The sequence below is a fragment of the Botryllus schlosseri genome, chromosome 3 (assembly GCF_051294905.1).
Source record: "Botryllus schlosseri isolate E-star chromosome 3, Bs_hap1, whole genome shotgun sequence".
Lineage (NCBI taxonomy): Eukaryota > Metazoa > Chordata > Ascidiacea > Stolidobranchia > Styelidae > Botryllus > Botryllus schlosseri.
Window position 1 is genome coordinate 28,881,506 of NC_137238.1, and position 59,649 is coordinate 28,941,154.

Genomic DNA, 59,649 nt, shown 5'->3' on the forward strand with positions numbered 1-59,649 from the left:
GCCACCCGATGTCTTCATAGCGCGAACATGATATTTAGCAGCATATGTTCTTTCATCGCGCTAGCAGCATTCATAATCTCAATCCTCAATGTATTTCTATTTTTATCCATATCACTCGCCGCAGTCTGGATTCACGCAACGCTGTTTGTCATCAATTTCGTGATACTGATTTTGACAATTGTACAAACGTGTTTTTGCTGTACAGGCGCATGCTTCCAGCGTACCTCTGAGGGCAGTCTGTCGATTGCGTATTTGCAACAGCACAATGCTAGCTTCGTGCAGAGCAACGTTGACCCCATTACCCAACTACGGGGAACATTGTCGTATGCTCGATTTGAGTATTTGAGTATGCTCGACAGAGTATTCTGACCGAAATTCAGGTACAACATATCAAGCACCAAATTTATCTTTTACTACTGATGAAAATGCGATAACGTGGTCTTCTCCGTATACTGTTTACGAAGAAAGAAATCAAACAGACTATTCTGACCGAAATTCAGGTACAACATATCAAGCACCAAACTTATCTTTTACTACTGGGGAAAATGCGATAACGCGGTCTTTTCCGCATACTGCTTACGTACAAATAAATGAAATAGAGTATTCTGACCGAAATTCAGGTACAGCATATCAACAGCTAGTGGGAAAACCATCATTTGCCTCGCTAGTTGGAGACAATAAGGATACGGTACTGAATGAAAACGGCGATTACGTAGAACCCGAGCGAATCGAATATGGACAAGTTACGGATGCAGAAAACACAGATTTCAATCAAGCTTCGGGGACTTCTCCATTCGACCACAAACAGTCAGAGAGTGCTGTGCCGAATACCGAAGCCGCATATTTGAGTCGGATTTGAGGACTGCACGGCGGCCCCCTATTTTAAATTCACGGGTCTTATTTGTGTAAATATAGCTAGTTGTGGTCTCTATAATTACTGTATTTTTATTTTGTGTACTGTTTGTAGAGTAGGACTAATAGGCTGCATACAACGAATTTCCATTCATGTGTCTTAAATTTCGTACGGTTACTGACATCGCTCAATTTCCAACCCATGTGACACGCAATGGACACAATGGACAATCCGATCCACAAGACCCAAGTCAATGTAATGAACAGATAGGAGGATGCCGAATGTCTAAACGATCAAGTGAGGTGTCTAGATATGACACCCACCTTGGCCTAAAGTCAGATGTAGCATAGTTCGGTGTTGATCTACCGGCTCTGTTTTATTTAACAGACGACTTCTAACTCTTAAACGTGCCCTTAATTCATTACACATGTCAACGCATATTTTAGGCAGACAAAGTAAGAGTGCTTTCGAGGGTTTTGGAGGGCACTGATTTCGAATATGGCCTTAGTTTTTCAGATTTCCTCCGGTTTTGGAGATGACCGACGGATCTATTTTAACGAAATCCTCATATTCTGGCTATATTCGGATTGATATAGGAGGATTTTTCCTCTCTTTTCAGGAAATTGAAAATGTCACCCAAGGACGCCTTTTTAGTGAAAACCACAGCAGTATCAGAGAAAGTGATTATTTCGGGAGTCAAGTCAAAGCGATAACCTTTTTTTTCGCAACACACCCAGGTTCCCAGTAAATATACCAAAATCAGCTGTTTTCAATTTCGGCAAACCAACTTTTATGAATTTTACAAAGTGTCCTACTTACGGAATTCCACCTTTCTATATACGGGCTGGATAAAAACTGCTCATTCGTATTATATGGTCCATAAATTCACAACGAACTGTTATTTGTACACACTGAAGACGGTTTAAAATCAAAATACGTCAACATCATTATATTATTGTGGTATTCCATTTATTGTGAAGACTTGTACGTAAACCGTAGTTACACTCAAATAACGTTGTATTCAATCAGTATCAAGTCATATAAAACACCTATTGTAAATTACTTTGTTCCTTTACTCTTGGCGCTTGTAAACAATTTAGGGCAGTCTGTTGAAAGGCTCCAGCACTGTCATCATACGTTCATCTTATCTGCCCGGATATTTTTCACTCACTCTAATCACAGAGATGATTAGGAAATTTATAAAGATGACTGGACAGGAAGTGAACTCATGCTGTTATGCTTATGTTGGCTCCAAGTTTTCCAAGTACTGTAATATTACAAGCACTCGTGTGCATTATTGAATTACAAGGTCCAACAGTATTTTAGATTCCTATGAATTAAATATAGTCGTCCGTCCAGCTTTTAGACCCAAGTCTATATAGGTATACCTGTTTTCAATTATTTTCAAAAATCATGAATTTGGACCTGTGTCACAAAAGTGTAGAATGCAAATCAGGTAAACAGTACTTTCCATGGTGCAAAATATTGCTTTCACATCCATTTCGATAGGCGGCGGAAAACAGTAAATATATATAATTTTATATGTAGATATATTCCAAGGGCGACGTGAGTTTTATTTTTCTCGTCTCACCCAAGAATGCAGACGTAAACTGATCCCCTACACCTATGTCTTATATCAATATATGGATTGCTGAATTTTCATCTCGATTTTCGCCCTGCATACGGTAGGGTTACCATGTTTTGTGGCTCAAATTCCGGGCACTCGTTAGCGCCCACTAACGGAATCCGGAAATATATAAGAGCACATTGCCTGTCAATATGACGTCACACTAGCAAAGCTTTGCCTATCGACCAGAGGTGGTCACGATCCCGTTCAGGAGTATGTGGTTGTGTGTTGTAAGTTGTAACCCTAACGAAGACAGAAACCACATTTCTCAGCCCCTCCCGCCCCAAGAAACAATGATATTGGACCCACAATTGGGTAATCGATGCAACATGTGGGGGGCTTGCTATATGCATCTGGTAGTTAAATTTCTTGAAGAAATTCTGTCAATAATATTGGCTCTTCCATATATTATTATATAGTTTTGATCCTTTATTCGCCCGCATGACCAGACTTAGCGGTAGAGCTGGTGGAGGAGGATGATGACTTCGAAAATGCAGAGAGCATAATTGTACATCGTGAAGTCATGTTCAAGTCACACCGATAAGAATATTCATCAGCCTGATGCCGGTGCGTACAACTGAGCTATTTCAACACCCCGTATCCGGTGGTATCCAACCTTTTGTGGTCGCGACCCGATTTCCAATTTGAAAATGTTCCCTGATACAGCTCAAAATTTGATAACCTTATTACTCACTCACTCACTCACTCACTCACTCACTCACTCACTCACTCACTCACTCACTCACTCACTCACTCACTCACTCACTCACTCACTCACTCACTCACTCACTCACTCACTCACTCACTCACTCACTCACTCACTCACTCACTCACAGACTTACTCACGGCCTCTTTTGGAAGCTGATTTCATTCAACATCTTCGCAAACTCCTGAATAAAGCCAAACGACAGTAGTTAGTATGATCGCTCGTGACCTGGCAGGGGTTCTTATGGGCCCGCTCGTGACTTGCCGCGAAAACTCGTGTTGGTGACCACACCCTTTTAGACCCCCTTCCGCTGGTGACTTGCCATTGTTTCTTATGGGATCTCTGGTGACCCCACCCTTTCAGGTATAGGGCTCGCTCATGACCTGCCGTGAAAACTCGTAGTGATGATGGTACCCTTTCAGACCCCCTATCGCTCGTGATGTGCCAATGGTTCTTATGGGATCTCTGGTGATGTGTCATTGTTTCTTACGCGGTCTCTGGTGATGTGCGATTAGTTCTTATGGGATCTATCGATAGTTCAGTATACTGTAGCACGAAACAGCTGCACAGGAAAAATTTCAGCGCGCAGGTCATTCGAAATATAGGGCGTGCGCGTAATCCTCACAACAAGCCGTGTTCGCAAAACGGATGTAGTTAGTGGATCGCACATATCAAAATACAGCCGCCAACATCTGGTTTTCAAAATCGCACAATGCACTGCGGATTAGTGAATTTCCTTTTAAGCGATGGCCATACCCGAAAGTACGATATGCGAGAGATGTCTATACCTAAAAGTACGATGTGTCAAAACGAGTTTTCAATACGATATGCGAGAGATACCTATACTTGAAAGTACGACATGCGAGCGCACCCATAAGAATACATGGCGCATCACCGCCGCAGCCTATAGCAAAAAAGGCGAGTCACGACCACGAGTTTTCACGGCGAATCACCACCGCAGCCTATACCCGAAAGTGCGAATCACGACCGCATCCATAAGACGCAATAGTCGCATGCCGCCCCGCCATAAGACATAAGAACCGCTTGCGACCCCCGCCATAAGAAATAAGAGCCGTCGCCATAAGAAATAAGTGCCGTCGCCATAAGAAATAAGTGCCGCTCGCCACCCCGGGTTTCGTGTTAGCATCAATAGCCGCTCGCCACCCCCGCCATAAGACGCAATAGCCGCATGCGACCGCACCCATAAGAACACATGGCGAATCGGGCTTTGTCTGTAACTCTACATGGAAAATCGAGACATAGGCCTACGACTGAAGAATACCCATTATTGACTTGTGAATCGGTATACGGAAATAAAGATGAATACGTCTCGATCGCCGCTACTTGTGTTTCTCGAGAGGAGAAGATGGTCAATTCTGGTGCCGGAAAGGAGTTGAAATTATACAGTTTTACATTAAAAGATGATACCGGAGAGGTGGTGTTGGATCAATGGAACAAAGCCTCGCTCGTATCCGGGAAGAAATATCAACTCACTCGTGTTAAAAACTGTGTCGGCAGCTTGAAAATCGATCCGTTAACTAGACTTGTTGAATTGAAAGAATAGTTTTCATATTTGTATACCACAATACAATATTTCATTTCGCGTAAAATGTATGACCTATGTGATTCGACAACTGGGTTAGCGCGGTGTTGTTCTACTGATCGAGGTGTGAAAATTGTGCTATCGCGATGAAGTTGCGACTGTGAACAGCAGACTATTCTGTAGGCGCGAAACAGCGAATAAGCCGAAAGTATTATTCAGCTAGCAATCAATAGCGAGGAAAGAGAACACGATCGGTCATTTGACACGACTAAACTACGACATCATATATCATAATTTACGATCAAACTATTTCGCACTGACTGGTCTAGTGTAATATTCGATAGTAGCACGCGGTTGGCCGTGAAACAATTCAACGCGCAGGTCATTCGGAATATAGGTCGCACTGCTTAATCCTCACAACAAGCCACGTTTCCGTTTGTGCGGCACGATATACACATTAACAAAGATTCATTCACATGACTATTTACTTGATACATATTCAACACCGGTCGAGAGATGTATATACCCGTAAGTACGAATCACCGCCACACCCATAAGAACACATGGCGAATCACCAACAAAACCTATACGCGAAAGCACGACATGCGAAAGTACGACGTGCGAGAGATGCCAATACCCGAAAGGACAATTCACGGCCGCACCCATAAGAACACATGGCGAATCACCACAGATCCCGTAAGAATACATGACAGGCACATCACCGACGCAGCCTATACCTGAAAGGGTGTCGTCACCAGAGATACCATAAGAAACAATGGCACATCACCAGAGATCCCATAAGAACCAATCGCACATCACCAGAGACCGCGTAAGAAACAATGACACATCACCAGAGATCCCATAAGAACCATTGGCACATCACGAGCGATAGGGGGTCTGAAAGGGTACCATCACCAACACGAGTTTTCACGGCACATCACCGACGAAGCCTATACCAGAAAGGGTGGGGTCACCAGAGATCCCATAAGAAACAATGGCAAGTCACCAGCGATAGGGGGTCTAAAAGGGTGTGGTCACCAACACGAGTTTCGCGGCAAGTCACGAGCGGGCCCATAAGAACCAATAGCCGTTCGCGACCGATCATACTAACTACTAACGACCCCCAGGTTTAGAACCACTATCTTTGAATAAAGCATTTAAACGGACTTAACCGAGTCTATAGGAGTATACCATTCTCCCATAATTGCGATTACAATTAGACTTATTTCATTAAATGAAGTTATTTTTATTTACTTTTGATTCCAGTTTTAGCGAGGGCGGTAATAGTCCCCATATTAAAATCAATATCTGAGATAAATAATCGTGCGCAGCGCGAAGAAAAACTTCAAGTAGCATAAATATGCGCAGAAATATTGCACGAAAAAATTACGAGGCTATTACTTCGAGCCATCAAAATTCCGCTTATTTAGGCATATTTTGGAATTTCTTCCAGGACGCAGTTTGAACACTGGAATTCAGGAAATGTCCTGGAAATTTCGGACATATAGCAACCGTACACTATGGTTGAACTTGGTGAATGCGCCTTTTACCCACCCATATACTTGTGGTAGACATCTCGTAGATTCGATCGTATATTTGAAACGTTTCCATATAGGATTAGGGTTGGGACTTCGGGATAAAATTTAAAATCCCGGGATCGGGATTTCACGGGATTTTCGCTTCTCAATGCCGGGATTACAAAAGTAGTAAAATACACATACAAGCTACACCAACAACATTTATTCCGTGTAATAATGACGCAAAAACATGCAACCACCAAGAGATCGTATAAACCAGGGTTCTCAAACTCAAATTTGCTCGCGGGCCAATTTCGTAGTTTATGATGACGCGGCGGGACGCAGCACCAAATACGGGTATGATATGTATTTGCAAGTAGGCCTTATTTCACGGACCTTGCAGACTGGCATTCCATACACATTGTGAAAATGTGATTGACTATTGTAATGTTCACTTTTGCTACGAAAAAGTAATATTTTTAAATATTTTCCTAAAAATATTGTTGTGTTTGGCATAATTTAGCGAAGTAATGAGTTATAGAGAATTAGACACCATGCGAGACGACAAATAAATCATGTCATCGTGAAAGCTGTCGCGTTATAATTTCGCAGCTAGCGAACATTTCACATGTGATTGCGATTCAGGTTTTGGGAGTGGTTTTAGAGTGAATTTTAAGTTCTCAAATCCGAAATAAGATATTTTCCAATTAAATATTTTCGAATACTTGAAAATTTAAAATGCCCTCACGGGCCGCGTGTTTCAGACCACTGTTTGAGACAATCAGTCGAGTTTGTGGCACTACTTTATTACCAAAATGGGAGATATCGCGCTCCGTAAGCCTTGGTAGATGATGTTTACAAATCCCGGGATTTCATTGGTTCAAATCCCGGGATCCCGGGTCCCAACGCTACATAGGATGCGAACTTAAAAGGAATCTTAATCAATGCGCTTGAATGCAAATGTTACGGATAATGTCTGATTTATTTAAAATCGTCGATTATGCTCAGTAAACTGTTTAACTGCGGTACATTCGATACAGATCGGCTTGAAGCATGAACGCGTGTATTGGCTATACGGCAGGGGTGGGCAAACTACGGCCCGCGAGCTGCATGCGTCCCGCAACACCGTTCTGTGCGGCCCACGAAAGTAGTTCTCGAACTGGGGAGAATGTCCCCCCCTTGAGGGCGTGATAGCATCTGATGGGGGGGGGGGGGTGAAGCTGAGATCAAATGAAAAAGACTTTCGCGATTTATATCCAGTTCATAATTATTGCTCTGTATTTAGTCTGAATTTCATACTTAAAAATCTCTCATCCCCAGTCGTAACCTTCCATGCCATCAAACTACCCGTTAGGTTTGCTAGCCTCCTGGTTTCGTTTTGTGATATTACGATAAGGGGAACGCGAGATCATTCGCCATCATAAGAGGGCGTGTCTTAAAAAGTTTGAGAACCACTGTTCTAAGGTAAATACTTCCTATATTATTTTCTATGTTTAATGTCTGGCGCGACAGCCCGATATCAAAACCCACGCAGTTTGAAAGGTTTCAACTGCTAAACATCACAGAAATCCAAAACGAGATTGACTTAATTGGGATCACGAGTGTGATTTCAGATTGACCACTCCAGTTTTAATTATGTCAGGGATGTGCTTATAAAATCGATTCGAGCGTGTCTTAGGTAGATTTGTTCTCTGTGTGCGTAGAATTCGGCTATTTATATTTTATCTACACACACACACACACACACACACAGCGGAGGAGTGTTTGAATTGAAGCTAACATGTTTATGATGCTGTCAGCATTGTGTGTCCTGGAACTGAACCAAAAGTGGAATTAGCAAATCTATGAACAGATCGCTGCTAACAGATGTAAGTTTCAATCCTGTTCTAAGAATTGGGACCACCGACTTTCATCTCTATAGTTTTGACAAATTGGTTATTGAGGTCGACCAGCCTATGAAATCTCGCCACTGTTTCTGACGCATGTACGACATCATCAAAGCAATGCTGGTTTTGTTTTAAATAAGCATCTTCATGTCCTCACTATAAAATCAAACACCAATATTGCGTTTTGGTCTATAATCCCAATTTTATATAGTGCGGCCCGCGAATGGATTCAGATGTTGACTGCGGCCCGCGAGCTCAAAAGTTTGGACACCCCTGGTATACGGATTGCATCCGGTGATCACAGCACGTCATAATGTGAAACTTTTTCTTGACACCGAAAACTCATTGATAAATACACGTATCCATGTAACGGCATTAAATCACGCTTATACATTTGTGATGAATAGTGATTTACATCTAAAAATAACAGCACTGCATTGGCGCATTGAACTTCTATACCAGTGTTATCGATGCACTTCTAGAATTCTATAGAGTTACTGATATCTCTGTCCGTACGTTTGTTTATATTTTGAAAATAACCAATCCAACAGAAAGACGTATTGTTCAGTTTATTACCATCATTCAAAACACCACGAGAATTCGATGAAATGGACTGATAATAAGCAGTCGTAACGGGCTCGATTCGTCTTTCAATCAAGCAGCCACCTGGTGGTAGAACATGTGAATATATACAAAGAATGAAAAGTAACAGATGATGAAAAACCAAAAGCGATAAAAATAGAGCGGTATGTCTGCACGGGAGAAATAAATATAGCAGAGTGTGGCCTGGTTGTCATTATTGAAGCGCATTAAAGCATTAGAGCAGACTATCAGAAGCACTGAAGAATTATTGAAAACTGTGTTATCATATGCCGGGATCTATTATATCACACTTGTTTAGGTGCCTGCTGTACGTAGTCCATATTTTGCTGTGTTGAATACGCCATCGGCAGCGTAGCTCCCGGGGTACTTGTGTAGCACGCACCGGTGCAACAAAAGCACGCGTGCACAATAGAAAGAATAAACAACACAAAATTTATCGCAGCCAGTGCGCCATGTATCCCGGCTAAGGTCGTGTTTAACAAACCTAACGAAACCACGACCATAAAACAGGATATGACGAATGCCGAGAAGGTGGCGAGAGCGCAAATGATACTGAATATCATGTTAAAGATGTGAAGACATTTAGTCGGACGACAATGCACTGCAATTCCCAAACTGCCAGTTAAAACGACTAGAAACCCACACCATAGTCCTTGTGTGCCTATTGCAACTGAAATCGATGTAATTGGGTTCTGTGTACCAGAGGTAAAAACCACATTAAGGCTGTTGGATTGGTTCGATGCCATTGCCACCGCAACAATCCCAAGGATAAGGCAAATGGATCCTAACACAATCTCCGTGATTCCTATCCCGCGCAATACCAATGTCTTCTGACGCAGCGGGCTTCCATCATCTTGTACGGGGTGTGCTGACGTGGGTTGTTGCATAACGGTCGTTGCTAGTTGCGATGAAGATCTGTGTTATTCCCTTGTATGCTTTTGGCGCTCGAGGACCGCGCAATCGGCTGGGTTGCAATTAACAAGCTACTAAGTTAAGAATAAGCTGTCAATATAATCAAGTTTTATAGTACAGTGTATAGCCTTTGCGGTGGAAAGAGTTGACGACGACTCTAACAATTTATAGGTCGGGCATGACTTATGGTATTACACGGTATATTAAAACATTATATTTCAATTCAATTTCACTTCAAATTCAAAGCGTAGGGTGAAAATGAGAGAAACAGCCGCTTTGGTACATATTTTCACTCCCAAAACTATACCAATGATTGAAAAGGAGTCAAATCGACCAATTCTCATACACATATTTCCCAGGGTTGTAGTGGGTTCAGTTTTCGTGTCTACCTTAAGAAAGGACCAGCGATATATCTTGATAAGAATTCGTCTATTTGAATCTATTCGGGTGTGATTGAAAACCTGGGTATCAGAAAGTAATTGCGTCCGTTTTGCCACGCTACGCTATGTGGAAATCTGGTAAATCCATCTATTTTCACCCATTTAGTTACAGTGTGCATGTTTCACTTAACCTGCAGAGCATGCGTGGTATTGTAGGAAATCACGCCATGCTCCAGGGACCTTGAGATACCATACGCACATGTTAAAAATCATTTATATTTACTCTGTCGTCTGTCCGTCTAATCATATCACTCCAACGATGCGCAATCCTAACTGAGTTAGCTGTGTCCAACAAAAACGTAAAAGAATCACATTGCAAATGATAGCACATGGAATTCAGGCACTTTGGGCAGATTCAGAGTCATATTGGTACGTACTTGGCTATAAATTCCTGACGCTAAATCAGAGGTCTCAAACTAAAATGTGCTCGCGGGCCAATTTCGTACTTTTTGGTGGCGCCGCGGGTCGCAGCACCAATAATAGGGGAATTCAATGTATTTCCAAGTAGGCCTTATTTGACGGAGCCTTGCAGACTGACGGTTCACACTCATCGTGAAAATGTGTTTTACTATCGTGAATTCATGCCTGGCACGAGAACAAATCACATTTTTTAATATTTGAATTAAATTTTTGCCGTACTTGGCATAGTTTGTCAGAACAATTATAGTTGTTGACAGACACCATGCGAAAGTACACATAAAAGCGGTCGCATTATAATTCGCAGCTAGCGGACATTTGAAGTGCCACAATTATAGGTAGAATTTAGGAATTTTACAAAGATTGATATGATATCATAGCGTTGGAGGAGTACTGCCTTATCCGGGTTTCGGGTATGGGCCTACTGCTAATAACTAGACTGTATTGATTATGTCATTGCCAAAGTCAGATAAAATCAACGGTAGATTTACCTTCGAATATTGGAACAGATCAATAACAACTTGAACATAATGAATACTGTGCCATAGCAATAGAAATTAGCCATCGCCGAATAATCCATTGGTGTTACAGCTGCGAAGCGTAGGCTACGACTAATTAATAATCGCCACATTTAATTGGCGATAATAACATAGGCCTACATAAAGATACCCAAGATGACACCAAGGATGTATAGCCAATCATACATCAAACGGCAACATAACGCCCATGGCGGTTCGCATATTGATCTGCTTAGATATACAAATAAGCAGGGTTACCATATTTTGGAAATCTTAAAAGAGGACACTTTTGCAGAATTTTCTAACTTGCAAAACCGCAGGAGAATTCTCAACAAATGGTAAATTTTACCCACTCTGTGGTCGGTTGACTAAAAAAAATAGTCATCTGTCTCGCTCGGTGCCCAAAACACAGGTTTTCCACTCACATTGTCGGGTGTTTGACTAAAAAAAAAGTCGACTCTCGTCTCATCTCCTGAAATACCCGCCATAGCGTCACTTTGGTGCTGATTTACGTCATCTCAGTCGGATTTTGCTATATATATCACCAAAATTCTCAAAAAATAGAACAAAATCTCAAAAAAGAGGACAAAAGGGCGTCCTCCGAGGACACTTTCCAAAAAGTTAAAAAAAAAAGAGGACAAATCCTATTAAAAGAGGACGTATGGTAACCCTGCAAATAAACTACTCAACTCCAGCTACGACCTTCTGATATTTCACTATTTCTCATACCAGTTTGATAGTTTGTTGCGTCCGTGATTGTGCCAAGTCGCGGCATTCCGAGTCACAAAAGCACTTCTCTGATTGTAACGTTTGACTCGACGAGTACGAGTATGCGTAATTCTACAAAAGGTCGCGTCCAAGTCCAAATCACAATTTTCAGTCACACATCATCAACGGGTCATGTTGTACCATCAAAAACAAGTAATGTCACGTATAGTTGATATGCCACTGCGTGGTAGCTTTTTAAAGCGATGTAATAGTGAAGTTCGATGAGTCAGGATCTTGAAGTACTTTTAGAGCGAATTTCAAGTTCTCAAATTTAAAATAAATGGTAGGTAAATATTGTCGAAGACTTCGTAATCTAAATTGCCGTCGCGAGCCGCACAAAATGGTCTCGCGGGCCGCGTGTTTGAGACCTCTGCGTTAAATAGTATACATCTACCGCTAGATCCGAAATAGGGATTAACGCTAATGTTAGTGAATACAGCATATAGTTGCCATATGGCACTAATGCAGAGATATCGGTGTAACAAAGTGCTAATAAATTTACTCGATCTGCATTGACTGACGGATCATTTGCCTAATGGAATTTAACTTGCATTGCAATCTTCAGTTGCTGAGAACTAATGAGGATATACAAAAGACATATGGTAGAATGCTCTGCATGCAGGCGAGGAAATGGGGCTGTTGAGAGCGAGGTCGGAAATATACCGAAACCCATTATTAATATTAACCAGCAACTAAACAAAGGACCATTTCCTTCCAACCGGTTGGCAAAGTAATATTCACACCACGAAATCACCACCATTTTAGTCTCTAAAAAGGCGTGAATACATATAGTACACGTTTTGGGCCCGAACACGACCTTACTCAGCTCATCAGGAAAGGATGACCGTTCCCACGCAAGTAAACTGACAGTTTCAGTGTTTCCGTCACTGGCAATCGACACGCTGTTGTCCCAAGAGAAAACAATAAGCGTATACCCGCAATGTTATAATTCCATTTGATTCGCGTCGAACCACCTGATTCGCTATTTCGAATAATAGTCTCCATTCTGGAGGTCTGATCCGGATCGAAGGTTAAGATTTCGCATCCTAATGACTCGCATCGCTTCCGAGTTCCGGAACGCATTTATAAAAGATAATTTGTTCAATTTCGATAACATTTCGCTTGGATTGGTTCGAACGATACATTATGCCCCTATTCAGAGGTGACGAAAAGCAGAAAGCGTGGAAATTCATGCAGCCGAAATGACAGCGTAAATTACTACTCAGATAAAAGTAGATTATGAATATCTGAGGAATACTCAGTAAAGTATGCTTACAACAAATTATCTAAGATGGCTACTTCCGAAATGAGAAGACGCATCTTCGCGACGGATACAAAAATTATTTATGACGCTGCAGATACGTGTGATTTACGAAGATATATTCCGTAACGATGGTACAGGGACTACTTCGTATTGGTTGTATAATGTTTTCAATCATGGCAGTGCTGCGAACGTATTCTCAGACTATTATGTACATCACAAATTCCAGATTGTAATTTTTAAGTGGTTTTGCCTAAGAAAGTGTTCCAGTAATAGTGGCAAGCACTGTAGCCTAAAAACATTCAGTAATAAGTGCAAGTAGACAAATCCTACTTCGATACTACTCGAAAGTCACAATGCTCCTTTGCTGACAATACCCACCCCTAATGCCCCCAGCGACCGTGATTACAGCTTTATCGTGATCCATTTCTATCAGCCTGCTAATCATAAATTTATCGCCGTTATTACAACGTCGGGCGATAGTATATCTACTTACTCAGTGCCATTGTATTTTCGCCCTTACCCGGCTGCATCTAATACTCTGGATAGTGTTACATGGTCACTGTTGGTTTGATCCTTTCCGATTGCTGTCGGGAATGCACCTGCTGCATACGCTACAATGCACGCGCTTAAATATCTCTCGCATAGCGTGACGAGGCGCGGGATTTTGCGTAAAACTACAAAACGAGATTGCTACGTTTCGATTCCGCTATAACGAAAGAGAGGAACTCTCTCTCTTTTTTCTGATTTGCGAGAGGTGATCAATTCTTTCTTCATGACACAAAATATTTTCGGTCTGTTACGTAGCAAACGTAACGACGTGACGTGACCTTGGTGACAATCAGATCCCGTCATTCGCTCGGTGATTAAAGGAGAATTTATCGCGTCTCCTTGGCGACTCAAATCACAAAATGCAGTAGCCTACTTCACGTCCGACGTAACGAAACCAAACTATGCTTCGTTCGTGACGAATATCAGTAAGCGCGATATAATTATGCGCTGCAAGCTAGTAATTACACCGTTGGATGAATCAAGAGCAAAGCCGAGCAGAACCTATCTGCGATTCGCCTTTGCAAAAATGGCAATCGACTTATGCCCAAGTAAAATTATAGGCATGCCATGCTTTGACGAATCCCGCGCAGGTCGCAGCACATATTGGTGTGTAGGCTAATGTTTTGATAGAAAGGCCGCATTGCATGAAACTATTATTCTGTCTTGGAGAAGCTGAGCATAATCTGTAAAAATAACAGGCAATAGACAGTATGCGACGTGGTCAATGAGTGGTGTCTGCCATTGAGACAAAAGTAACACGCAATTTATCCGGACTGCAAAGACCAATATCAAAAACATAAATTCAGCCCGAATCCAAAACTTATTTATATTTAGAAACCCTAATCAAAATCCAACCTCAATCCAGATATGGAAGCCCTGACATCGTTGTCATGGCAACGTTACCGCTTAACTGCGTAATTTTCAATACTGCATGAATGTATCACTCTTGCATCACGCAATCGCTTGCAAATATCACATTAAGTCAATACAAACAAGCAGGAAGGAGAAATGACTTCGTGACTAAACGCATGTTGATCCTCGTTTTCATAGCGACGTTATGAAAGTGATCAATGTGTCTTTGCCCGCGGGTCACAAATTGAAACTGCACTCTCACAGGCGGTGCTTCTTTCAAATCAGTGTTATAATCGTAGTAATGAAACCGAAGTTGGTATGCATTATACACGTCAGGGACGGGCAACATACGGCCCGCGGGACGGATACGGCACACGACGTGATCTTGAGCGTCCCGCGGACAGTTTTTGGTCTTAAATGATAATACGGCCCGCGGTCACAGTCATCCAAAATTCTCCATTACTTGCTTACTACGTCAAATTATAGTAACTTTAGGATATTATTTATTTTTTCGGGCACTTATATTAGTTCTTTGCCTTCTTTGTGTCAAACATGCAGCCAGAGTTCAAAGAATCTGAATACAACTTTGATCCACCACCGATGTCTCATCGATCTGAAACAAGAGGTTTGCAATTATAATGAGTTCGCACAGTAGGGTATTATATTTTAGTCGAATATTCCAATGATGTGAGTCCTGACGTTCTAACAATTATGAAGCGTAATTGTCTCATGCTTTCCCTCATTTAAAAAAAATACAAATACGTAGGGATAGTGTGAACGTTAGGTTTACGTTCTCCTTCTGTGTGTGAACCTCAGAAATCTAGAGGTTCACGTTCACAAACGAACCTTGGTGTGAACCTTTTTCATATATTACAATTTTCACTTCTTTATAACATCTTTGATTGAAATTTATTTTATCTCGACTGCGGGCCACTATATGCGCACGGCCTGGGGAAACCGCCAAAAATTACATTTTTCCCGGCACATTGCAAGAAAATTACTAAAGGACGAAATAATTTCCCCCAAAAAAAAGCGAAACAGCAAGTGGCGAGATAGCGCAGTGGTATAATCCGCGGCTGCAAGACCAATGGGTGCGGCTTCGAGTGCGACCGAGGTCGACTTCCGACTTCCGATACCTAAGTGTTGGTGGCTCCTCCTCGCCACGTCATCCGCGTCAGAGGTGTCTTACAAAAGCCTAGAGGTGGGCCGTGCTATAAGTCGGCAGTTACGGAAAAATAACAAGAATTGGTGCCTGGTGTAAATGACCATAGTAGTCGACAAACACCGTGAATACCCCAAAAACAAACAAACAAACACACCTCAATCCCTTAAGTATGAAAACTTGATCCAGGACATTGCAGAAAAACTCACTCTCGGCGACTTTACCAAAATCAATAGCCTGAAAAGGTGACCATTCAAAATGTAATTTTCGGCGGTCTCGCCTATGGGCGCTGGTGAAGTGAGAAACTATTCCAAATTTAAACGACACAGTAAATAAAGCGATCTATTTGTTCCGGCATGGTCGTGCTGGACATGGACAGTTGAGCTTCTTGCTTGCAAGCCATTTTGTCATAGATAACAATGAGATGCAGGTAGCCCATCATATAGCACTTTAAGAATAGAACCATACTAGAAACAGTTTATAGCATGTTGTTAAATCACTCCTCAACATTTCAACGCAATTTCTGATGAAAGTTGCAGTATGGCATGGAAAAAAGAGAAAAGCCTGAAAAATCTTAGTTCATAAATTCTGAGTATATAAAACTGGCCCTGGTGATCATTATCAATTGAAGGAAGTCTTCGAAAACTCAGACTGTTATTCGGCTTCTTTACGATATTGCTTCATTGGTTTTAAAATCCTATAATTATATTGACCATATAACTATCATGTGATTATTCAATTACATGCAACACGGTATTTTCATATCCCTACGAATTAGAGTCGATCAATTTGTGAAACCAAATCTCCAGGACTACCTGCTGGCAATAAGTATTATTTTTACTCATGCAGAAAGTAGATACGTATGATGTTCAATGAATGCATTGAGCCAGAATACTTTTTACATATCGACTTCGATGCGCCTGAACGTATTTTTATTATCACCGATGCAGCAGTTCTGTTCTCGTGGAACATTAGAGGTTACCCCAACGATTCCCGGGTGCTCCCTGGCGGTCAAGACACACACTCAACTGGTACATATGATTTGTGATGATTGGGCAAGTTTTTGAAACTTTAGCAACTTTGTTTACAGCTTCTGGCAGCTTCATAAATACTCTTAAGTTGTGTAGTATGGTATTTGAGCAGTTTGAAGGATTCTTGTATTGCTACTTTTTAAAATTTGTTTTCAATTTCTGGATTTTTCATGAAACTTTTTGCAACTTTTTTCCATTTGTGATGCAAATTTGTAAGTTTTTTTCGATTCTTTATGCAACTAACTTTTTCCGAAGTATTTGGCACTGTATGCAAATAGATCGCTTGATTATTTCACTGTAGTTTTAATTTGAGATCCTTCCTGCTTTGTCGTACATTCGTTATAGATCGCCGAAAATTATATTTTCACTCGGTCACTGAAGTCGCTAACACTGAGTTTTGCTATTGTGCCTTGGATATACGGATCGATTCGAGTATCTCATACCCTGATAATTTCAAGTAACTTGTCCATAAATGCACCTTTTTGGTACAACTCTTGTGAAAAATAAATGCAACTTTCCACGGATTTCACTACAAAAAGAACTCTCCCTATAGTGATGATACGCTCGTATGAGTCATCATAGGTTGCAGGTAACCATGCCGGGTCAGTACGGTTGAATCGCAACTGCTGTGGTAGTATACGTCGTGTGCATTGGCTTTCTGAAACACCAATTCGTTCTCGAATATTTATATAAGGCAAGGAAGATATGTATTTTCGTCCTTGATGTCTTTGCGACATACACCAACTCATGATATACATACAGACGATCTGTGCATAGTAGGGATGGTGTGAACGTTAGGTTTACGTTCGCGTTCTGTGTGTGAACCTCAGAAATCTAGAGGTTCACGTTCACAAACGAACCTTGGTGTGAACCTTTTTCAGATATCACAATTTTTACTACATTATAACATCTTAGGTTGAAATTTATTGCATTTCAACGGCGGGCCTCTCTATGCATGGCGCTGGTAGCATAAAAAAAATCAACACTAAACGAGCATGCACCTTGACCATCTCACAAATTATACTTGCTTTGTTAAAAAAGTTTGCGCGAAATATCCAGCTTTCCATTTGCGAATATTTAGTGACTCTCGGCTGTGAGCTTGACTCGCAACCCTACAACATCATAGGGCAGGTAGTCAGTCAGCGAATGATGCTTATTCAACCAATCAATGAAATTGATATCGATTTGTGATGTAAAAACATCTAGCAGGCGTTAAGGGTCAATCATGATTTCATATGTTTATTGTTTCATGAGAACCAAATCCGCGCGATTCGGGTATTGGCTACTGATGCATAACTTGTTAATGCTATATTATCGGTAGCAAGTATAGAAACCAGTTTTACATTCTTCTCAATATCGACGTCGCAATACCCAGACGCCGAATACAGTGTGCGGTCTGGCCTAGACCGTTAAGGCGTAAGATTATATTCAATTACAAGTCCAAATTGTTGGCAAAACGACGGGAGATATTGATTTTCTGGGAATGTCATATCAATTGATTGCCCCAGTTGATACATCTGTAGACGTTTAAAACGTCAATATGTACTTCAGCATTGTGGCCTGAGTCGTCACTGGGTATAGCAAGGCTATCACTGCATTGAAATGTAGAGTAGGAATTAGCAATATGACGTCACGTGACGTCACGAAGTTCACGTTCGCGTTCACACAGAACCTTTCAAAAAGGTTCGCGTTCACACGAACCTGAACCTTTCGCAGGTTCCTAGACTGCATATGCATACCATGAGTGCATGATTGCATATGCCGCTGAAAAAAGGAAGGTGCAGATCTAGCCTTGTAAGGGTTTCTAAGTCTTGCACCACCCCTCCATGCTATCCTGGTTTGTAATTAGGCAATTGGTATCACGTTGTTGCGTTCGACCGAACAATACGATAACACTTTCCAAGAGAGAGAGATTCACTATTCTAATGCTAGTGAAATAAATAACAAGCAATAATGACGATACCGACAAAAACGCATACACATGTTCCGTATCGGATATAAATGAGCGATACGATGTGCGAAACAAATACAGTGTCTTCACATGGTCAGATTATAAAAATATATCAATTAAAAAAACTAGTATTAGCAAAGATATTACATTGGAAGCGCTGTCTGTCTGCCAAGTATGACAACAGTGTCAATATGAAAAAAAAATAGACAGTGAAGTATAAGTATTTTTAAAATCGGTCGCACGGCAGATCATAGATATGTTGCTGCAGTGCATAACAAATGATTGGTCGTAAGAATAGTCAATAGATATCCTATTAGTCAAGTTACTAGCAGGTAGGGTAGAGGTACGGAGATATTTTTCTCTTTGAGGATATTGTGTTGGTATAGAGCAGGGGTCGCCAACTCAAAATGGGTCGCGGGCCACTTTTCAAAATTTCTAGAGGCCGCGGGCCGCATGACTTCAATATCGAGATTAACATAGCCAACACAGCTTAACAAGCTACGTATGATAACTAAACGTAAGTACAATGCTGTGCTTTCTTACATTGGCGATGGGCACAGTCAAAACAAAATGAATAATATTTTATTGAACAAACACAAATACAACAAAAAATATCATGCTCGTCAATTTCATTATGTTTTGAACTATGAGCTGCGCACGATACCTGACAACACACTGTAGCATCTAAAACAGGGGTGGGGATCCGTTTTGTTATTCACGGCCGCATTTCGATTACTCATGCATGTAGCCCGCGGCTGCTTTATGGTGCATAGTGGCAATAAACAAACTGGGGCCAAATATCCACGTCAAACTCACCATGTCCATTGCTGGTATACAATCCAGACTAATCTATTTCCGCATATCGGCTTATTATGGGCACCGAGATCGTGAATATAGTCATGTTGTGAAGAGCGACGGGGATTCGTACTGTTGTCGCGCAATGCGCGAAAATTTTTTCATTTTCATGAGTCAATTTCATCATTTAATATTAGCATAGTTTCACTTATTACTATCAAATATTCATCCTTTCTCGGCACATGTGATCATAGATTCACCGGTAGAGTTTATGCAGGGGGTGTCTTCAAAAACATAAAAGGAGTTATTAATGCTGTGGTGCGTCTTTCGGTAGGCCAATTCTCATTAGTCCCCTATGCTGCATGCAGTTATTTCTTGACCTCCCATTAGAATTGTCGTTATAAGGGAAATATATTAGATTCGCCCAAATGCAGGCCTCCCAGAAATAAAATAATTGGAGATGAGGACAACACGATTAAAAATTGGTATTCCTTTATGGGGTGCATCATTTTTCTCTACTGTTCGCATCTGTACTGTGGGACTCAGATTACAAAGGACGCTGCTGTATTTAAATCCAAAATCAACTCGCATTGAAGCGCGCATAGCGCGAAGAAAATTCCAAGAATAATTCAAACCTCACATTAATTAGGGAGTCAATTCGTAAATTCAATTTGCATAATATTGAAAGCAACCAACACATCCTAATTGAATTGAGTGTCGACGACCGCATAATTTTTCTTCTACTGTCGCAGATTGCCGCCCCACGGTTGGAGAATAGATATTCGGGTTAGTTATAGACACGGTACGACGATAGCCTATTTGCAGGAAAACTATATCCTCGTAAAGCATGGTCTATTGGAGAGACCGAAGTCGTTTATCAAGCCTCCCGTCCGACGCACCTGGCCTCACAGGCGAAAAGCGTCACTCAACTTTTCATCAATAATAATAATAATAATCAAGCCTCCCAGTCTTGGCAGTGGTGGGCCATTGCACGCCAAGGCAATAAGCCCATTCATATCAGCAAATTATTCCTCCATGTAATGATATTACCATGCCGAACCGAAGGAACAGTGACATTGGGCACAGTAGAATGGCTTACTTTGAACAACAACAACAATATGTTTAAACTGTAATCAATTTCGGCATTTCGAAATGGCTTACTGACCGTTCTTCCAAAATTTCCCCAAATCAGGCCGCGGGCCGCAAAATATGACCTCGCGGGCCGCGTGCGTTGGTGACCCCTGGTATAGAGTGAACATCTTTAGCTGAAAAAGTCATTTAACACAGTCGCGGTAATAATTATGATGAAATATACAACATAATTGACTCATTGCGAGACCCAACGGTGCTATATTTATGTATAAACAAAGCTAAATCGATTGGATACACATAATGTATGTCACTAAAATGGACATTCAAAATGCCTGTGGTATCGGATGCCCGAAGGCGCTACTACGGACTTGGTAGATTGCCGGCTTTACGAAGATCATATTTTTCTGCGCCGAATACGCGATCGGGAGAGCATTCCCTGGTTTGCTTTGGTAGCACGCACCACTACAACAATAGCACGCGTGCACAATGGCAAGAATCATCAAAACGAAATTTATCCCAGTCAGGGTACCGTGAATCGCGTGCAAAGTGGAGGAAAAGGCGAAAGGGTCGAGCACAGAGGACCAGACAACAGCATTGGCACTGGGTACGTTGGGGACAGTCAGCGAGGCGATGGCGCAAATGATACTGAAGAGCATGTTGGAGATGTGGAAACATCTAATTGGTCGGCAACGCACCCCAATTCCCAAGCTTCCGGCGATAACGACAACACACCCTCACCAGAGTCCTTGCGAGTTTAGCGAGACAGCCGAAATATCTGCACCCGAGATTGTGAAGTAGAGCGAGTCCGGTATCATTGTCATTGTGACAATCGCAAGGATAATAGATATCGACAGGGTTGTAATGACTCGAGTCATGACTCGACTCGAGTCAGACTCGAGTCACGAATTTTTGGTGACTCGACTTGACTCGAGTCATTTTCTTGAAAATGGAAATTGACTCGACTCGAATCGAGTCAATATTTGGATTGACTCGACTTGTACTCGAGTCATTACGCATGACTCGACCCAAGTCATTGACTCGGCACATTTTATATGACTTGAAGATGAAGAAATTTGCGAATCGTACTAGCTAGATCAACGCATATGACGAATTCTGCCAATATCGCTATTTGACGCCACTGCTTTCGTTGCACTCGTCTGATATCAGATATGCCGCCGTAAAATAAACAGACAATGGCACATATAGGAGCAAAGCATTGTACAAAATTATCCTGTGATGAAGAGGTAATAGATCCTCCGCAATAAGAGTACTAGATACTTTTCAATTATACAAGCGAGCAATCGAAGCAAAGTTCAATTAGAGGCAATGAAATGACTCAGATGGTCAAGTACTTGGAAGAGACTGATAAGCTCATGTGTAGATTTGAAGGCGATGATTCTTTGCATTATTGGGCGACCAGAAATAATGAGTATCCAGTGCTCTTCAATGTGGTTCAAAAAGGCTTGTCAATTCCTGTATCTAGTGCACCAGCGGAACGTGTTTCAGTAGATGTGGATTTATTCTAAGGTCATGCCGCTATAACATATATGAGGATCTCCTTTCCACTTTAGTATTTTTGAATTGTATCTCATCATTGATTTGATCTGCTGTCAGTGAAAACACACAATACACTCCATCCATTTGACGTTTTGTTAGGTATGTGCATTGTGCACGTGAGTAATACTGAATGGCTAATGTGGTGTGATTTTTGTACAATAGGGTTGTTCAAAAATAACTTCCTATTTATTTTACTGGGTGGCTACTTGGTAAAATTGTTATGTTGCATAAAAAAAAAACACTGAATCTGGCTTAATTTTAAAAAGTAGAATCAATGATATGAAAGGAGAAAATTCTATATTTGAAAATAAAGGGAGTGTTTTTGGTGAGAAATTATTTCATATAATATAATTAAATGCTAGTAGTAAGCCGACTATTTTTTCATATCCAAAATATTCCACTCTAATAAATTCGCTTTTTCTAGTTGGAATTGAGCCAAATTTGCTATGAATCATATTTTTACACAATATAACAATATCAAGAGGGGGCCGATAAAATTCGAAAATCTCTATTTGTAGTTAATCCAAAATTTCCTCTCATATTAGTAACGCTCCGGCGGCTATTTCGGGGGCTGAGCAGGAAAGCTGCCCTTTTTTGAGTCAACGACCTGACAATGTGAAAGAAAAACTGTACGTCTACATAAACATGCATCTGTTGATTCTCTATCAGCTGGTATCTAGACGTGAATTCGTTGGTTCTATATCAGATAGCATGTAGATGTAGAATGAATTCGTTGATTCTCTATAAGCTATAAGCTAATTCAGGATTGAAAACATTAGTTGAACATGACTTCAATACTGTGACTTGGACTCGACTCGAGTCATAACACCATGACTCGGACTTGAGCCTTTAAACAGTGACTTGGACTCGGACTCGACTCGGTGATGAATTGAAAATGACTCGACTTGACTCGAGTCAAAACCACAAAAGTAAGATTGACTCGTGACTCGGAACAATGTGACTTGGTTACAACCCTGGATATCGATCCCAAAACGACCTCCGTAACTCGAATCCCTCGCAGTGCGTTAGAGTTTTGACGCAGTGGGCTTTCTTCAGCTTGTACAAAGCGTGGCGATACTGGTTGATACAGGTGCGTTGCTAGTTCCGACGAAGATACCATCGACGAATTAATTTGTATGCCCCGAACGGATTAAGTCCGCGTATAGACCAGTGGTCGGGAACCTTTTTTGTCCGAAGAGCCATGTTGACCTAATTTTTTCCATCTCAACTCCAAAAGAGCCATACATGTCAATCAATTGTAACGTCACAATTGAAAATTCGTGACGTCATGATAGCAATAATTGGAACTCACTACATGAGATTCCTCGTGTGCGCCAAATTTTCTCTGTAAAAACTGATATTTATTTATCGAAAATAAAGCTGGAAGCGAGATGTATGGGGAACAGACGGGCCATGCCTCACGATTGATAACGCAATTCATCATAAGCAATGCAATTCATCATAAGTAGCTTAGAATTTATTATAACTGTTATTAATCGAATGTGACTGTCACACTGATTCCGAAAATGTAAATACTTATCGACTTCTCAATCCTCAAAGTATTCGGCGGTAACATAACGTTGCTCTACACGCCCATATTTTATCGCCGGTACTACACAGAGCTATACTTGAACAGCATCTTTGAGGTACAGAACTTCAATATACAATAGAATAGTATATTCATATTGAAATGAACCCGAATATTTTCGGCTGACACTCGTCAGGGGTAATCGTCAGCAACTAGTAGAGAATTCGAAAGAACAGCGAATATCAACAATCGTAACACAAAATATGACGTCATCAGCACGAAATGTCGAATACGAGAGCGTTCAATGTACTATTTTTAGATGATACACGAACTCTTTTTGTTGACACAGCCTTGGCTGGTGTATTTTGATAAAAGTCGACTCCAAGGCACACAAATGAAAGTGTGAGCGACCCTTTCCGAGTATGCGAAATCTGTCGTCTCGATAATTTTTCGCACAGGCGGGATTATTCAACAAGTGTTTGCCAATTGCAGAATTTATGGCCTTTGATTGTTCCGCATCAATCTTGAGCGGGTGAGTTAAGGGTGAGCTTTTCACCGAGCGTGTTCTAATGAATCTAGGGACATGCTGATTTATGCGTTACTGGAAGCGCCTTGACGTTCTTTCCACGTAGCCACAATCACAGTGACACTTAAATTCATTAACTACATTGTCATAAACTACATTGCTTTGCTGAAGTGCGGATAGCACGTCTTTGCTGTTAGCGCTATACTTACAAATCAAGAACGTGGATAACTACGACGTTGTTTGTAAGTCGAGTTTGTAATTGTCACACCACAACAGTTCATTTCGCGCCAGGATGACAAAATGTATTTGAAAACTGCCTTTCGAAATGAGCGTCACCCTGTCTGCTGTGCTCTTTGATTAATCAATGTATCGCACAATTCAAGGTTTCGAGTCTGGTACATAAAATTCGCGAGTGATATTGGCCGCTGGCGTGACAGCAACTTAAATATGATGATTTTGAAAAGGGGTCCGAACTCCTAAACCTGAATACAACATTGTCTGTACCTCTCAAAGACATGTTTATACAACAGCCAAGAGAATAATAATTCTGGCCATGATGAAAATTCACCAAGAAGTAGCTGCAATATTTATCAATTCAGTCCAAAAATAAATATTTGGCAAAGAGCCATATCTTGTACCCAAAAGAGCCATATCTGGCTCGCGAGCCATAGGTTCCCGACCACTGGCGCAGACCAATATATCGGCTATGGGTAACAATAGGAAATAAGTTAGATTGACCTAAAAATAAACAAAGCTTATCCATCTGTCTTTGCAAAAGAAAACATATCTATACCGCGATAAAATGCGGTATTAGGTCACATCTTTCGAGAACCCTCAGGAGTATGGCAGTATTGGAAGTCGTAGGATGCTAGAAGGACCTTGCGTTACTAGACATTGGAAATTGTTTCTATGTACTCCGTGTCCTGTCCACAAAATCATATTATCCTTGCAATTCGCAATCCTATGTTAGTGGTAGTGTTACATGAAACTCCAAAAACTGGTAATGATAAAAAATGGATTCGACTGTTCCCTGTTGACTGATTTTTATTTGTATTGAGGGAATATATAATGCTTACACTCGCAATATGATAATTTCAGTTGATATTCTTCGAGTCGGATGTTTCGCTATTTCAGAGAGATCAGAGATGGTCACCAACTAACTCACGAACTTTTATCTTATTCGAGAATACTTCGACGTTTACTTAATCGGGTTTTCTGCAAAACTGGTTAGTCTACACATTTTTTTGATTTGGAAAGTGCAATTCAAATTTAGTTTCAGAATGACATTGCAACGACGTTTAAAAAAATTGTTTCACGATGCAATATGCCCCAGTGCCTGATTATAGCCTTATCACATTCCGACTTTTATCTCTCGGTAATCACAAAGTTGGCGCCGTTCTAAAACTGCCGGGCGATGGTATTTCCTCGTTTTCACTCTTACGAACTGAACGTGAATATGTGTTCGTCCTTTTCCTACTGCGTGCCATATGCTCGATAACGCTGATTGTGTACAGTTTTGTGATAATTTCCAATCACTGTTGGGAAAGTAGCGGCTTGATCCGCTGTGACGCATGCGCTTTAAATATCTTGAATAGCATTGAGAGGCGCGGGACTTTACCTAATTATAAACAAGAGATAAGTATATTTCGGTTTCGCTGTAACGCATGGGATGTACCTCGTCGTCTCTTTCTGATTTAAGAGAGAACATACCTTCTTTCTTCATCAAACAAATGGTCGTGATGCGATACAATATAACTAGCGAGTGCGGGAGAGAGATGAGAAACTCATCCCGGAAACTGATCAAAACATGGGCATGTCGTAAATCATATCCGGCACAGCGAAACCAAAATGTACTTTGTTGATGACGTGTATCAGTAACTGTAATATTGATTAAGCGCTCTGAGTAAGTAGCTGCACCGCGAGAAGCGTTAGGATTGAAGGCGATGAGAATGTATACGCGGTTTGCATTTGGACGTGCTGCACATGGGTTCAGTGTACCAGTAAAATTGCAGTCGAATGTGGTTGATTCGGACACACCGATTAGGTATAAACCGGGCGGCTGCTGTATTAGGCTGAAGTGCCACGGGAGCGTAAAAACGAGAAATTGCATGTCAGAAAACTCCCGTTAATTCGAACAATTTCCCGCTTAATTCGGGCACAGGCTTGCAATTGTCATCGCCAAGATACGACACAATTAGCGGTAATATTTCGTTCGTTTTAACACAAGATGAGTGATTATATGATGAAACAATGATGATCCATGCATTAACAATCGATCATCAACTGCTGCTGATATACGGGCCTACGCAGCAGAGATGAGCGGATTTGAAATTTCTATGTCCTAATCCAATCCAAATCCGAACCTTCAAATCCAAATCCTAATCCATAACTTTTTCATATTCAAGTCCATGTCCAATCCTAATCCGATTCCAACTGGAAATTCAGAAAAAAATACCAATTTATGCAATGGAGGGATTCGAAAATTTTCTTTCATAACCAACGATTCACTTGATTCAAGACAACTTAGTAACCATAAGTACATTAATACCTGATCTGAATAAAGTTTGTCGCCATTCGCCACACGACATTTCAATCTCCCAGAAAATAGGTAAATCCAATCCAAATCCTAATCCGTTCTGAAAAAAATGTCTAATCCAAATCCAATCCAAATCCAACAAAATTTCACAAATCCTGTTTTTTCAAAACCTAATCCTAATCCATGCTCATCTCTGCTACGCAGGCCCACAGTAGAACTGTGGATTGTTGATTTCGGTTCAACAGCAATAGTACAGATATTTCGTCAAATGAGCTATATTTACCCTATATTTTCAATTGTCAATGTCAATCCACTATGATGCCACAATTGAATATTCGTGACGTAACCCTGGCTTGAAAGAACAAATACAAAAAAATACAAAACATGTTTTTAATTAGGACCTCGTTTTAAACATGTTTGTTTTAAATGCAACTCTAAACATATGTGTGTGTTATATAGTAATACAGTACACAGTATTTATTGAGTTCTTTACGCATGACCAGTGACCACTAAACGAACAACTGCTGTTTCGCTTAATTTGGACAAAGTTGTTTCTCCGCCTAATTTGTCTGAAATAGAGCGTAACCAAAATGTCGAAATTACGCGGAGTTGTCTGTACATTAGGGCTGTTCAAAAATAACTTTTTTTCCTGAATCTTGCGGGTTACGTAATTAAATCGTTAGGTTGCCTTAAAAAACGACGCACACCAAATTTGAATTCATTCCAACCAATATTCGCGGATTTCGTAGAGTTTGAAAATTTCAAATTTGCCTATGAATGCAAAAAAAAAATTTTTTCAAATTTTTCTTCCAACCCCATAAAATTGTTGCGCTGTCTTCAAAGATGATGCAAAACAAATTTGACTCAATTCCAAGCCGTAGAAGCGGAGTTATTTGACTTTTTCGATGATAATTCTTGGATTATCCTTGATTGGGGGATAATCCCAGAATTGTCATCAAAAAACTCAAATAACTCCCCTTCTACGGCTTGGAATTAAGTCAAATTTGTTTTGCATCATCTTTGAAGACAGCGCAACAATTTTATGGGGTTGGCAGAAAAATTTGAAAAATTTTTTTTTTTGCATTCATAGGCAAATTCGAAATTTTCAAACTCTACGAAATCAGCGAATATTGGTTGGAATGAATTCAAATTTGGTGTGCGTCGTTTTTTAAGGCAACCTAACGATTTAATCACGTAACCCGCAAGATTCAGGAAAAAAAGTTATTTTTGAACAGCCCTACTGTACATTCATCGAGTTCAATTTTAGGTTCCATACAAAACACTGTTAAGGCTTTCTGATTGAAATGTACTCAAGGACCAATTAACTAGCTAAGACGCCACAGCGCGTCGCAGCAACAACATCGTTGTTCAATGTTATGCAAAGACACGATCATAGTTGCCTTTGTTTTTTCGTAGTGTTTCGCTAACTACGGTCATTTGTACGAGACCGATGATTGCAGTCCTTGTTTCCTTTCTATAATCATCCTCGGATTTCGTAATGCATCACTCATATTGCGAAAAGGAGCATGAATACAGCCCTAACACTGAGGTAGGAAGTTGGACTCAAATTCCTGACACTACGACATAGAAGTGTCCGATTGAAAGTCGGTCGACCTTGCAGATTGTCAGCCCACACACATCGTCACAATATGCAATATTATTGAAGTATCACGCGTCGAGCGCAAAAACCTTTCATTTAGAAAATTAGATTAAAACCGATGTTCTAATTGAGTTCGTGGCTCCCAAACTTATTAGATTCCTCGCCCCCTTATCATCGGATTATTTTATTATTTGATTATCCCAGTTGATACATTTGGCGACGTTTAAAATGTCAATATGTACTTCAGCATTGTGGCATTATGTGGCCAGAGTCTTCGCTTGGGATCGTGTGCAATGTACATTAATATGGATCATCACGTCACTGAAATTTAGAGTTGGAATTACCTATATGACGTATCGGGACGTCACGAGGTTCACGTTCGCGTTCACATAGGACCTTTCCAAAAGGTTCGCGTTCACACTAACCTGAACCTTTCAGAGGTTCACACCAACGAGGGCTTTGGAGCAGCCGTAAATTTGCATTGCTCCAGCTCCGGCTCCGGAGCTTTCTTCTACCATACATTAGCTCCGGCTCCAGTTCCGGAGCCGCACTATTACCACTGCTCCGGCTCCATCTCCGGCTCCGGCCCTGAAAACTCTTGATGGTGTCTGTCTATATCAGGGGTGGGCAACCCGCGGCCCATATGTGGCCCGCGAGAAGGTTTTGAGTAACCCGCGAGCTAATTTCCCATTATATTATCGAAATTCTGTTATATTATCGAAATTGAATTGCTCATATTGTGAACTTGCAAGGCCAACCAAAAATATGATTAGTCTGGCCGCGACACTTGGGATGTTGATGTCTAAAATATCAGTTCCGATGCATTGGCAGATTCAGGGTCCATTCACATTTTTAGTAAATCGTCGTACATTACAATAAACTAAAAAAGTATTAAAATGTTTTTTCACGTTTCGTGTGTTTAATTGTCACACGATTTCTTTCTTTGTAGCCTACCCCAACCTGAAAATGAAAAACGCCTGATTTAGCCGATTGAGTCTAACTATAGATTATTCGCAATTACGAGAGAAAGTATTTTCGCGTTTGCGCTCGCAGAAATATTGTCGACGATGAAATGTATAGGCACAAAATGATTGCCGTATATTAGCGGAAATCTTCGATATCGGTATGTCCAGATGTCGAATAGTCCTGTCCTTGCAAACTGCGCCCAGTGGGCGGTATACAGTCGACCCGCAATATACCCCAGTAATAATATTATTAACTTTGAAAATTTTACGCGCCTTGCGCGGCTAGTTGGCGGCGCATATGTTCGTTAATTTCACGTGGCCCTTTATCCGAAAAGGTTAGCCACCCCTGGTCTATATAGAATACTAATATACCCGTAGGTTAGTTATCTATAGTTAACTAGAGTCTGTCAGCCATCAGTAACATCGGATGCAGCAACGAAGACATAGATGCCGCCGTGCCGGCTTGTGACGACATAATGAATACCTGTCAGTTGTCAATAACATCACAGTTGCACTATAGTGGTTCCATTATCGCGAAGCAACCTTGGTTTCGGAACATTACACGATATAACACAAATCGGACTCGGGGATTTTCACTGTAAAACAGGTCCTCTCAGTATACAGTCCTCATGACATGGAATATTTGGTTCGCTAATATTTGGCCTAATTATGCCGGGAAAGGACTTACACCCAATTTAGCGAAAATATCAAATGTTTGTTTCATGGCCATGCGTGAATGTCAACACCGTACTGTTGGGAAATAAATAAGCTGCCGCTGCTCTTGCAGTAATGGATACTGATAGCATACCATGCATGTGAGTTATACCATCATTTTACATGTATTGTAGAATAAAGCAATACCAACGGACTCAACTAGTAATGTGTACTGTATTACTGTGTAGCACACATATATAGAGTTTGTTTGTTTTGGGATATTTATGGTTTTTTTCGACTGCTATGGTCATTTACACCAGGCCGATATTCTTCATATTTTCCGTAACTGCCGACTTATATAGCACGGCCCACCTCTACGCTTTTGTAAGACACCGCTGACGAGGATGAGATGGCGAGGAGGAGCCTAGATAAACCTTCAACACTTGTCGACCTCGGTCGGACTCGAACCAGCACCTATTGGTGTTGCAGCCGCGGATTATACCACTGTGGTATTTCGCCACGTAGCCTATAGAGTTAAAATAGTACAGTAATTCTTCAACCACAGTAAGAGGCCATGTATATCAATGTTTTCATCTTGATAAAGTATACGGCGACACTATATAAATTAAAACTAACATATTTAACTGCACAGAAAATAAATTACGGTAAACTGACAACGCTGGCTGAAAAGTAAATCCATAAAACACAATGCTTCGGTGGGTCGGCGCGCCCTTATATCAGTTTGTTGACGATAGTTATTGCATTTATCGTGATCGTTTCAGCATAAACAATCATCCCATGTTAAAATGAGCGAAGCATTCTGCTAGCTGTGTAATATCCTCTTATTACGATGGTGTTTCGGAATTAACCAGAGAATTGTCCGAATTACCAGGAGTTTCATAATTTTGTTTCGTTTCCGGAAGTTTTGGCTGAATAAGCAACATATCAAGGAAATCCGGTGACCTAATAAAGCGGATCCGACTGTGGCTTACACGCAGCAGTATGCCTATAGCAATAAAGATTGGCTTTAGTAGCGAGCGAGGTTGGAAGAAGTTAATCTTCAGCGACGGGGAGGCGATTGTCGTAGGTGATCAACCACCAGCGTCACGACACCAATGAAAGTGGTTTCGAATCGCGATGCTGCGACGCATTTTACCTGGGTTTCTCCTCCTGACCTGTCTGCAACTGCAGTGCGTTGGAAAGCCTGACGTAAAGTGAGCCAAGCTGCAATTCGATAGCAAAGACAACGATTGGGACTCGACTGCGACTAAATAATCACGTGAAATCAATTGAAATGCTTCTACGAGAGGCAGTATAGACAAACGAACATTATAAAATTAGAGTCGTGGAGCACAAATCCCAAATTTTCATTAGCTTGTTATACCGGTGACGAGATAGTGAACGCATAATCGGCTCCTTCCGTTGTTTTGGACCAATCAGTAATATTGCTATGGCTTTGCTGTAGCGTTCGAATACGACGTCCGGGACTATGAGTTTATGTGGCACATTGTGGCAGAGGTGCGATACCTTTATAATGATTTTTGCTAGGTCTGTATCAACGTTTTGTGATTGCATCAACCCCGTCGACAAGCTGGGGAGCTTTCTTCAGGTTAGACCAGGGCCGGCCGACCCGTGGCCCGCGAGAAGGTTTTGAGTGGCCCGCGAGGTAATTTCCGAAATTAGTTATATTATCAAACATGGATTGCACAGGGTGTCAACGAGCAAGGTCTACCAATAATTTGATTAGTCTGGCCGCAACACTTGAGATGTGATGACCAAAATATCAGTTCCGACGCATTAGAAGATCCACGAGCCAGTCACATTTTAGTAGATCTTCGTACACTACAATAAAGCAGAATAATTTGCGATAGATTTATCAAAAGTAAAAAAATTCTGCACGCTTCGCGCAACATGTTGTCACTGGATTTCTTGCTTTTACTTCTGTTACCTTTTTCTGAAAATGAAAGAACGTCGTTTGAGTCTAACTATATTCGCAATTAGAAGACAAAGTGTCGTTCAACATATATCCGACCCTGCGTTTGCGCTCGCAGAAAGACCGCCGACTATGAAACCCAGGTTCAAAATGATTGACGCGTGTTGGTCGAAGCTTTCGATATCGATATGTCCAGGCGCCGAATAGTCCATTCCTTGCAAACTTAGCCCAGCGATATACAGCAGGCCCGCAATATAGTCAAGTGACCATATATTATTGAACTATTAACTTCGAAAAATTTTGGCGCTTCGCTTCGCTAGTGGCCCGCGCAATAGTTCGTCAATCAACTCTGGCCCTTTGGCTGAAAAGGTTGGCCACCCCTGGGTTAGAAAAAGAAGTGGTCACGTTATTGACAACGAATTTCGTGATCATGAGGCTCCAGATTTCATGCCAGGAGTCTTCCAAAACTTCAATAGTTTTAGGTGTTTGTGAGCCTGGTAGAGTCTGCAGTGACAGCGGTAATTAACGCTGAGCTGTTTTGACGTAGGTGGTGAAGAACCTCGTCGCACGAGACTCCCTGATCATAAAAGGGGGTTCTGCGCATTGCTTCGTGGCGTGTGTGGACCTGGACAGTTTGATCTTTCATGGTGCGTAACATATTTAAATTAGGCTTACCATATTTTGAAAATCCAAAAAGAGGACACACTTTTTCAGAAATTTGCAACTTGCAAAACCGGAGTGGAATTCTCAAAAAACAGTTAATTTTTCCCACTTTGTGATCGGTTGACTAAAAAAAAAAAAGGTCAACACTCCTGCCCAGATACCGTTTTTTACCCACATTGACAAGTGGATGACTAAAAAAAAAAAAAAAAAGTCATATTTTCGCTCAGAGCTAAATTCACCGTTTTTCGCTCCGAAATACCCGCCAGAGCGTCACTTCTGTGCTAATTTACGGCATATCACTCGCAATTTGCTCTAAATCTGACCTAAATTTTTAAAAAAGAGGACAAATCCTCTTAAAAGAAGACTATGGTAGGCCTAATTTAAATACTTTTTCGGGAGAAATAATGTGCTGGTAACTCATATGCTCAATTATAAGTCAACAGCTAATTAATCATAATAATGACCAATTACAATATAGATCTCGATACACACTGAAAAGCTAACAATTATGTTATATTGTGAAATCTCAATTATTCAACTGCAAGTTTGCCGTCTTTATATACTTGTAGCATTTCATACTTCAGCTTGGAGTACGCAAACAGGGACGGCAATCGCAAAATGTTGTGCATATGACAGGTAATTTCATTGCAATCTATGCAATATTCTCAGTTGAGTCCTTGAATTCAATAAGGGATATTGAAGTCGAAATGATGTGCAAGACATGTCGCAAATATTTTAAGTTGAAAATGAGCGTGAAGTTATGTGAAGAAATCAAGTAAATTGTTTAAAAAGTAAATTTTGATCGAGTATTCGCTACTATACGAATAGGCTCAGCTACCGTAGTATGTGGCTATTTAGCCCAGTTCTGAACAAAGTTGAAACAAATCGAAATACTGGATTCTTTCTTTCCTGCGAACCTGCTCGATATATTCAGAACTTTTACATTCTTTTCATCGTATATGGCGTATATTTGTGAGCAGTAATTTTGAGTTTATTCGGGAATGCAATCTGAATGACAAACATAGAGGGATTCAACTCAAACAGCGAGTTGACAAACTCGATTCGTGGATCCGCCATTGAAAGCAACAACAACCATCGCATTGAATAACTGACGTAAATACACCATTGTGCTTGTGAATTTTACAATGTGCGAGCAATTGAATCGTATTGTGTAAATCCCCAAGTGAACGCTAAATGCGTGTAATGTTCGGAAATACGCAGGTACGCATTGTGTAGCGTGATAGATAGCATTATACACTATGCAAATGTCAATCAGATTATGCGTAGGAATGAGAATTTCGAGTGATAAAAAATGTTGCTATAAAGCCGTCCATTTTTGCATGCGTTATGCGAGATAGTATGTTGAAGGTTTCGGAAAGTGAGAGAGGTTAGAGTCGAAACACAGTCAAGGCGCATTCAATGTTTTCGATATATTGTAAGCCTGTCCAGGGGTACCAAGACGAGAGGTTCAGTGTATAATCATAAGAGGTCAAAATGTAACAGCGATGACCTCTTAGCAGAAGAAGCGTGGTCAATTTCTACTCGATTACGATTCCAAGTATATCGAGACATATCTTCGTGGCTCCTGCAAAATGACTCAATGGCGATACAAATATGTTGAATCTTCCAAAATATATTCAGTCAACATAGCACACGGCGTTGCTGTTGTTGTAGTTGTTGATATATTCATTAAGCAAAGAATTACGTGCTTATCAGCATCTTCTGCTCATCTGCGTCACGACGAGACCACTCACAAATAAATACACCACGGTCAGTCATGGCATACAGAACTAAGAAAGCAAGAACCAAGATTTCAGCGCGATAAGAAAATGTAATCTCGGCTGAAACATCATAAATGGCGTTTACAAGATCCCACGATTATAGTCGCGCATGTGCTGATATTTTCGTCACTAAGGACGGTCGAAAGGCTGAGATTTACATTTCATTCAGGACATTTCTTCGCGCAGAATTAACGTTAACGCATTCTGGGCCAATGTACTACGGGTTTGTAATGATTTGAGTCATAGCCCGACTCGCGTCAGACTTGATTATCTATTTTCTGATGACTCAACTTGACTTGAGTCTTTGCGAATGACTTGAACAAAGTCATATTACTCGAGTCTCAGTCGGCCAAGACAGACATTTCATTGTATTTTCGAATAATAATAAAGTAACAACACTGTTGGTATTTCGCCTATTGGTTCTGGTACGTGAAAATACGATCAGAAACTGTGGAAAGTGAGGAAGATTAGTATGTTTTAAATGCGAACTAATCGATATCAGTGGGCGATTTTTTTGACCTAAAAAACGAAAGATTTTGACCTATAAAATCTAAATTTTGACATTTTTGAACCTTAAAAAAGTAAATTTTGACCAAATTTTGACCTAACGTATGCAAATTAGGTGTTTTCCCAAAAAATGTTAGAATTGTACTACTTATCCTCATTTCTGGTTTGAATTGTCGGTCCCTACGAAGTAGTTTTCCCTGAAAAACTTGTTTGACTCAAAAACTGACAAAGTTTTACATGACGAAACATTATTTTAACAAAATTTGGCCCTATGATGAATTCCAGTATACATAATGTACTATGGTGAAAATAATTAAAATTTGTTGTAGTAGAACGAAAGATACTTTCCTGCATTCTCGGCCGGGATATCTAGATATCTAGTTCTAGATATCCCTGATTCTCGGGTAAAAAGTGTCTGTCTTTACCAAGTAGCTTGCCAAGGATGAAGATGTGGCGAGATAGCGTAGTGGGATAATCCACAGCTACAACACCAATGGGTTTTAGGTTCTAGTCCGACCGAGGTCGACTCCAGAATTCCTACCTGTGTTGGAGATTTATCTAGGCTCATCCTCGCCATCTCATCTGCGTGAGCGGTGTCTTATAAAAAGCATAGAAGTGGGCCGTGCTGCAAGTCGGCAGATACTCGGCGGATACGGAATCGAAAATAAGGAATATCGGCCTGGTGTAAATGACCATTGTAGTCGACAAACACCATGAATATACAAACAACAACAGCAAGATGAATGGAGAAAGAACGTTCAACTGTAGCAGCTATTGGCTGGCAACACTGAAGTTGTGCGTGCGTACACTGCTGGTGACACACCGTGTTGCTTCATTCTGACAATGGTATACATTGCAATTTTTGTAAGAACCATGCTGTTAGCGCGCGCGTACGGCTTTGCAGTGCCTCGTGATATCTTGGTGTATTTAATTTAATTGTCTCGTGTTTGATCATCATCATCATTATCAGTCTCGTTTTCTCTCCCTATATATTCAATTGCTAGACTCGTTTTCGTTGGTTACTTTGCTGAACAGACGGTTGGAAGATTCTTGGGATAAAGCATCGTTGTAAATCCTACGTTGTGCCTACTTTGTGCCTTATATTTATGCGTACTGCGTGCTGCCATTTGTGCTGTTCACGTTCTACTAAGCGTTAATTTGGATTAAAAGGTTGCTTGATTTACACCGGCCTTACATTCTACCGTCGAGATTAGACAGGCTTCTGCGCCTTAGTCGCCACACGCTCATTTCGTGTGCCGCGCAGAAACAATTTACAACGTCTGCAATTAACGTTTGCTTCATATTAGAAGCAAGACAAAGTAATCCTCTCCGTACTATTCAACGGAGATTTGGTTCGTTTCATCGTCAGAGTACTTTCGATTGCACCAATTTAGCAATCACCATTAACTGCCCTGATCTTTGAAGACAAACGATTAGTATCAGAATGCCGCTGCAACACTCTCCGACCGACGAGAAAGTTCGATTAGCTCCTTCGTTCAAGACTGTCGCCAAGATGACCGTTGAAGAGATGCGTATAGAGCTTGCTGCTCTCGAATTGCCAACCACTGGGAACAAAGCCGTGCTATCGGAAAGACTGAAGAAAGCTCGTGAGTGCAAGCCGGACAATTTGGAGACATCTAGAACGCAACCGCCAGATTCACCGGTGCTAGATCAATCCGCGGCTTCGCCCGATCCATTTTCACTTCAGACCGAGAAGCCTAGCGACCTTATGATGATGTTTACACTAATGAAGCAACAGCAAGAGGCCGCGGAGAAAAGGTTCCTCATTCAGCAAGAAGCAGCCGAGAAGAGATTCTTCCTTCAGCTGGAAACAATGCGCCAAGAAGCGGACAAAGCCAGCTCTAACGGGGACTCCGATTTGCCCAGTGTCATCGGTAAGCGATTTAAGCGAATGAATAAAGATCTTCTCGAACTATTGCAGGCACTCGAACTGAAGTACACAACTTCAAACTCTATCGAAGAAATTGAGGTGTTCGTGAAATCGGTCGAGACGTCCATGACGGATTTGAAATCCTACGTAGATGGCAAAATTGATCTATTGGAAGATGGCGACTTGAAGACCGATATTATTAACGGTTTGAAAGATGCTACTCAAGTCTATTTAACCAACATTCCTCAAGCTAGGTCAAAGCTATCGAAATTGAAAGCGATTGACGAAGCTGACAGGACAGCTGGAAGTCTACCAATCGGTGTGAATCCGCCCTCATTTTATGGCGACATACTTTCTTTCCCGTCTTTCTGGGAGGCGTTTGAACCACTTGTTCATAACAACCAATCGGTCAGTAAATTTTACAAAATGACTTATTTGAAGGCTGCTATGAAGGGATCGGCGTCTGGTGTTCTAAACGGCTTTCCGTCTAATGCGACTAATTATGAGCCGGCGATTGCTGCGGTACTGCAACGATTCGGCAGGACGCAAGCAATTGTTCGCAGTCACATTAAAGATCTGCTTGAAGGGAACCGGGTAGATTTCGAACTCGACAAAGTGCGAGGTATGCTAGACCGGGCTAATGCAAAGAGGTCAATACTGACTAAAAATAACATCACCTGGGATCAAATGTTCACTCAGATATTGGAATCGCAGCTGCCTCAGAAATTACTCGAGCGTTGGATGCGTAAAATAAGCCCATTGATAGAGTCCAACGAAATAGCTTCGTCCGATCTAATGTTTGAGTTCATTGCAACAGAATTGGCGACTATGGACACTCTGAAGAGGTCTAGCTCCAAGCAATCGGAGAAGCAACCGAAGACGAAGCAGCAGACCTCCAACAACACCGATAAGTATTGTTCTGCTCAGTCTTTGGTAACTCAATCGATGTCGTCTCTCTGCGCATATTGCAGCAAGTCTCATCCGTTACTGGATTGTAGAGAATTTCTGAAATTGACCCCTGCTCAACGAATGTCTCGTTTGTTAATGAATCCGGGAAAGGTGTGTTTCAGGTGTCTCGCATCGCAGGGTGAGTCTGGACATCCTAAGCAGTTCTATCAGTGCAAAGCTCGGTGCGAGGTCGAAGGATGTGGGAAGGCTCATCACCGACTACTGCATGTCACGGAATCGTCGAATGCGAAAACAATGGTATCCACTGCTAGGCGATCAGCAGCGTCGGACTCCGAAATTGATACCTTGCTCCCCACCGCACTCGCGCAAATCTCAAACCAGGGTAAGACTATGCGTGTTCGCATTGCTTTCGATTCGTTGTCGGAGAAGTCCTTTATAACCCGGAACGCCGCTAATTACTTGCAGCTACCGCCTATTCGAAGCCAACAAATGAACATTAGTGGATTTGGCGGTAGTTCAACCTCTAGTTCAATGGATCTAGTTACATTCAATCTGGAACCATTACATTCAGAACCGAGAGGCTGTATTGAAGTTCAAGCGTTCGTTCAAGATGGTGTCATTTGCACGCCCTTAGATAACGTCACTTTACGTTGCGATCAGGTTAGACACCTTGACGGATTGCCGCTGGCTGACCCTCTCCCAAGGGACGACGGTACGGTAGATATACTATTGGGAGGACGTTATTATTTCTCGCTGATGCAAGGATCGGTTATTAGTCCTGAAATCCCCGAATCTGGACCATTTGCAATTGAAACTATGTTCGGTTGGGTATTGGCTGGACCATGTAGTCGTAATTCCTCAGTTAATCGTTCTTCTAATTGTTTACTTACCAGAAGCTCGTCAAAAGTACAGCGCTCTGAATTGGATCCTTGGCAACTGTTGGACAACAAACTCGAACGATTCTGGAAGCAAGACTGCATTGGGCTTACAGATAAGGATTTGGTTCATACTTCTGACGAGGTTGATGCGATTGCACAATTCAATGATTCAGTGTCGTTCGATGGGGATAAGTATTGCGTGTCGTTACCATTTAAACGCGACGCAATAGAGTTGCAGCCAAATTTCGCGCAGGCATATTCCCGATTGCTAACAACAGAAAAAGTTCTAAAGAAAAACCCTGACAAATTTGCTAAATACGATCAGGCAATCATGGAATACGTGGACAACGGTTTCGCTCGGAAATTGTCGCAAGCGGAATTGGATAAGATTAGTACGATTACTCATTACTATGTCCCGCATCATCCGGTTTTTCGTGAAGCGAGTTGTTCCACGAAATTGCGAATTGTTTTCGACGCAAGCGCTAAAAATGGCTCTGGGTATTCGCTAAATGATTGCGTTTTGAAGGGCCCAAATTTGCTACCCGACATAGGAGCTGTGCTGCTACGATTTCGCACTCATAAAATTGCTTTGAGCGGTGACATTCGGAAAATGTTTTGCCAGACTGCTATTAATCCGGATCATCAGCGTTTCCAATTATACCTTTGGCGCAATTGCGAATCGCGTAGAGCGCCAGACGTCTACGTTATGGAGAGAGTAATGTTCGGAGTCTCGTCAAGTCCTTTTCTCGCTATTCAAACAATCCGCCATCATTCTAATACTGCGCCGATTATTGATAAATTTGGTCGCGACTTGGGCGATGAAATCGTTCGCAATATGTACGTCGATGACATTCATGTAGGTGGAAATAGCGTTGAAGAGGTTGTCTGCAAGCAAAAAAACTTGGTTGAGTTTTTCAATGACGGTGGATGGTCCTTGGTCAAATTTGCGTCCAATAATCGAGAAGTCATGGATTGCATTCCCGAGGAAGCTCGGTTACCGAATTGCGTTCTCGATCTCGATGACGCCAACAATGGCGAGGCCTCGTCTCTCGGTTTGAAATGGCACACGACGCAGGATGTCATGTATTGTAATGTAAAACCCAAACTGCTTGAGCAGGATAAAATCGTGACAAAACGATCTATTTTGAGTAAGCTCAGTCAAATCTACGACGTGTTTGGATTTTTTTCAGCATTCGTTATCACAGCAAAGATTTTGATGCAAGAATTGTGGAAACGAAAACTCGATTGGAACGATCCGGTTGACGACACACTCGCCAAGAAGTATCGACAATGGACCGACGAGCTGTCGCTTCTGGAGTCCATCAAAATTCCACGGTACCTTTTTTGTCGAATACGTTCTCCAAATTCCATGCAGCTTCATGGTTTTGCTGATGCCTCCGAAAGTGCTTATGGGGCTGTAGTCTACATTAGAGCTGAAGATGACGTAGGCAATATTCAGACCCAGTATTTGATCGCTAAAACGAGAGTGGCCCCATTGAAATCGACATCTGTTGCGCGACTCGAGCTAATGGCAGCCCACTGTCTAGCTAAATTAACTAGATACGTTTTGGATGCGCTGAGTTCTGAAATTTGTATTGATAGAGTCTATTTGTGGCTCGACTCCGAGATAGCTCTGGCATGGATTGCCAAGCCAAGTTCACATTGGAAAACGTTTGTGAGGAACAGAGTTCAGGAAATTCATGATCTCGTATCCCCACACGCTTGGAGACATTGTCCAGGCATCGAAAATCCAGCAGACTACCATAGCCGCGGCATGGCGCTTCAGGAGTTGAAGAGTTGTTCGGCCTATTGGCACGGACCGGGCTGGCTGAGGTCTGAAGAGTCGGACTGGCCTGTGAAATCGCACCTAGAACAATCGAATCCGCAAGTCGACACAGAAACCGCAACTCCTCGCGTGTTGGTGAACATCACACAGCCACCAGTTCCTTTTTATGTTGATCGCTACGGTAACTATTCCAAAATTGTTCGTATTACAGCGAGAATTTTGCGTTGGCGGCATCGTGATTACATGAAAATGGACCCAGAGTGCAACAATCGATTCGTTGGACCAAATGAGTTCAGGAAGGTGGAATACTTCCTTTTACGTCAGATTCAACGCTCAAGATTTAGCAGCGAATTCGAAAATCTCGACAAAGGTAAGAATGTGTCGAATAAATCAAAAATTAAAGACATGGATCCCAGAGTAGACCTCGAAAATAAGCTAATCGTTGCCGGTGATCGGTTGAGTTTGTGTGATTTGCCAGAGTTCACGAGTTCTCCGATTATTCTTCCCGCCAAGGAGCCGTTAGTGGAAAAACTCATTCTACATGTCCACGAAAGCAACTCTCATTCTCCTCAGGACACAACCATCGCTATTCTTCGTGAGCGCTTCCTTATTATTCATATCAGGAGCGAGGTAAGAAGGGGATTGCGAAATTGTATCGTTTGTCGACATTGGAACACGAAACCACTCCAACAGAAAATGGGTATTCTTCCAAAGGAACGCATTTGCGCTTCTCCGGCATTTTCTGAAGTCGGGTTGGATTTCACGGGGCCAATTTATATTGAAGTAGGTGACGACGCAATGCAAAAGGCGTATATTTGTTTGTTCACTTGCCCCCACAGTAGAATGATTCATTTGGAATTGACCAACGATATGTCCACGGAGGAATTCATCGGTGCTCTGCAACGAATGATAAACAGGCGTGGCTGGTGTCGAGAGATTATATGCGACAATCAACTGACTTTCAAAAAGGCTGAACGTATAATTCAGATTTCGACACGCGCGTCCTTCAAAAAGCGGTCAGACAATGAAGCTCTACAAAAATTCCTTACCGACAACGGGATAACGTGGAAATACATTGCCGAACGCGCTCCACACCGCGGTGCCTTTTACGAGAGGATGAACAGATCCATTAAAGAACCTCTCAGAAAGATTCTGGGTAAGGCAAAGTTGAACTTCACTGAACTATACACCATTTTGACAGATATCGAGTGTGCGATGAACCAGCGGCCGTTGACGTATCTCGGTTCCGATCCGAGAAACCCACAAGCAATCACTCCAGCTCATTTGGCAATTGGTCGGCCACTGCGACATATCCCGAATTTTCCGTCCAAAGCGAGTGTCAACGTCTCGAAGCGATTTCGCTATCTCCAAACGCTGTTGCGGCATTTCTGGGCGAGATGGTCGAAGGAATATCTCCCGACGTTGATCAAGAGAAAGAAATGGGCTTTCGAACATTCTGTTCCAAACGTCGGAGACATTTGTTTAATCGCAGACGACGGATACGCGCGCTCGAATTGGAAGGTCGGCAGAATCGTGCATGCTTTCAAGGGCAAAGATAGCCTCGTGAGAACATTCAAATTGAAAACCGCTCGCGGATATCTTACGCGACCTATACAAAAACTCCATTTACTGGAGAAAGACTATTCGGTTGACTATGACCAGTCAAAGGGGGGTGGATGTTAGCGCGCGCGTACGGCTTTGCAGTGCCTCGTGATATCTTGGTGTATTTAATTTAATTGTCTCGTGTTTGATCATCATCATCATTATCAGTCTCGTTTTCTCTCCCTATATATTCAATTGCTAGACTCGTTTTCGTTGGTTACTTTGCTGAACAGACGGTTGGAAGATTCTTGGGATAAAGCATCGTTGTAAATCCTACGTTGTGCCTACTTTGTGCCTTATATTTATGCGTACTGCGTGCTGCCATTTGTGCTGTTCACGTTCTACTAAGCGTTAATTTGGATTAAAAGGTTGCTTGATTTACACCGGCCTTACATTCTACCGTCGAGATTAGACAGGCTTCTGCGCCTTAGTCGCCACACGCTCATTTCGTGTGCCGCGCAGAAACACATGCAATGCCCACGCAGTCTTGCTTCACTTAGAATATTTCGGTACGCTGAGCATAACACCGTGTCAACCTATTTGTTTCATTTGACTGTTTATGATTCACAACGAGCAGACAATGCGCAGTCTGCCACGGTACGCGTATAAAGTAGGCTACAAACTGTAAAATGTCAAACGATAAGTTCACCGATTGCGCAAAATCTACGATACAAATAAAATGCAGGTTGCGAAAAATTTTGTCAATTTTGACATTTTTTGACCTAACGCTAAAATTTTGACCTTATTTTGACTTTTTTTGACATATCAAAAAAAATCGCCCTAGATATCACCAAACAGAGGTATAAAAGTGTTCTTCGCAATCAGACATGGGGTGATTACTTCACGAATGTAATCGATTGCGATTACGATTACTTGTGAATACCGCGATTACGATTACGATTACGATTACAGCCAAATCAGGAAGTAGTCGATTACGATTACGATTACTTTCCAAAAGTAATCACGATTACTCACGATTACATTTGTTTTGCTTCTTAGAACTAATTTCAGAAGAGATATTAAAAGACAATATAAATAAGGCTTGCGATGAAAAGGTCTAATGAGATAAAAACTTTCTTTATTAATCATACGTGATTCGCTTATTACGTCATAATGCACCCATTGCCCACCTTTATGCAGGACTATTCGTCGCACCAAACGATTTGCATTCTTGCCAGGTTCGTAACTGCCACACCCCAAACTCTCCAATAGGACTGGGAGCGAGCTCTAAGGGGACTCAAAAGCATTTCGTAAATCAACATATTTTCAAGAGAGTTAATTAACTTGAGAATTTTCTTCGAGCTTCGGGATTTAATGTCTCTTAATAGCTTGATTTTGAAATGCGTACCTCTCCCCCTCAAGAAAAAAAGCATGCATAATTTATAGGAATAGGCATTTCGGTGTCGGTCATTACCCCGCCACGACACCAAAAGACGCATGCAATTTCGGCCAACATGCAACTCCACAAAGTGTGCTACCAAATAATGACCTTGGCCAAAACGTTGGGTATGTGTCCATTGTCAGTAGCCGCGCTCTGTGGACGTGGCAAATAGTCCGGTCCTTCCAATCTGAGCCCTAACAATGCAAATGCCACCCGGGGCACTCACAGAGGAATGAAGACATCACAATTTGTGTGTGCGTCTCACGAAAGTTTTTATTTTAGTCTGCTACGTTAGGGCGACTACAGAATCTTTTGAATATATAAAAGACGGGAGTTCACGAATTAACAACATACAATAATGAAAATATAACAACATACCAGATGCTATAATTATGAATTACTTGCCCCCAGCTCTACCGGTAAATCTGAATGAATAGCAATATAATGCAATTACCAATATTATTGACGAAATTCAGTCATCAACTTGAAAACTGACCCCCCTATGGGGCCCCAATACCCAGGGTTGTAATACTCGAGTCATGACTCAACTCGAGTCGCGATTTTTTGGTGACTAGACTTGACTCGAGTAATTTTTTGTATTGACTCGATTTGTACTCGAGAGTCATTTTGCATGACTCGAACCAAGTCATATGACTCGAGACTAGAACGGCCAAGACAGACATTCCATGTAACTTCGAAGAATAGCAAAGTTACCACATTAATTGTATTTCGTCTATCAGTCCCGATACTTGGAAATAGGGCCGTAAAGTATGAAAACTGATGAAAATTACCATATTATGAATACGAGCCATTCTATATCACTCGAGCAGAGTTTAAAAAAGTGGGTTGAATCGGATTGATCAGAAAACTGATCTGTGAACATAACGACTTGGACTCGTAGCCTACTCGAGTAAAAAATATGACTCGGACTCGACCCTATACAAGCTGACTTGGACTCGGACTTGACTCGGGGGTGAATTGAAAATGACTCGACTTGACTCGAGTCAAAACTATAAAAGTGAGATTGACTTGTGACTCGGAACATTGTAACTTGGTTACAACCTTACCAATACCAACGTTTGAAGTGGGGACGAATTGCTGTTTTGGTCCTGATTGTACCTACAACCCACGCTAACATGGTGTATAAGCGGATGGCTATGGCGACAGGTATAAATGTCGAGTGAAGAATTGTGAAATAACGATTGGCGCCCGTTTCAAGTAGTCAGCATATGAGAATAAGATAAAGTGAACTTAAAATTCTACCTTCAACTTAATACAGATACTGCAAACTGCCGTTATGCCGTTACGAGAAACGGCAAAGAACGGCTCGGTAATGATATATAAACGCAGCTGTTGATTTTAACCATCGTAATGTTATATTTGACGAGTACAAAACCTAAAATCTTTGTCCAGTGTATGTACAATATATAGCCTACGTATACTACATAGATAGGCCTACTGCTCGCCAAGCAGCAACGGTCAAACTGCGTTCAACTATTATTATTATTATTTATTGGAAGAAGAAAAAGAATGGCGCCTATCACCGTCAGGTCTTGTGCGCCACGACATTACTCAATTTTAATTTAGCAGCAATTCAAATAAATCGATCACAACTCAGCAAATATTCTACCACGTATTTCAAAATGCTTGGATCCGTTAGTAAGTTCACGAGGCGAAATGGAACATTCATACAAACACAAGCACGGCGCAGGAACGTTCTATGAAATTCATGAAAGCGGCAGTCTATTATAAAGTGCTCAACCGTCTCAGGTTCATTGCAGGAGCTACAATGTGGTGATGGTGCGATTCCAATCATAAACAAGTGTGCGTTCAGTCCGCAATGACCTGAGCGCAATCGAAATAATATTCGGTCGCTAATGCAATTTTCAAGAGGTGGTGTACTAAGATGAAGGGATTCACGAAAAAGTTTGAAATGAGAGCCTTTATCTTCTTCGAGGTAATGTTGGTTCCAAATTTGCTTGCAATATTTCAGTATGACTTGCTTCGCTTCATGCCTTGTCAAAACTGTATGTGTAGGATTCCGCCCTTCAGATGACGTTGCTGAGCGTTCAACTATAAGCATAACCAAACATCAATGCATAAGTTACTATTTGAAACTAGGCAGAGTGGTGATTATTATATTGCTGCGAGGTAGTGGCGTCTGAAGTGTATTGATAACCTGGCTGATATACAGCATGGCATACACCGTTTTAACAATCACACAAAAATGTACATCGAATATATATTTACCATGGATACTTCTTACGCAAGGACGAGCAAAGCTGTTACTTCTGACGTAATAATGAGCAGTGGCGTTTGAAAATCAACCGCTTGCGCTATCAATAACCTGGTATAATATCTCTTCCTTGTTCACGAATGTTCGGTTATGTCATATTCATTGTACTAATAAAAAGTAATCGTTCTTTCACAAAAAAATCGATTAGATATGTGAAGTAGTCGATTACGATTACGATTACTTTGAATTTTTTTCGAATGTAATCGATTGCGATTACGATTACTTGAAAATGCTGTAATCGTCGTAATCGATTACGATTACTAATCGCGATTACCCCATGTCTGTTCGCAATATTTCAACTTGAAACTGAGCTGTCAGCGCAATGACTTGTGACTCGGACTCGAGTCATAATACCATGACTCGGACTTCACCCTATGCTCACTGACTTCAACTCAGACTTGACTCGGTGGAGAATCAAAAATGACTCGACTTGATCCGAGTTAAAACTATAGAAGTGAGATTTACTTGTGACTCGGAGCCTTGCGACTTGGTTACAGCCATGATGGACGATGAAATTAAATGATAAGAAACGACACCACGTTCTTATGACGACTACACCGATAAAAGGGATTTAGACTTATCAAGCACTACTTTCTACGATGCGTACGTTTTTGTGCATAACACTGTTCCAGTAGAGGTTAAAGTACTCCGTGAACATCAGCACTTGAGTGCGTATAATGCACATAAGGATGACCTTCTTGAGTGTATGCTACAATAAAGAATCAATACTTCTTAACTGATCACCTCGACCATTTTAATGTTAGCAATTGTGATGACTTCATTTCGTGACTGTTGCATTTTAGTTATAACGTCACTTGGAGGTTCTTTACTATACAGAGATTCTCCCGCGACGAATTAGTGTGGCTATAAGCAACATATATGCAGATCGGTAAAAGTTGAAGAGATTAAAAAAAACTATGCCTATGGAGTTCTTTTTACGTGTAGGCTACAATCCTTTTTCGTGTTCTTGAGGTTGTACTGAAGGACGGAGCAATATGAATTGATGTATTTTAATTGTTTGCAGCCATTAGAGTGGGTTTGAGGGAGACATTTTACACCTGATATTAATACCTTGCGATATCATTGAAAACGGTCCACTTCATGATTTTCATTCAGAGCGTACGTTTTCATAATATGATTACACTATAGCCTACTAACGAACATATGTATTCGTCCGTGTTCCAAACAGGTCAAATCGAATTATCACGCTGCTGCTAGAGTTGTAAGCTGTTACTGCTCCGTGCTCAAGAATGTCTGTTCAACCACAAGTTTTGGTGCAACACCAAGGACAAGCTCGAAGTGGAAGAATCCATGTCGGATACATCAGCAACATTCGTAAATTTGGAATAGCCGAACTAACTCTGGGGTCGTTTATATTTGTTGTCGGGATCGGCACGGTCTTGCTCACGAAAGCTGAGATCATAAAGTACTTCGAGAGTCTCGGTTACCCGTCTGTCTCGGTTACTGTCAATTTGTTCGCCACGACACCCTTTATTTGGTGCGGGCCCGTTGCTATTAAAACTGGCATTTGGGGTGTCGTTATAAAATCACGGCCAACCGAATCCGTTCACACATGGAATACGGTAATGGCCATAATTTGTGCGCTCACAGCGTTTTCTGCACTAGTGTTCTCTGGTGTCAGAGCGTACCAATCTTCAGCTATTTCTGCTGGTTTGGTAGCTATCCAAGCCGTCATGGCACTGTTAAATGTGGGTTTGCTGATGGTGAGCATAAATCACGTAAAACTTAGCACGCGTGGCGGAGAGCAAGGTATCGATAGCGGCCCTTATCACATCGCCTTCTCCCAACAGCAAAACAGGATGGGTGCGCCGCCTCCGCACGGCCAAGGTGAAAACTTGCAACAATAGGAACCAGCGCACTGCACAGATTCCAGTGGCTTCACTGTATCCATACAAAGCGGATGGGACAAGGTCATAGCTGTTACCAAAAGACAATCGTAGTAACGAAGCAATGACACCCCGAACTGCACATCATCCTTTTCCTATATGTTAATCATGCTTATACTCGATTTAATTCAACATATTAACGTATAGCCAATGGAGTAGCCTAGAGTGTATCTTAACCATTTTGCTAAAGTACCGGTCAAAAGTGTACGACCTCCCTCGCACAAATATTGAGGTATTTATCGTAGGTATACTCTTCAATATTTCTCGAATCATATATCATTGCGTATTCGATAATAATAATATCGCATATATAAGCCCAATATTGTAAGTAAACAGGAAGTGATTTCCCACTGTGGTGGTAAGACCAAAACTTGCCCGTGAAACACATTCGCAGCTTCCCGGCTATAGGCACTCGGTATCACAGGATGACTTGAAGCAACAAACGTTACGAATGCTTGACATCCCCATCACAATCAGCGTGATTGTGCTGACGAATAAAATAAACTGCAATTCTATACTTTCTTTAACAGCCTAGTTGTCGTTGGTCCTACTTCCATCGTTTTACTCTGCGTGTGATATACATCGCTATTTCAGAATAACTTCAAGATGAGCTGCTAGGATGAAATGACTTGACTATGACTATGACTAGAACCACTGCTATATGCGATAAGGGTTGGGGAAATTGACAAATTGAATCGGTATTCTTATTTCAGTGTCCTAACACAGTAGTTTTGAAATTTGTGAATTCGTGTTATTCACCTGGTGCCGGAATTCAACACTTGAACAGGGCTGACACTGCAAATGTCCTTGTGCTGGAGCTTGTTGCATACGTATGGCAGCATAAATTGTCCATTCGGGCTCTGAACATACTGCGGTTGCGGTTGGTACACCACATTCGACTGCGGAAGTAGACTATATACAAAACCGATTGGTTTACTCTGGAGGTTATCCCGTAGCATACCCCGCCGCAGCAAAATGAGGCATGAAATATCGTTACAACCATCGATGCAAGATTAAGCAATGTTACAATGACGTGTATTGCGAGCAATGCTGATGAGTAACTGGAGAAAGCGGCTGCAATGCCCGATATAAAAGTCGATGCGAATGTAACGCAACCAGCAATTATCTCCGATGTCATATTCGCGATGCGCATACATCTTGAGCGATCGAACCTAATACGTATTCTCAATATCCCTGTGTCAATAACCCATAATCCTTCCCATATTCCCGGCGATGAATTCGTGAACCTTTCCGGGATGCGATAAGTAGTGAGGGATTGTTTGTTTGTTATTTATGATATTTGCCGACTACCATGGTCAATTGGTCATTTACACCAGGTCTATTTGCTTCAATTCAATCCTGTATCTGCCGACTCGTACCACGGCTCACTTCTTTTTTTTTATGAGACATTGCTTGCAGGGACGAGTAGGCGAGGAAGAGCCTGGATAAGCCTCCAACACTTAGGTTGGAATTATGGAGTCGACCTCGGTAGGACTCAAACGCGCAGCATACAGGTGTTGCAGCAGTGTATTAAGCCACTACGCTATCTCGCCACACAAGTAGTGAGGGTATGTATATATAGAGGGTTTTATGGTGCTCGACTACTATGGTGTTGTGCACCAGGCCTGAGGGAACTATAGTTGAATCAGATACGCCTACGCAAGACAAAAAATGTATTGCCGGATTAACCATGAGCGGGTCAGTTAACAGACATTCCAAGTTAAAGCCCACACTTTTTCGTCCAGATACATTTTTAAATATTGTCTCCGGTGCTCGTATCGAGGACATGTCAATAGAAAATGTTCGACAGTTTCTGGTACGCTGCACGTTTCGCAGAGACCACTGTCATTACAACTCAAACGATGGAGGTGCGGGTTCAATTTACAGTGTCCAGTTTGTGGTCGCAATATAATCGATGATTCCCTCAGCGACAAATTTCGTGGACGGAAAATGCATGAGAACGGTGCGTGCGTACGAAGATACGTATAGTCTCGCTCGATGCCGTTCAATTGCGACACGCACTTCTCAATACATATTCCCTTGAGTGAGGGTAGTTGGACGCTAATACCACACGCTTTCGCGTTCCGTGATACATAGAGTCACCATCGCTACAATTGATACAGCATCCATCACTATTTCCGCAATGCCAAGTCTAAATATTATGGTCTTATTTTTCGAGCGTGGATCTTTATTCGACACCGCAATCGGCACTGCAGTCACGGTCGTATTGCTTGATTACTTCCGGGAGCTTGAAAACGGCTAACGTCGTCGTTTTCGAAACTGATCAATCCTTTCGTAACAGCGAAACGATTACCAAAATCACCTGATATATTTATAAAGAATATAGGTCGAGGATGTCGAACCTGCGAAGGTGAATAATAAGTAATGCAACCGTTAACACGTAATTTTATAGGCATTCGTGGGCAACCGTCAATATACAATTCCAATTTAAAAATTGTCTCGAAAGCCGACCTATATAATACACGGAATCGCACCCACCCAATTGACAGATGTGAATCACGAGCTCAGTGTAGATCGCAGATAGGTAGATTTACAACTTCAAATTTGAGTCCTGCCCCGATTCGAACTTCGAAGTCACATTTCCTGGCTACCATAATCCAGGTCTAATACGCGATTCTGTGGCGCTTACTTGCGTGTGGTTGGTTGGTTGGTATTTATTTAGTTACAAAAGTCATGCTTTACAATAAAGATTCAAGCAGGATCAAAAAGCACTGATCCGGCTCAGGCAGAAATTATAAAAATCCATCCGAATATCGAACCCGGCTCCGGTCGATGGTCCACACTACTACTAGTCTACTTCTACTTACGAAAAGATTACCCCGATAGACTTACGTCCGTGAATAAATATCGAGTATATAGCTTCATAATTTGAACTGGAACCTCATCGATAACTTTCAAGCATTCTCAATCGTTAAATATACATTCATGTCGTAGCGGATCAGGCTGGGTATAATGGTTCGAGACTGAAAGGTAAAGTACTAACGAAAATTATAGTTTTGATACTATTTCCTACTGAGGAAGCCTTGAAACCTTGATAGGCTGTGTCGCAGCATACGAGATATAGTAGAGAGCTACGAACGGTACTGGAAATAACACATTTCCGAAGTCACGATCATCCCACAACATTGCCCAGAAGCGTAATGAAATCGATATGGCCGAAAGAATACTGAAGTATCTTTAATGTGACTGATAACAGGCATCATGTTCTTTGTGGAGGAATATAAGGTACATATATGAACTTGGACATCGTACATTCTGTTGTGACGTCATCATGTTTGATACTCGAATACTCGAAACTCGACTCGAAGCTTAACTCGGAAATTGTGAGCCTGTGCGCAGTATTGTAGTTGATATGCATGAATACAAATTATCGTGCGAATGAATTATAAAAGCCATAGCCCCGATTTATAAATAACATATACAATAGCAACGTTACTAAATGTGACTGCCGAATTATTTTTCGGTGTATATAATTACATAATTTTAATCAGTCTCTCTCTCTCTCGCTTGCATTCCAACGGTGTATAGCTGATCAACGTTGAATTCATGGGGATATAATGCAATCAGCGTGGGTCGGTTATAGAGAGCCCCAATAATACATTGACACGCAGATTCAGTCAGAAACGTGACTGAATCTACTCTATTGGATATGGTAACGGTGATATGGATGCAAAGTGCGCCTTCTACTTACCCCGGAGCGTCGTTAATGTATTTGCGGAACTGTTCTTCAATTTCAACAGTTTGCTTCAAAGGCTATGGCTATAGTCTATGCGTTAATTTCTACTTCATCGACTCCCACCGACTTTGAATTGGTATTTCATTATAGTTTTTGCTATTGCCTCATTTTTCACAAAAAGGAATTCTAGCTCCAAGTAGCTTTACCGTTTCTCGCACTGTCGCCGACATCCTTTAAATTGAATACGCCACACAATTAACGGAACAGAATCGAACAAAACGAATAACCACTAGGGATTCAAAGTAAAGTTGGTGAACTAATGTTTTCTTCTCAATATCACGGTGATCCTAAGGTTCTGACGCTGCTGTTCCGTCGGCATCATTGATCATTCAACGAATATTATTGACGAATAATAAATTTGACTCTGGAGTATCATTGCCAGGAAGCAATTTGATAATTCATTTCAGGAATACAATAAATATCGTTTACCGAACAAACACCCACAACCTTCATGATCGCGCTATTGATTTATTACATTTGTCAAATGTTCTGTTCAGACATAAGGCGAAGGATTTGCGGGACGAAATGTCGTGGAAATGCATTGGTTACTATGAGTAGCATCCTAATGAACGTAATATATTCCCAAATATAAACGAGTTCATGCAATTAAAGTTACGTTTCAACATTGAGAAGATAATACTTATATTAATTTGTAATATGGCCAATACAATTGTGTGCTTGTGCATGGAAAAAACACCCAAAACTGGAAATAAAATTACAAATTCTTAACATATTACCTCACACAAGCGATAGATTCAATTCGTTCGTTTTTACATGGATATTCTGAAGCCCCACGACTAAAGCATAAACATAATGACACAAAATCGTAATAAATGATCATAAATGGATTACACAGACATCCCTAACATTCATATGCATATACGTCTACGGAGTCCATTACTTTGTTTCCACTAATGTGACCGGTTATGGCATGGTTCCCTGCATTTTTTTATGGATAGGGTGATGCTATGGGAATCTGACCCGTCGGTTGATTGGTATTTTGTTGTTGCCAGTTTTGTTCCGGATCATAGGTGGGCGGCGCGTTTAAATATCCGTTCGGCTGCTGGGCTAGGGTTATTTGAGACTGTACACCTTCGGGGATTGCCACGAAACGCGCGCCACCGTAGCAAAGTACAGCATGAATTATGCACACTATCATTAGAACTGAAGCCAGCACTGCCGTTAGGGCGTGGAGTAAGACTACACGTGTGGAGATTTTTGAGAATTCGGCCGCTCTGATACCGGACAATACCACTGCAGAGAGGGCAACCACCACGCATATTATGGCGAATGACAAATTGGTGACGTGACTGGGTTTCGTTGGTTGCAAACCTGTACCCACGCCTCCGGTGACTATAGCGACTGCTCCGCACCAAATGAACGGCGTATAGGTGAAAAAATTTATAGTGATTGAACAATAGCTGATGCTATTGCTCTCGCAGTACTTTAAGAATTCGGGAATCGTTATAATCGTATTTGCCAATCCAACAGCAATCACCAACACTCCCAATACTATTTCGGCGACTCCCAATTTCCGAACTTTGCTCGTGTGTCGGACAAGAGGTCCTCTAATTTCGGTGGATTCTTGAATTGGTCCGTGGATATCTTGATGAACAGACATTCTTGATTGCTAGTCTAACAGGACAATAAACTTCAAGTCTGCTAAAATCGGTAAATAGAAGCTGTGAAATCGAGGTTATGTATGCTTTCTGACTAATATAGATAGGCCTTTACAGAATCTGTCTATAGTACACTCAGATTAAACAATTATTATTAGTCTGATTGCCAAGAAATAACCATGGTTTTTACTTAGACTATCGCAGTATTCTCAAACGCGGAATATAATATTATCAAAGTGAAACAAACAATGAATATTGAGAAGCAAGGGTTGGTTGGTACCAGCATGGTATATTCAGAACTAGAGCGACTATTTTAAGTTGACCATAAACTTCCAATCCCACTGAGGAAGCACTAGGCTATACTGGAAATATCTACAGTAAAGATAGTCTGGCCCTTTCGATTGCATATCGGTTCTAGTCAATGTCAATTACGGGCATGGATATCCAGTACGCAGCAAAATACTTTCATGCTCTCGTCAAGTGGTATGGGCTATATTACATCGCGATAACTGGAAGCCCGCTACCGAATGTGAATAAAAACACTTCGAGTGATATAACACAAAACTTCACGCGGGGATATTAAATCAGGCCCACCGGCACCAGTGTCTCTTATGAATATGAATATTCCTCAATAAATTATGTGATAAACTTTGCACGTTACTCTATATTGTTTTTGCAGTTTATACTTTTCGTATGTCAAATGCAGGAGGAGATTTTAGCACCCTCTTGTCAGTCGCGCAAGCATACTGCAGCATGCGGCCAAAATATGACCATCATAACAGACAGAACATGCGCTAGCTTTTCAAGAGTCGAACATCACAGAATTGCAGACATCCACATTTGATTCCGCTTAATAAATTCAGCAGAACATATGCAATTATATAATTATAGCTTATTGATATTCGTGTGCGGCCTCAAATGATTTTCCAGTTTTAGATCATTATAGTTTTCATCATGTTGTTATTTAACTACAATGGTAATTTAATCCAAGATATTCATTTTCATTCTGTGGCTGCCGACTTGAGCCTACGTACACTGTAAAAAATAAAGGTGGGTTTTTGGCAAAAATGGAGGAAGAAACTATAATCCTTCCTTTTACGAGAGGTAGATTATGCCATACACCTGTCAAGAAGGTATCATACATTTTCCTACCTCCAGAAATACATATTCCACCTCCCAAAACCCTCCTATAAAGTGATATATACGATACATTACTTTATAGGAGGGTTTTGGGAGGTGGAAGATATATTTAAAAAACTGCATCGCGCATAATAGCTCCGATAGTTATCATGCATATTCCAGTCAAAATACATACAATTTCTACTGAATCAATACCATAGTCAGATCAAGATTACCGGACCATCGACCTGACGGTTCTATACCAATACCGAGAAAACCATTACCGAGAATGGACATTACCGAGAATGCCATTACCGAGAATGGATATTACCGAGAACGGACATTACCGAGAATGGTCATTACCGAGAATGGACACCACCGAGAATGGACATTACCGAGAATGGTCAATGTCAAGAATATAGATTACTGGGACTGACGTTGTCGAGAAATTTATACCTGAGCATCGATACCGAATGTGGCAACGCCGTGATGCACTCACGGCACGACCTGTGCATATGCATAACATGCCTGTATTGCATATATTGCATTCTCGGTAATGTCCATTATCGGTGGTGTCCATTCTAGGTAATGTCCATTCTCGGTGGTGTCCATTCTCGGTAATGTCCATTCTCGGTGGTGTCCATTCTCGGTAATGGCATTCTCGGTAATGGTTTTCTCGGTATTGTCCGGACACCCGACCTGACATTAAGGCTGCTGGGCACAATGATTCGAGTACTCGAATCTGAATCGAGTATTAATTTTAATGATTCGAGTCGAGTAGTAAAATACGATTTTTTCGAGTACTGAAATTATACGCTCTTCGCAACTGACAGTTAATTTATCAACGAGAATTCTAGTTTTGACACTATTTTCCACCGAGAAAGCCTTGAAACCTTGATTGGCCGTGTCGCAGCATACCAGACATAGTACAAAGCTACGAACGATACTGGAAAAACATATTTCCGAAGTCATGATCATCGCAAAACATTGTCAAGAAGTGTAATGAAATCGGTATGGTCGAAAAATACCAAAGTATCTTTAATGTGACGGATAACAGCCATTATGTTCTTTGCGATGGCATAAAAGGTACATATTTGAACTTCGACATAGTACAGTCTTTTGTGACGTCATAATGAGTGATACTCGATTACTCGACTCGACTCGAAGCATATTACGTGATTCAGAATCGAATCACTCAGGTACTCGATTTTGCCCAGCCCTACCTGACATATCGATCCAATTTTTTTTATCACCTGCATGTCCTTTTATATCATCATTCTTTTACTCTTCGCATGCAGTGCACATATACTGCTCCGACTCCGGCTCCGACTCCGGACTGTGGCCATCTCTGCACGTGGCCCATGCACAGATATCGATCTATAGTCTTTGAAGAGTTGCAGTCGCTGCAGTTGGTGGTGTTGGGCGATAGTTGCTCGGTTTATGATTATGGAATGGAATTGTCCCGTTGAGTCGTGCAAGATAAAAGCATTCTCTAGCCGACTATATCTATTAGATCATTTACGAAGCATTAGGTTACCGTTACGCGTTACTGATTTTTCTGAGATTCGTAGTAAACAACCAATGCATCACTGTGACATCACAAGCAGCGTCTGCATGGTTACGTCAGTACGGTAAGTAGTGACATCACATGGAATAAATATCAATTTATACGCAATTAGATGGGAAAGAAAGGGACTAGATGTAATGATAAATGCTTCTGTAAAAAAAAAACGACCTAAATCAAACATTATAACGCAGTGGCCTGTAAATATTATTGGTGGCATGTCAGCGGATGAATACCACTTATTTTGAAATCGTTAGAGTGGCGTATCGTCGTCTGGCCATTATAGAGATTTGAGCAAAGGGTGGAGCGAAGCTTGTGCTTGAAGAAAGTGGGCACGATCGTTGAAGATTCCTAGGAATGCTGATTGGGATACGCATCGTAAAAGGTACGTTTAGTAAACCATTTCGAAATGCCGAAATTGATTTCAGTTTAAACATATTGCTGTTGTTGTTCACAGTAAGCCATTCTGATTCTACTGTGCCCAATATCACTATTCCTTCATCGGTATCCTTCATCGGTATCCTTCATCACTATTCCTTCATCTTCACTTAATTTTGTACAGAATCTAAAGATCTTGGCTGGATGGCTGCTTTACCCACCATTTTTAATGAAGCATATTCACATTTTTTACTGGTTGACGAGAAGGTATGAATACTTATTAATATTATATGTTACCAATGCGGACAACTATTCTAGTCGAATAGAGTTATACAATGTTTGCCAAATTTGATTCGCAAGGAAATTGGATTAGATTTAAATTAACAAAAATTTCAGCAATGAGATTAGAATTTTATTACCGACGGCATCTGTTTGTCAAATCCGCATTACTACGCTAAATATAGATATGGTGACTGAGAACTGATCTATAGAACGTGTGTGTGTATTTGACCTGATTCTTTTTCACATACTAACAGACACCAAAGTCTGGATACCCTATCATCTGCTTCAACACTGAAAAGCAAGAGTGGAAAGTCTGTTTTGATGGGGAGCAGGTGCACAACATCCATAACTTTCAAGAGGCATTGGCAGTGATGTTATCCATTCAATGGATCTTCGATATGGAGTTCTCACCCAAAATTAAAAATTCCCTGACGTTCTTGTCAGTGATTCTGGAACATTTGCCTGGTGTGCACATCACCAATGCTGTGAAGAAGAAACTCCGTGCAATGCACCACCAAATAAAATCTTTCGACTGACTAATGACGTCTTGAATTGTAAATAATAAATCCAATGTCATGTCAACATGTGATGCATTATATATGTATGTTGCTGTTTGACGAGGATATGCGTATGCCATAATAGGATGGGTTGGTCGGATAGAGGTGTAAGGTAGAAAGATAAGGTAGAAAAATACCTACCTGTGAAATAAGGTAGAAAAATACCTACCTGTGAAAAAAGGTAGAAAAATACCTACCTATGTGAAAAAAGGTAGAAAATTTTCCTCCTGTCTGTAAGGTAGACCGTGAACCACCTCTAAAGGTGGGCACAGTTTTTACAGTGTACTAGCTAGACCAGCGTTTCGCAACTGCGGGTCCGCGATGCATTTTCAGTGAGTCCTTGAAAGGTCCATATTCCGAGAGTGATTGCCTACCTTATTTGTGTTTTTGTCAATTAGAGAAATCACGCGGTAGTTTTGCTTGATAACTGCTGAAACACCACACCTCAGATCTACAGAATTGCCGTCTGCGTGATGAAATATCCTATGCTGTGCAAACTAATTTTCATTTTCAAATTGCCATTATTATACTCATAGAAACATCTGCTGGGATTTTGATACCTTAATTCTTCACAAAAACCCCATTTTCGCCTATTATATATATAACCACTATTCCAGAATAACCTCAAGACAAGCAGCAACATGGAAAGGACAATGTTAGACGTTTTATGTTCACCACAGATCTGTTTCTCAATCCTGGCGTATCATGTTGCGATCATACCCAAAGGTATCGTCGGGAGCGCTGTGCGGTATCAAAATAGTCGCCACACTTATCTTTGTGGAAATGGGTTGTCGGTACGCGTTCTTAACAAATAACAGCGGGGATTTTCAACACACGAGCTCGTAATTCAAACAATTTGATGGTATGATTCGCTCTGAAATAAATAAAAAAGTATTTCAAACTTGTATACCTGAATAGTTCGCTGTGATGTTATTTTCAATAAGGAAGAGTTTTTCTGTTTGTAACTAGCTTACACATATATATGAACATGGAAAATGATGGCTGCATGAAAACAAGAGTTATTGGGTTTGTGGCAGTCCAAAAGGGTTACGTGAACACAAAAAGTATGAGAAACACTGACTTAGACGATCGGCGTACTTGAGTGGTAATATTGAGGTATAGACTATCAGAATACCGGTGATTAAGTAACAAAACAGCCCGAACTGTATATCTTCTGTCATTTTCAATACTCTGTAGTATATTTCCGACAAGAATAAATGAACGATCAGCAACGAGGAGACCTTGATTAAAAGCGACTACCCTTATGCTTATCGAAAACTTCGGTATATGCAACAGTGCTTTTCAACCTTTTTGTCGTGGACATCCTTTAAACGTTTACTGAAAACTCGCATACCCCTGACCATATGACACACGTCTTCAACAATAAGCCTTATCCGTATGGCGGTTACCCTATCCGTTCAGCGATTCCCAATTCATGAACTGTTTCTGTACGTGCAAGAAGGAAATTTCGGATTGAAGTTGTCTCTTATAGGAAATAACTTGAAAATCTATATCAGGTCGTGAAATATCAAACTACAAAGCTTTTGAAACAAATTGTATTTTGATTCGCATCTCCACGCCACCTTTCGCCTGCAGAAGTGGTTCTAAACCTTTTCCTCCACGACCATTTTAAAAATTATACTGGTGTTTTGAGTGGTTTTAGTGTATTCGTCTCCCGTAATGTGTCACTGTGTAGGGGGTAAATCGTAGCTTTTTTGACTTTTATACTGCGGATAAATAGATAATAGACTATATGAAGAAACCTTACGTAGCTCTTGGTTATTAATTCAATCTTAGCTTAACCTGTTGTGAGGTATTGTTTTTTTCATCTGAGTAGTCTCTGTCTGTCTGTACTTCTGCACATAAAAAATAAATTTCCCTTGTATAAATCGTTCAGAGTACCGACAAGAAAAAGGAGTATGCAGTTATGTAAATTTGCGCTTTGGAAGCTTAACTACAGTACACACATTTTTGTTGACTTTCTAATGACCAATTTACTGCTGAAAGTTGTAAAATTTCAATTATTGATGTTTTTTTGGTAGATATTTATGATTCATTCCGTTGAATATTACACAAGGTGAGGCTTGTGGCGTCCAGTTAAATACCATTAAATTGATCGTAATTATTCCCTATCCTTCGAAATAATAAATTCTGTTTGCCATCTTTATTATACTGCTCTTAATGCTTAGTTGCAATGCCAGAATTCAACGACGTTTGTTTAGATGTCATTTACAGCTTTCACTCGTCAGAAATGAGTCAGAGACTACTATCAAACAGTTTAAAACAGGGGTGTCAAACTCAAATTGTGTCGCGGGCCGGATTCAAGGCTCCAAAACACCCGCGGGCCGGACCAGTCAACTGATCCCAAAATTTTACCTTCTACCCATGCTTTCCACTTTTAGTATCAAACCTATCCACTTTTAGTATCAAACATATATGGATAATACATGACTTATAGAGTTTTTAGTATCACTTATAGTATCAAACCTATCCACTTTTAGTATCAAACATATATGGATGATACATGACTTATAGAGGTTTTATTCTAGCAAGTCGCAACACCTTTAATCGCGAACAATGGAATTATCAAAAATATTTTGATTGTTCGGCTGAATACAGTTTAAGAACCGATAAAACAGTGGCGCTAACGATGATATAAGTTAGCATATTTCTATGATCCATTTTCAACGGTGTCATGGTGGCGTTCTCTATCATGTGAATAACTGCTTTTTGGTCCGTTTTTCCACAAAACTCTGAAATCAGCTGTAGTCGTACTAAGGTGTATGCGCTGTGAGGAATACAAGATATTCAACTATAAACGCGGACGTTCGAATTTGGTTCATTAATATGAAATCGCAAATGAAATCGCAAATAGAGTTTCTCTCAAAGTCCATGGACCTGTTGGGTGGGAAGTGACACAGCAGCGCGATCATAGATATTAGGATTATATAGTTGTGTACCTGATATATATCTTACATGTAAACTAC

General features: G+C 41.1%; 3 protein-coding genes across 7 annotated transcripts; 2 read left to right on the forward strand and 1 right to left on the reverse strand.

The window, feature by feature from the left end:
* Nucleotides 1–8,686: 8,686 nt before the first annotated feature.
* LOC145435070 (uncharacterized) lies at nucleotides 8,687–11,052 on the reverse strand. Its single transcript, XM_080312354.1, has one exon. The coding sequence runs from the start codon at nucleotides 9,620–9,622 to the stop codon at nucleotides 9,020–9,022; it is 603 nt and encodes a 200-aa protein (XP_080168480.1). The 5' UTR covers nucleotides 9,623–11,052; the 3' UTR covers nucleotides 8,687–9,019.
* Nucleotides 11,053–33,806: 22,754 nt separating this feature from the next.
* LOC145435018 (uncharacterized) lies at nucleotides 33,807–42,183 on the forward strand. Of its 5 annotated transcripts, none has more exons than XM_080312279.1 (2): nucleotides 33,807–41,356; nucleotides 41,402–42,183. In XM_080312279.1, the coding sequence occupies exons 1-2, from the start codon at nucleotides 36,181–36,183 to the stop codon at nucleotides 41,881–41,883; spliced, it is 5,658 nt and encodes a 1,885-aa protein (XP_080168405.1). In that variant the 5' UTR covers nucleotides 33,807–36,180; the 3' UTR covers nucleotides 41,884–42,183. The 5 variants fall into 5 exon arrangements, with proteins under 5 accessions (XP_080168405.1, XP_080168406.1, XP_080168407.1 ...); XM_080312280.1 differs by having other exon boundaries at nucleotides 33,808–40,830; nucleotides 40,894–42,183; XM_080312281.1 differs by having other exon boundaries at nucleotides 33,808–40,570; nucleotides 40,679–42,183.
* A 13,332-nt stretch (nucleotides 42,184–55,515) lies between these two features.
* Nucleotides 55,516–56,687, forward strand: LOC145435062 (uncharacterized). The gene is made up of 3 exons (XM_080312348.1): nucleotides 55,516–55,830; nucleotides 56,008–56,090; nucleotides 56,360–56,687. Exons 1-3 carry the CDS (start codon nucleotides 55,803–55,805, stop codon nucleotides 56,639–56,641), a joined length of 393 nt encoding a protein of 130 aa, XP_080168474.1. The 5' UTR covers nucleotides 55,516–55,802; the 3' UTR covers nucleotides 56,642–56,687.
* The last annotated feature ends 2,962 nt before the right edge of the window (nucleotides 56,688–59,649 follow it).

Bases quoted from the DNA above. Each gene is read 5' to 3' on its own strand.
- LOC145435062 (XM_080312348.1), top strand. From the start codon at position 55,803: ATGCTGATTGGGATACGCATCGTAAAAG. The intron at 55,831-56,007 runs GTACGTTTAGTA...AATTTTGTACAG, and splicing joins TGGGATACGCATCGTAAAAG to AATCTAAAGATCTTGGCTGG. The intron at 56,091-56,359 runs GTATGAATACTT...ACATACTAACAG, and splicing joins TTTTACTGGTTGACGAGAAG to ACACCAAAGTCTGGATACCC.
- LOC145435018 (XM_080312279.1), top strand. From the start codon at position 36,181: ATGCCGCTGCAACACTCTCCGACCGACGAGAAAGTTCGATTAGCTCCT. The intron at 41,357-41,401 runs GTAAGGCAAAGT...CCATTTTGACAG, and splicing joins ACCTCTCAGAAAGATTCTGG to ATATCGAGTGTGCGATGAAC.
- LOC145435070 (XM_080312354.1), bottom strand. From the start codon at position 9,622: ATGCAACAACCCACGTCAGCACACCCCGTACAAGATGATGGAAGCCCG.